At 43.0% G+C, this 72,089-nt stretch overlaps 1 pseudogene; it reads right to left on the bottom strand.

The window, feature by feature from the left end:
* Positions 1 to 51,856: 51,856 nt before the first annotated feature.
* LOC102963596 lies at positions 51,857 to 55,658 on the bottom strand (annotated as a pseudogene).
* Positions 55,659 to 72,089: the final 16,431 nt, after the last annotated feature.

Here is a 72,089-nt window from a genome sequence, read left to right as displayed (position 1 = left end):
TACCCCATTTTAGACCATGAGTCCATTTGGGGGGAAGAGGGAAAAACGGAAAGAGATCTCTCACCAGAAAAAGGAGGTGGTGGTTATCTCAAATTATTGGATATCCGCCATAGGAAGATTTAGTAAAATTCAAAGTGCGATTCTCCGCTTCTCATCGATCAAAATTGGATGCTTCCTTATCAATTCGTCTGAGGCATATTTGCCAAAACAAGTCCCAGGGGTATCCCAGACGTCAGAAAATTGATGGGAAGAAAAAAAATCATAATGTCTTTCATCACACAGAAGAAAAGCAAATTTCAAGAAAATCAGCACAGTTGTGAATGGAGGCTGAATTCTGTTTCAAATAACCATGAATGGCAAGGAAAATAGAAGCAGTCAACAGTTTTAAGGAGCAAGTTTCTCTGGGCAGTGCGGCACCTGGGAGTTTGGCTTCTGAGAAGACCAGGCTGACCCTCACAGAGTCACATCTTGAATGAGGAGAATCAGGCTCCTGCAGCTATCTCCAGAGGTCAGTCGGTACAGGACAGGGACAAACCAGTTCCCTTTGCAAACCGGAGCCTCATCCACATCGGCGTTTCTTGGGAATCAAACCAACTTTCGACTTTTGTGGGCAATCGGGAAAAGTGCAGTCTCTGCTTGATTTAGTATCCAAGAGTGATTCCCTCCATGGGGCAAAAATTACACGGAGCGTTTTGTCTTTCTTGGTCTCTATCAATGACGAGTTCTTGTCCCATCCAGTGACCCCTCCCCACTCTCTTCCACACCCGCCTGTGATTTGCTTGAGTGGTTTAAGTCCAAGCCTTCATAAGACAAAGTTAGTATAAGGTTGGAACTCAAAGTGGGGTATGGAGGGCTTTGCACAGGAGCTCCCCATCTGGGGTCCTCAGTTCCTGGACCATCTGCAAAGGAACACGTGAAGGCTTGCTAAGCATTAAATGCATCAAAAAGTGCTACAGAAATCAGACATGAGCCAACGCCAAAGTAAAAAATGGTCATTGCACATAATGAATGGTTGCCTCAGCTTGTGGTTGAAATTGTAGCCGTTTCCAGGTGTGTGCATCCTTCGGGCAGATCAGAATTTCCAAGGAGCAGTGACATGGGCCATTGATTAATACAAATGGTAATCCAGAAATTAAGTATTATTATCTAAAATGCATATTTTTGCATTTTGTGTCGTAAGCAGAGTATTTTTCAATGTAAAGCTCACGGAAGGATCAATCTTTGCAAGGGACTCTGATAAGAATTTGGAACTATCTGTGAAAGTTGCAGGCCCAGGCTGGTGGCTGTGATGTGATACAGTTGACTGCAATGGTGATGTAATGGTGATAATATGTATTTAGGGTTTAGCACATTTCTAAATGCTGTATCTTTGTGGGAGGAGAGGAGATTTCATTGTCTCAGATCCTTGAGGTCAGATAGTGAGAACCAAACGGGAAGGCATTTCTAGAAAGATCTTCGGGTTATATGGGAAAAATATACCAGCACTGAACTCCTTCACCCACAGAAAGTCCCCCAGTGAAATTCTGGGAGACCAGTTCGAGCAGGACATAGAATAACTATCAGTGTTTATTCTGAGGGCTCAGAAAATCACTTAGAATCCAAGGTGCAGGAAGTTTTAGAAACTCATCACATACAAGTTACTCATTTTTCAGAGGGGAGCGTGAACTGTACAGTGGAGGGTTTGGGAGGTGAAATAACCCAACCTCGATCAAGTGCTCAAAGCACAAGTGAGAAGCAGAACTAAGAGTGGACTTGTGACTCCTGGTGACACTGTCACCATCTTCACTGTCACACACCAAGGGGATACATTACAGGCTTGTGTGAATTTGTTCTGCTTGACTCAAAATGACAAAGAGAACCAAAACGTGGAAGCTATAAAAGAGACGATTGATGTCCATGGAAACATTTTCTGGGAGTTAGAGCTGTACAAAGATGGAATGGGTCACCATTGTTCAAAATTTAGTAGGCAGTTTTGGAGAAGTGGTGAGTCCTCTCTCACTGCAAAGATTCCAGAAACGCATGAGCACTTGTGGGAAAAATCAGACAAGTTTCCCTCTCATTGGCTGTGTAGGTGGCAGGGAGGAGTTTAAGAATCACAGAATCTTACTGAATCTCAGTGGAAGTTTGGAAGAGTGGACAACTTTTGGTATAAGGACTAGGAAGTCAGGCGGTCTTCCATGATAAGCTCTCCATCCGCAGGGTTCATAAAACCTTGTGACAATTCTCAATGGTTACATCTACCCCATTGGGTTAGCATAGGGTACTGAGGAGGGATGTGTTCCCTAAGACCTCATGTAGTTCAAGTACCACTTCATCCAAGACTATTCTTGACAAAATACGGCAGACATTAAGAACTCAGCAAATAGTCACTATTCAATGTGTTGTTACCAGCTGGCCTTTCTTTGGCCATGAGACAAGTCATGAGAACATAAATTTAGTATGAGAACATACTTCATGAACATGCACTGTGATACAGTGATACACGTGGGCTTTGGAATCAGCCAAAATGCATTTCAAGTCTTGGTTCAAACATGTAACCGCTCAATGGCCCAATGACAATAGTTTACCTTTCTTGAACCCCCTGCCTTTTCATTTGTGTGATGAAGTAATAAGATGTGTCTCAGAGGGTACTCAGGGTGTAGGAAGGTGGTAGGCAATGCATCCAGCCCAGACCAGGACCTCTCGGGTTAATACCCTTTTGTCAGCTCCATTGTTGAACGGCTCCAGTGGTTGAAAACATGTTTTTCTTTGTCCTGTTGAATAGCATCTGTTTACTTACCTTCCACTGCTACCAATGGATCCTGGATGCAGCACTTATATTTTTCACACTATGCAATACTTCTGATATTTCTGCCTTACGCTCCCATATGGATCTTTGACGTCAGTGGGGCATAACAACCGATAGTTGACCGTGCCTGAGAATTCACAGTGAAGCCCTTTTACTTTGTATTTCTAGTGGTGACAGATCCTTAATAAATACAAAGGAGTGTTGCATTCTATTACAGAAATAAATACCAGCCGGTGGTATAAATGAATATCTTCTATATTGCGTGTCTCCAATTTGAGGATAGCGGTGCGATGCGTTATAAAAAGATCAATCATTTTGTCATTATGGTCTTCTTTGGCTCCAAACCAGTTTATTGGATTCTTTAGTTTCAAGTAACAATAAAATAAATTGCTTCTTATATTGAAAGGGAAAATATCATGTTTGAAACAGGATTGAGATTTTATGGCTGAGATAAAAATGAACCCATGGAAAATACAGGTTCTTATCAAGGGGCCAGTGAATTATATGTGGATAAGGTCTATTCCTCCTCTTTCTACTGAGCCCTGATGAAGAGCCATTTGGGGCTTGATCTTCGAGGATGAAGGCTCAGCATTTGATTCAGATACTTCTTGCATTTTATAGAGAAATAGAATGAAGACTATCATCTATTCTAATGTCCTTGATTTGCACGAGAGAAACTGAGATCCAAGTCCAGGCTTTGAAACAACTTCTACATACACATCATCGAGCCCCAGAGTTTCTCCCCTAACTTGATCCAACAGTCACGAGTATGGACTCACAAAGTTTTAAAGCCAGTCTGCAGCTTGGTGATTATCCGGTCATACTTATTTTACAGCTGAACAAAATGGGAGGTAAGTGAATCTTCAAGGTCACATGGAGATTTACCTGCAGATTTGGGGACAGGAGTCTGCTGGTTCTGGACCTTTCTAGATGATCCCATTTCCTCTCACAGAGTGCTAAGTACCTTGTTATGAAACGTGGGCAAATGCAGCAGAAAAATCAAACATCGGCCTTCCCCCAGAAGAAGTCACAATCTCAGGAGACAAGATGTCTCAGGGGACCAGCACGGAAGAACTAAGAGCGATGATGATGTTCTGCGTTCTTTCCTGCTTCCATCCCCATTCGGCGTGGCCCTCTACCCCGGGTTCTCAGAGACCCTCCTGTCATCTCAGCTTTCATCTCGACGCAATGCGCTTGTTGAGTTAACTTTTCTGTTTATCGCTTGTTTTTATATCCTTGCCACTTGGCAAGGCAATGCCTCACGCTTTTCAACCCATAAACTTCAGGACTGGAAGCTACTAAAAATACAGAAATGTCAGAAATTCAGAGCACTTGGAGGACAAGGAAATGGAGAAACTGCTTATGGAGCTTGATTCGTCCTAGCACACCTCTGTCATCCTGGCCTCTCCCTTGCCCTTTCTTTCTCTCTTAAATTTGTGGTGACATTTCAATTAAAACGTTGACAGAAATCAAACGTACATAATAAGCCCAGGAACACTGAACATTTGTGGATGGAAGCTGCATTTTTACTCACATGGAAACTCCCAGCTTGTGTGATTCATTTGTGGGAGTCATATGTGAGAAGGCTGGAAAAAAAGACTCTTAGAAGAAAACGGTGGGTGAAATCACGATCTTCAGAGAATAAGAGCAGAAGATGAGGTGGGGGAGAACCTGCCCCCTCACCTCAGCAAGGGCCCCACGAGTGACCACCGAAGGGCGAGGCCATACTCAGTGATATCTGCAGCAATCAACCTTCCCTGGGGGTAACGGGGACCATTAGGTCACCAGGTTGACCTTGTTGGCATAAACCAGCAGGATTGGTCCTGAGCACTTGGTAGCAAGACCTGCTTATGTTAGCACAGCCAGACCCACAGGAGCAGAAATGGTGGGGAAGGGGCTCTGAATTGGCACCATCAGGAGGGGCTGGACCTTGGCACACAGGGCCGCAGCAGGAAACCGATTAGACCCAGCCAAAAGAGCTTTCCCGTAAACATCCAGTATCTAGTAGAAAAAGAAAATGTGTGGGGGACGGGTGGCAACATCAGTCTCTGTGATTTTGCCGCAGGGGTTGAGGAGGGACACAGGGGAACGTATGTTCGTTACCTTTGATCATCACCCACTCCCTTGACCATCTCCCTGAGTATATGTGTCCAGGAGATTCCGGACTCTTGGAAGAGGGGGAGGCAGCAAGAAAAGAAGATGAGAAGAGGAAGAAAGAGTAGATCACTGTGGGGAACGTGCTATCTACAGAACGCTGTCACTGCTTGAAACAAAACAGCAACAACAAGAGGTGTCTCAGAGCTCACTGTTCTAGATACCGTGTTGGACACAGGGGCGCAGGCACATGGCTCTGTGCATTCCTTTGTCCTAGCTTTGTGTCTTATTTTAACTGTCTGTTTGCCTGCCTTTCAGGAGGCTGAGTTCCTCCAAGGCGAGGACCCTGCTCTTTGCATCGTGGCGTCTGCCTGGTTTAGTCTTGTTGCAGTGGAATGGCTGGGACACGAACCTGCAAGCAGAAACGACCTTGAGAGTGAAACAGGTGTTGTCACCATTTGCCCCTGGACCGTATGCCTCATCCGGGCCCGCAATTCGAGGAAGCCTTGCTCAATAAATGAGTGTTCACAAAATGAATGGACTTTAGGCCCATTCTTTGAGCTCAGGGCAGACCCTGAGACGGTCACTGAGTCCGCCCACTGGTGTTGATGGCTGAGGGCATTGTGACTCTATTCTGTGTCAGTTGGAACACCTTATTATTGTGCTGTGCAGAAACCCAGCAGGAGACAGACGGGTGTGAGACTAGGCGTTCTGCAGCCTGCCAGAGAACAGCAAGCCTCCACCTCAGGAGGAGCGTGATAAGAGGGTGAGTTGGTGGGATCTTTCTTGGCATCCGGGGCCTTTCTGGGGTGGATGTATATACTGAACTCACATCAGAATAACTGCAGAGAGGAAAAATAAAAGAAGGAGAAGAAGAAGAAGAAGCCAGACAAGAAAAGTGAGAGGGAATGAATACCCCTGCTAGAGACAATGACTAATTTAAGCAGGCTAAGAGATTTTTTTTTTTTTTTTTTTTTTTGCCTGTTCCTTTGGCAAGGCTTCAGAACATTTTATGACAGCTCAGCAGGCAGCTTGGCAATGTCAGAAGAGACCTGGGGAGCAGTGAAGAAGTGGAACCAGAATATCACTGCTGAGAGCCTGGAGATGCTTTCTGGAATTTTCTACCCTAGAGATAAATAGGAGAGAAGAAAAACCTTCCAGGGAGGGTAACTTTCTTCCCTACTCCCATTCACTTTTACCAGAGGCAGAAAAGACAGGAGTAGACAGTCCCATTTGGTTGGGATTCTTCCTACATAAAAGAATCGGTTAGAAAAAACAAAAACACTTTTTCAGTCTGCTCATGGCGGGATCACTTGAGCGCAAAATGAAGGTGCCTGTTGAGAGAGAAAACCTTGCTCTTTCTAGCTCAGGTCGGCCCATTCTCTGCGCTCCTCTTTCCCACCAGCAGAACTAAGCTCCCTCAGTCTCCCCTGCCTTTTCTCTGCCATCAGCATTTCAAAGAGCCGCTCTGAGGCCCAAAGTGTGTGAGTTTCAAAGAAAGAGGCCACTCATTCATCGCCAGGCAGGGAGGAAAAAAGGGGTGGCGGTGGAGGTTCTGTCCTTCAAAGCCTCCCCGGAGGCACCTGCTCAGACTCAGGGGCTGGACGTCCGCAGCCGCGGTCAGTGGATCACAGTTTCTGCTTGCAAAGGAGCCGTGGGGTTTGCATCCGCGGAGTGGAGGAGGGCACATCTTGCGCCCCTGCCCTTTTCCCTTGGTTTCCTTTTCTTCTCCTCTCTACTTGGTTAAATATTTGATCTTGTGGCCCTTTGAGGACTGGCACACCTGCTTCCCTTCCCCCATCCCAATGCGATTCACAGGCCTGTGGTGTATACAGCCTTGGGTTGCTAGGCGACTCGACCGCGGTGCGCATGTGTGCGTTTATAGGCGTGCGCTGTCCGTGTGGCAGGTGTGAATACAGACCGTGCTGGGCGCCTAAAGCACGTGCTGTGTGCCAGTGCATGTGTATCGCACGTCTGTAGGTGCGACGAGCATTTATACGCTTTGCGTGCTGTGCAAGCGACGTGTGCGCTGTTCTTTGCGTGGCGCGTGTGATGTGCTTTTGATGTGTGTCATCTACGTGCTTATTGTGTTTTAAGCGTGGTGTGCGTGCCCGTGTGGAGGCTGTGTTAGCACGCGTGTGTGCCACGCGTGTATTGTCTGCCAAGTGTGGGGGGTGTTAGGCGCAGGACCCGTGTTGTACGTTTTGTGCGTGTGATGTGCCGGGCACGTGGGCTACGTGAGTGGGTCGCGTGCTGTGTGCGCGTGTCATCGGGAATGTGGCATCTGCGCTTTCTTCCGCTGCTCACCAGGGGTGAGTGAGCTCGAGCTTCTCTGTGTATCTCTTCAGCCTCGGGGCCTGGTGGGACGACATTCCTGCAGAGATCTCTGAGCAGCGCAGAAGATGGCAGGAGCCCTGGCTGAATGAGGGAATCGCTGATGCTTCTGGTTTCGGCCAGTTTATGGGCCCCTTCGTGGCCCGAATCCCCTCCCTGGAGCTGCGGTCCGCCCTCCCCCGTCGACACTCCTCTGCCTTTGCTTTCCCACCGAGCTGTCAGCGCTCGCTGTCTGCACCCTCCTCGCTGCTCTGTCACCCTGCCACAAGAGAGGGAGGCGTCCCCACCCCTTCCCTCCGGACACCACCGAAAATGGCCTCCCTGTGACTTACAAAGAACTGTTTGGCCAAGTTCACCGGGCCCTTTCCCGTCCTTGGGTTACAGACATTAAACAACTGTAAGCATTGCTGAGCGTTTGCTCCCAATGGCAACCCTCTCCTCTTCTGAATCCTGCAGCAAGCAGTGTGCCGTCCCTCCTCGCCCGCCTCCTGGCCCCTCGGGGGTGCCCCCACCCTGCCTTCTTTTTCAGCCCGTGTTTGAAACGTGAGCTCCCAGCTTTCCATCACGGTTCCCACATTTCAGCCTATTCATTTCTCCTGGCTGATCACAGTTCACACGTCCGACCTCCCTTCCCTCCTCGCAGATGAGCCAGGAGTCCAGACACAGCCAAGACCTGAAGTTCCACGTCTGTCACGGGCATGACTATACATACTGCCACACCGGCCAGAAACCCAGGAGAGCGGCTTGTCATCTGTGAGGGGATGGGGATATGCTCCCCAGGGGGTTGTGGTGGGAATAAAATGGGGTAAGCGCGCACAGATTCAGCCAACGCATCGCCTGGCTTTCACTAGGCCCTGAGAAAATCGTTCTCTCTTTCATCTGTCTTTAAAAAGCAGCGTGAAGGTTCACTGAGTCAGAGATCATTTGCACATGGGAATTTTTAGGTAGGATTTTAATAACAAGTGAACTAAAATGATGATTTTGAAATAATGAGAGTGAGAACTATCTCTCCAGCTCTGCAGAGGTAATCAATCACTTTACAACCTCTCCTTTCTCGATGTTGGGAAATCTGTGGGGTTGAAGGGCAGGGATTGTTTTCTCAACTTTGCAGATGAGCAAACTGTGGATTCTGGGAGTTCGTCAGAGTCATCCAGCTGAGCTGGGATGTCAAGTTAGCTGCACCAGTTCTGTGTTCTTTCTGCCCCTATGTCCCGCCAAGGACAAGTAGTGCCCAACTAGCCAGACTGAGGAAGGGCCAGCCATTTCTGAGCTCAGAGCAGGGGTCAGTGGCTGAGTTAGGAGAGTGTAATCCCGGAAGGGTCCTTGATGAGGTAGAAGGTTGTGACAGCTTTTAAGAAATGGACACAGGTTTGGGACGAAGAGTGACACAGGCGTGCAAAGCAGGTGCTGTGACACCCAGAAAGTCCTAGATGGAGAGACAGCCTCGGAATGTGCAGCTGCTCCAAGGGTTATGGAGAATATGTTGCCTGTTTGTCAGTGATCATGCGTGGGTGAGTGAGTAGTACCTCAGCTCAGGTGCCAGAACAACTCAACACAACCAACCAAAAACACCTTTCGTGGTTTATTAAGTGAAGTCATATACGTGATCCGCCGTGGGCCCCGCAAACCATTCTCTGACATTTGAATCATCGTTATCATTGTTACTCCTTTTTTATGTGTCAGGAGAGTGTAAAGTTCAGAGCGGAGAATCTGTTAATGACCGTGTTCCAAGGTCAGAAGGACAACAGACATAAATCTGTAGACCTGAAATCGTTTAAATTCGTTTACCATGCCATATCTGGTTGTAGACCTTGCTTTCTCATTTGGGGCAGAGCCTGAACCTAACAGCCCTTTCACAAACGTAGATAAAAATAACCGCCCTGCCTACCCATGATATTGTTTCTGAAATCCACATTGACAACGAACCCGGAAACACTTTATAAAATTCAGTGTAATATACAGACCTACAGAGTATTGATGTGAGTTTCCATTTCTGCAGCCTTTCTGTCCCTTGATGTTCAGCCTTATCTCCCGGAGGCTCCATATTCCTCTGCTGGCAGCCCCAGGCCGGTCAAGTGAACGAGCTGAGTCTGCTTCAGCCGTCAGCACTGTGTGTCCTTGGTTCCTGCACAGGAGGCTCTGGCTGATTGCAGTGCTGTACTCGGATCAGAAATGTCAGAATGTCAGCGAGGGAAATCAGATCTCCCGGGCCAAGCTACTCTTTTTGCAAGGAGGGCACACAGGTTTGCGGTGGTGAAATGCAACGTGCCCAAGGTCACGCAGATGGTTAATGGAAAAGCCATTTCTAATAAGCCATCTGTGTTTTGCTTTGCTAGACCTTTAGCCTGTCTTTAGGACTCTTCCATCCACATCACTGTATTCAAACAGAGGGAGAAAAAAAAAAGGATACTCAGACCCCTTGTTTTAAACTCTCAACTTCCTGCCCTCCAGCCATTGTCCAGGCCCAGGCAAGAGGTGGCAGGGAGGGAACGATAATGCTATCACCTCTTGGGAGGAAGGTATTATCAGTTAAGGGTGTTTTCTGTGTTGCTGTTGTCAGTACTTTGGCAAAGGAAACAGCCTTCTGGCTGCTTCTCTGAAAGGAGAACACTAGAGAGAGGGAAATGGGAAAGTAGAGAGAAAGATGTCCATGGCATAAAGGATCAGGTGAAGGCAATGACAACAACAATAATCGACACTGGCTGAAGACTTGGTGTGTGCCTAGGTGTGTGCTTTACATATGTTGGTTAATCCTTGTGAAAACCTTGTGAGGCACTATTATTGTTCTCTTTACAGAAGGAGGCTTAGCTTGGCTGAGGCATGAGTAAAATGGCAACGCAGTAAAAGGAGAAGGGGAGACTTGAACCTGGGCCACCTGGTTTACCTGGGGCGGCTTTTGTTGGCCATGCATGACGCTATTCTGAGGACAAAGAAAGACACTATTCTGAGGACACTCTTCGGCTTTGGGGCTGCTTCGGATAATCAATTCGTCCATGATGGTAGTACCAGTTAGCCATAGTGACAGGTGTGTAGAAGATGATCCAGTGGCCTCTGTGATTCACCCATTTTTTCATTTGACAGACATTAGCCTACAGGATTAGAAGTGTTAAGCAAGTAAGAAATGGTTCCCACTTGTAGTTGGCCTTCCTTGATCTTTGGCTCCTTGTTAGCAGGGGCGGACAGGATTGTAAGATGATCCCAGTGACCCTTGCCCTTGTGAGCCTCCTTCTCTTTGAGTGTGGGCAGAACCTATACATCTGATGAAGGTGAGGTTGGGGGGGGGGGAGCGGACACTGACCACTCTTGAGATTCTTGGTTGTGAAAAGATGGAGAGAAGAGGGGTGCCTAGGTGACTCAGTCAGTTAAGTGTCCAACTCTTGATTTTAGCTCAGGTTATGACCTCATGGTTCATGAGATCAAGCCCGATGTCGGGCTTTGTGTTGATAGCACACAGCCTACTTGGTATTCTTTCTCCCCTCTGTCCCTCCCCTGCTTATGTGCATTCTCTCTCTCTCTCTCTCTCTCTCTCTCTCTCTCTCACACACACACACACACACAAATAAAAAAAACATGGAGAGAAGGAGTGAACCCACATATGGGATGTATCTAGAGACACAGAAGGCAGAGGACACACTTGATGAAACCTAGGTCCTGATGGAGGTGGGATAAGAGGCTGGGCTGAGAGGAGAAGAGATCACCCATGAACTGAAACCTTACTGCTTTGCTTGCATTCTCGCCGCTAAGTGTGGTTGAGACTGGAGAGACTCTCATTCGATCAAAAAGAATGGGAATGTGCAGGCTACCAAGCCTTGGTATAAAATCTGCAGTTTTTTGTGTTGACGTGTCATGTCATATACTTTCCCACTCATTAGCCTCTAATATAACCGTACCTTGAGAGTATGTGTCTGATGTTCACTCAGACTGCTGTAAGCGTCGTAGCTCTCTTCCTCCTGAGCATGAGCTACGATTGCACGTCTGTCTCCCCTGGCAGTCAGGAATGGCTGTGTGGCTTGCTCCGGCCAATGAAATGTTAGTGTTTCACTTCCGGGAGAACACTTTAGAAGCAGTTCAAAATTGCCACGCCGCCTTTCCCTCTGCCACCGGTAATCCTCAACGGTTTAGAAAAGGCTCCTTTGACAGCCTGGGCTCTGGAGGGAGAACAAGCCAGAGCCATCTCCAGCTAATCCGTGGTGGGAATTTAATGTGAACAAGAGATACATTTTCGTTGTTTTCACCTGTTGGGATCTGGGGAGTGTTTGTTACTGCCGCATAATCGGGATCATCCTGACGCATGCAACCCGCGAGTAGAGAGCACTGGGCTCCCCATTATTGACAGACTTCCAACCTGGTTGAAGGACACCACGCCAAGGGCACAGGGACACTAAAGGAACAACAACAAAAACAGCAACGCAGCAAGAAGTGTGGGAGCAACAAAAACAGTGGAAGCTCTACGCCCCTGCTCTCTGGGCATCCATGGCAATTATAGCCACGGCGAGGGACGCATGAGCTTTTCCAGCTCACTGTTCTCTAAAAGCCGGGACTGTCTATCCACATTTACTGTATCATTTCTCTGCAGCTTGTCCTTAGGGTGGAAGAAGAACAAGGGCTTTTATTAACACATTCCATTGGCTGGGTTTATGATGCTCTGCCTCACTCCCTCTGCCCTGGAGTGAAGTTGAATTATAAAATAGGGCCAGCCTTATCTTGGGCAGCCATGCAACAATGGTATCTGGAGGTGAGTGTTGAAATATGTCTTGGGGCTTTGGGAAATGTTTTCAATTCGACATTCTGGGATCATTGTCCAAAGATTCTTGATAGTGTCCTTTAGGAGTCACTGAATACAAACAGGAAAAAAAAAAGAAAAAAAAAGAAAATGGAACAACCTTGCCTGCAGATGCCTTGAACTAACAAGTAAGCCAGCAAAGGTTTAGAAAACAATTTTGTGGACCCGGTAAGGATAATGACTATGATTATATGTATATACCATATAAAATATTAATACTTCTTGTAATAATGCATATGCAAATAGATTTACAATTTTGGAGCTCAGAGTCATTTAGTAGAACACTACCTGGGTATTGAAAGACCTGGAGTTCATTCCAGCTCAGCATTAACCAGCCAGGAAGACTTGGGCAAATAGTTGAGCTTCCTTTCCATTCCTCTGACCCGGAGATCTTTACGTCCTAGAGAGCTGAAGTCTGAAGGTTTACTCTTTTTTTTTTTTTTTTTTCAATATATGAAATTTATTGCCAAGTGGGTTTCCATGAAGGTTTACTCTTATAGTGGAAGAGCCTTCCACGGGCTTTCACCTCATTAAAGGTTGTTGTTCTTTCTGAGGATGTTTCAGAGATATTTCCACCAATTACTGCTAAAGGCAGAGAGGTAAGAGAGAGACTCCTTTGGCAGGTATTTCCGGTTACAGCCCAAAGCCATATTTTGTGCATTAGTTACTCTTTGCTGCATTACAAATTATGTCAACAACAAACTTTTATCATCTCATCGTTTCTGTGGGCCTGAAATCTAGGTTCGTCTCAGCTGGGGTCATCCGATCTCTCGTAATTAAGGGGTCAGTTAGGGTTTCAATCACGTCCAGACTCCACTGTGCTTCCAGACTCATTCGCCTTTCCCTCTGCCCCTCATTCCTCCATCCCTTGTGGCTGGTATGACTGAGCGCTTCAGCTCCCTGCTGGCTGCTGCTTGCCAAGTGCACATCTCTGGACGGCAGCTGACCATGGCAACAGGCTTCACCGGGGTGATTACGTGAGGAGAGAGAGAAGGAAAGTCACAGTGTCTTATCCTCTAACCTCAGAAATTTTTATTTATTGCCTCTGCTGCATTCTATTCTTTAAAGGAAAGTCACGAGGTCTAGGAGGGGATTACACAAGATGTAAACACCAGGAGGTGGGGATCATCGAGAACCATCTCAGAAGTCTACCAGTCATGCACTGCAAGCCAGATGTGCTTTGGAAGCTTTGTGTTTTATCTTAAAAATCTATGCCTATGTGCAGTTTATGGTAAATCATGTCTTGTTTATTTTAACAGAAGGGTAATGTTTTTGAATTATTTATGATCAGGAAAAAAGGCTTTTCTGGGAAGAGGCACCTTGTTTATCCAACAACTTTCAGTATGCCAGGTTGCAGGCATAAGCTTCCATTGGAGGATCATGGCCTTGGGTCATTTCCTGATATCATCAATTCCAATCTCATCATTTATATAGAGAAGAAAACTAAGGCCAGAAAGAGGGAGTGATTTTCTCATGATCACACCTGTGAAGGTAATGTATCTTAACTCTTCTGAATATCCTCGTAGAGTGATTTGGGGGTTTTGGGTTTGGAGTCAGGAGAGGTTTCCTCAAGACCTTGCTTTACTATGTAAAGCACCCACACCCTCCAGCATTTATACTGTATTCCTCAACGCCCTCCAGCAGGGTCCCACACATCGTGACATTCTCCCTGTGATGCTACGAGGTCTCAGACTCCTGGCACACCCCTGGTCACATTAAGATGTGCTCAAAGGGTCTGCTCCATGTATCCTTTTTTCTTAACATGGAAAGTATTGGCCACGAGGATCCCATTATCACTATAAACACATTTTTTTTTTTTTTTTTTTTTTTTTTACTGCAATCTCATAGAGTGAGCTCTCTCTCTCCTTGAATGGCCTCATCCAAGCCCTCATCTGTGTTCTCCTGATTTATGGTCATAAGCTCCGAACAAATCCCTTGACTCCAAATTATTTTCCAATTCAATACATTCTCCTCCCTGTAGTTTGGGTAGGTTTATTATTATTATTATTATTATTAAATTTTAAAGATCTTACTGACTTTGTACAACAACTCATGCATCAGGCAGCATCCAGTCTAGCAGATAGAAAGGAGCTCCAGGAAACTGTACAAAGCGAAATACTTTTCTGGGTAGAAGGGAGTGGGAACAAGGAAGTTATACTAGACAAAAAAGCGGATTGGTTATTGCAAGGTTACTTTCCTGTGGAGGATGGCAGTGGTCTACCAGGCAGTTAGCTAACTAGTGGTGATCAAGCAATTCCTGACTGGTTTAAGATTCCATTCTTGGGAGAGCTGAAACTAATTAAGTTTGGTGATGTGAGGATTAGCATAAGCCACTCCATTTTGGGTCTGCTGTCTTGTTTTCAAAAGTGGGTATAAAATAGTACTTGATATTTGATTCCTTTTCCTTTTTTTTTTATTTCCTAGTGAAATTGAGACTCGTTGCTCTACTTTTTTAAGTTTTTTTTTTTTTTTTGAAGTCATCTCTATACCCGGCATAGGACTCGAACTCATGACCCTGAAATGAAGAGTTGCATGCTCCACCAGTGAAGCCAGCCAGGTGCCCCTCTTTGCTCTACTATTTTTCAAAATTTTGATTCAAGTTTGTTAACATATGATGTAACATTGATTTCAGGAGACGAATTTATTTATTTATTTATTTACATTTTATTTTTTAAAATTTACATCCAAATTAGGTAGCATATAGTGAAACAATGATTTCAGGAGTAGATTCCTTAATGCCCCTGACCCATTTAGCCCATCCCTCGTCCCACAACCCCTCTAGTAACCCTCAGTTTGTTCTCCACATTTATGAATCTCTTCTGTTTTGTCCCCCTCCCTGTTTTTATATTATTTTTGTTTCCCTTCCCTTATGCTCATCTGTTTTGTCTCTTACAGTCCTCATATGAGTGAAGTCATATGACTTTTGTCTTTCTCTGACTGACTAATTTCACTTAGCATAATACCCTCCAGTTCCATCCACGTCGTTGCAAATGGCAAGATTTCATTCTTTTTGGTTGCCAAGTATCACTTACATACAACACCCAGTGCTCATCACAACAAGTGCCCTCCTTAATGCCCATCGCTGGGTAGGTTTTGTTTTTTTTAATGTCTTTATTTATTTTGAAGGAGAGAGAGCGAGAGAGAGTTGCAAGTGGGGGGTGGAGAAGAGAGAAAGGTAGAGCGAGAGAACCCCAAGCAAGCTCAGTGCTGGCAGCATGGAGCTCGATGCAGGGCTCAATTCCATGAACCGTGAGGTCATGACCTGAGCCGACCGAGCCACCCAGGTGCCACGGGGTTGTGTTTTTCCAGTAGGTCTCACTCCCCTCTGAAAGCCCATCAATCTCTTCCCATTGTCTCCAAAGATGCCCATTTCTCAGGTAGGCCAAATAGGGTCTCCATGGTAGGGTCTCTGTCTTTTTTGCAGCTTTATCTCATCCCTCATTTGGGCATGAACCCTACTCCTCAGCCGAGCCGCAATTCTTGAACATTCCTGAAAAGGCAGAGCTGTCTTCAGCCTTCATCCACGCGTGCCCTCCGCTCTGAGGCCCCTTTCCTCATCCTTCTTCTCTCTCTCACTCATGTGTCGAGATTGACCTCAAACATCATGTTCTTGGAAGCCTTTTTGCGGTCCTTCTTTCCCACGCTGTCTCTCTTACCCATTCTCTGTGCTCCCCCTTCACCCAATGCCATCAACACCCAGAGTAGGAACGAACCTCCACAAGATGCTCAACAAAAACCACACGGCAATGAGTTATTAGGGTATCGTTATCCGAGTTGTTAGGACACCTCAAACATGTGCTAAGTGTAGTATATTTATCCTGTTTTTCTCCCAGTAACTGTAAGAGCTTTACGAGGAGAATGCCATTCATAGTGGTTGAGATGCACCAGGCCCCACAGCTTGCCAAGGGCAGAGCTGGGATGCCAGCCTCAGTCCATCTCATATTCTCCTACTGTCGTAAATGTCTGAGCTTTGAATGTTGGAGTAAATAATCAGGTTAGCCTGAATCAGCATGAACTTTGGAACATTGTCTCTGCAATACTCTCGTGAATGCCCTTGTGGTTGATCAAATTTGTGCTACATTTGCTGAAAACCAGAAACTTCCACTCTCCTAATTCAATTTGAGGATTCATTTGAAATGGCTCCAGGAGGGTGGCTACTAGAAACATGGTGTGGGCATCACACAGAGCTCTCCTCCTGCTTATCTCTATAAAATCTTTATAATTGCCTTTGAAATGTTCAATGGTCTGGTCCCTTCATCTAGACTTGGGCTGTCAGCTGTTTACCACGGTGGTTCTCAGACATTAGTGGCCACCCGTGGTGTTTGTTAGAATACAAATTGCCCGACTCCCAGGGTGTCTAATTCAGGAGTCTGAGATGGGGGTGCGAGACTTGGCTTGTCTAACGTGTTCCCAGGTGATGCCGATGCTACTGGTCCACGGGCCATGGATCATCTATTGAAAACCACTGGTTTGCAGAAATTGGCTGGGAATGCTAGGGGAAGGGGGCCAATTGCTACACACCAGTGGCTTTCAATAGATGATCCATGGCCCGTGGACCAGTACGTCAGCATCCCTACAGGGTGCTTAGCTTAGATAATGCTTCTCCCACATCGAGAAGCTAGCAACCGCTCCTCATTTGCTCATCCCAGCCAGCCTGTGTACCTAGCAGTTCAGAGTGAGGGTTTAGGGTTGTCTCCACACAATTCTGTTCACTGCCTCACGTTATTATTATTATTATTATCCAAATCTGGATATATTTTTAAGTTTACTTATTTATTTTGAGAGAGAGAAAGAGAGAGAGAGGGGAAGGGGCGGAGAGAGGGAGAGACAGAATCCCAAGCAGGCTCCATACTGTCAGTGCAGAGCCCGGCCCAGGGACTTGAACTCACGAACTGGGAGGTCATGACCTGAGCTGAGATCAAGAGTCAGACGCTTAATAGACTGAGCCACCTAGGCACCCCCCCCACCCCCCCGCCGAATCTGGGTATTTTTTTTCTTAAATCAGATTATATATATCTTCATTGTGTAACTCAGATTTACCTGGGACATCTGTTAGAAGTATCTGAAGTAACACAGGCCTGTCTATGAGCTTCTAGAAAGTCTCATTTCGCCCTCCATTCCACACTTAACATAACCACAACTACACTTTTTTCTGTCCTCTTATTAACTGCGAGAGAGTCCCTCCATCTGTCTAAGATGAGTATTTTGCATACCTTCCCTCTAGAACCTTGTTAAGGTTCTTATTCCCTCAATTAGCACTTTCTGTCTCTTTCTATGAGCCGTTCCTTCCTTACCTTGCCCTCATCAGGATATAAACATGCTCAATCCTTTCCCACGCTAGAAACGAAATCCTAAAGACTCTCTTCTCCACTGCTTCAGCTGCAAGACTGAAGACAAATTTTGGTAACTGGGTAATCCACAGCCCAGAAATTGTTGACATTTTTGAAGGGAGGTACAGTTATCTGGGGGAGCCCTACTGGTTTTAGATACAGCAATAGTGACCTTTTTTTTTCTCCCAGGAAGAAAGAATAAACGTGCCAGATTGGCAAATGGTGGAGAAATGGAAAGGAACGGGCTACTGTTTGCGTGATCTGTGGTTGTACACAGAACATGCTTGAAAGTGCTGGTGGGAATTTCAAGAGAAGGCCGATGGATGTTTCCCTCAGAACTTGTGCAAGAAAAAGTCTCCCTTGTTTCAATCTGAAGTGTCGGTGCCTGAGTGGCTCAGTTGCTTAAGAATCTGACTCTTAGGGGGACGCCTGGGTAGCTCAGTCGGTTGGGCGTCCGACTTCAGCTCAGGTCATGATCTCACGGTCCGTGAGTTCGAGCCTCACATCTGACTCTGTGCTGACAGCCCAGAGCCTGGAGCCCGCTTCAAATTCTGTGTCTCCCTCTCTCTCTGCCCCTCCTCTGCTCATGCTGTGTCTCTCTCGGTCTCAAAAATAAATAAAAACATTAAAAAAATTAAAAAAAAAATCTGATTCTTGGTTTGGCTCAGCTCATGATCTCACACTTCGTGAGATCTAGCCCAGTGTCAGGCTCTGTGTTGGCAGCACAGAGCCTGCTTGGGATCCTCTCCCTCTCTCTGACCCTCCACTGCTCATTCTCTCTCTCTCTCTCTCTCTCAAAATAACTAAATAAACAAACAAATAAAAAATGCCATTAGTTTTAAAAACAAACAAACCCAAATGGATCCTCTGGGTTTTCTTGGCCTGTACATTTTATACAAACATGGAAAAGTACAGTATTCTGGAAGGAAATGTGGAGGGGTGTGAGTTAAAACCCAGGTGCTTCCATCCATGGGCCACGTCGGTCGTTATTCCCCATCTCGCTCCCCTCTCATTGAGGCTATCAGAAAGAGTTGGCAACATTACTGACCCCGGTTCTCGGTGTCCAGTTTTAAGTTGGCTGCAATAGAGTCTCTACCCACAAAGGCAGCCCTGATGGCTTTGGAGGTAATTCAGAAATGACCCCTTAATTTTCAAATTCACTTGACTTACGTCAGCCCCCCATTTTGCCGAATTCGCCTACTCCGTCCAACCCTGTTGAGGGTTCTCTTCTTCAGGAAACTGTATTTTCTCTTTTCTTTCATGCTCCTCTTGTGCCCATAGTCATGGTCCTCCTTCTGCCCGTTCCCCGTCCTTGTGGCCTGCTTCTCATGCTTTCCTGTCATTAACTGTATTGCTCTGGGTTTTGTCCCTGGTCCCTTAATGATTGGTCTGAATTCCCTGGAAAAAATGCTTGTGGCTTTCACTCCACCAATAAACTGCCTCCCGGTCTGGTCACTCACCAGGTCAGTGGTTTACCCTGTGAGGCATTTTGAAACTGTGTGAGGATATTTTTGAATTTCATGATGAGTGAGGGAAGAGAGCTACTGGTATTTAGAAGGCAAGACCCAGGAAGGCTAGACATCCTGCAACGCACTAAATGGCTCCGCCCACATAATAAAGAATCATTCTAAGTTCTGCATGATTTGGATGTCCATTCTGCCATTCATGTAAGTAAAACAAAACAAAACAAAACAAAACAAAACAAAACAAAAAAACGTATTGTCATCGTGTGGACCCAGGATATATGCTTGTTTTCCATAAAATCCCAAGGGATTTTGTGTTCCCTTTTGGTATACTTTGGATTCCCAGGAATGCGATGAGTGTGTAAATCCATAAGTAACTGTATTTTTCTTTTTTTCTGGACTTTACTCTGAGTAGCCAGTCTGATCACAGTTTGAAAAATCACATTAATGATGACAGTGTTGTTCATATGATTTGTCTCTAGCATACCTGTATCCGCCTGCATTAAAAAGGATTCTACCTATTTATACCAATGTGCCTCATTATCCCTTTTTTCAAAATGCCACATATTAAAAAAGAAAACCCATCGGTATTCATCTGGAAATTATATTAACTTAAAAAAAAATCGCAGCCTGTTATTCTTGCCTTCCCTCAGAAGGCTAACCCCAGACAACTAGAGGAGGGGAAGGGAAGGGAAGATTCATCATGAAAAATGATCAGTATTAGAGAGCATTCATTAGGTACCGGGCACTGTTTTAAGGACCTGGCATATTTTTACTCAGTCCTTATACTAACTCTAAAGATTTTTATTATCGCTATTCCCATATCATAATTGTGCACTTCGGAAAGGCTGAGGAAGTCTCCCAAGGAAGATAACTAGTAAGTGTAGGTCTGTGATTTGAACCAAGAGTCCATGTTCTTAAAGCACCGTCGATACTAATGTTGAGAGAGGCAGCATCCTCAGGAAGGAGCTCAGAGTATGGGAGATCAGGGCAAATCTGGAGGAGGGCAAATATCAGCATTCCAGAAAGTCCTAGAGAGAGAACACCTCACATCAAAGAAGGGCTTATAAACCCACTCCCGTATATTGAGACGCCAAGGTATTATTGATGATTATTACATAAAGCTAAAGTCCACATCTGAGGCTTCCCGCCACATATCCAAGGGTTCAATCTAGTATAAATTGTGCCTAGTGCTGTGTTTCACCTGCTCAAGTGATCCAAAGCCTTCCACCCATTCTTTGTGCAGAATCCTTTTGTGCTGGTGCATTATCCTCAATTCTGCCCATGACTTTGCTTCTCCTTCCTAGCTCCAGAGGGTTAATAATGTGACAAGCTTATCAAAGTTGGTTTTTCCTTTGGGCTCCGCCCTCCTTCTTCCCCCAGACTTCTAGTACCGTGGCCGAGGTGCTAACCTCTGGATTTTTCGTTTAGCTAGGATGAGGCAAACAATACTGCCACAATTTCTTCTGTATCCAATGGAATGAGAACTGGTCGAGTGGGTGTCTCTTAAGATTCTTTCTTGCTTTAATGACGAACAATTTATTTTTTTTCAGCTTGCAAATGGTCCCATAATTTAATTTAATAGTGTTTATGACAATATGTAATAAATACCATAAAAAAGTAGAAGTCATTCTGGGTGTGTTAGCTCATTAAAATGAATACTTGCTAGATTCTGTAGCAAGCTTTGGAAACATGGTGCTAACTCATGTAAATTGCCATGACAAATGTGCTTTAAGACCAATAAAGTGTGTCCTGATTCATTAATAGTCAGATCCAACATCTCCCTGTTGGTTCCCAAGAAAAGTCGAGTGGAGATCGGCAGAAGAGAAATTGCTGTCCGCATTCTGCCACCCTTCAGGCATTCTGATTAGCACGTGTGATTTGGCGACTGTCTTTTGTGACGTTAGGCACCTGCAATGCTGTCCTCCTGTTTTTGATCTTGCAAGCTCTGAAAAGGCCTCAGAGCTCAGCACGTTCATCCTGCCGATGCCTGATGTGGAGTCTTTGGATTTATGCAGACTCCCCAGTCTCCTGGCTCAGAAAAAAAAAAAAAAAAAAAAAAAAAAAAAAAGATGCTTTCTGGGCTCAGAAGGGGGCTGCCAGATTAAGCACAGCACAGGTGAGGGGCAATGGAGCCAGTCCAAACAGCAAACTAGCGTATCTCCTGTCTCAGAAACACACTGAAGCCACAGGCATAAATATGCAATAAAGCTGCACTGAGGGGAGGCAAGCTCATGTTTTATAATGTATTTATGTCTTACACAGCATCTGAGATTGCAGGCACAGTCCAGACTGTGGTTGTAGTGTTGTTGTTGTTGCTGTTGTTGTTGTTCTAGGAAAAAAAAAAAATCACCTCCCACTTTACCTCCTGAAAATACAATTTTGGATTGTACGAATGACTTCGCAAGACGTTAGATATGTTGAAATATACCTTTGTTCTGACTTGTGCTCTCAAGCTTTGCTGCTGAATTTTACTTTATACAAACTGCTTCAAGAACAAAAGATCGGAAGATTTGTTCAGCAGGACCGTTGTCTCTAGACCTCAGCTATCTGTGGAAGGTCTCACCTCTCATCCTTTTACAGTTTACAAAGTTGACCTTCCCTACTGCATCCGATATGGATGCTGAGTCAATCTGTGGAGGATTTTAAGGTTTAACGCACAAGCATTTTTTTTTTTATTAAATCCTGATGAAAACCTTCTGAGGGGGCATGTTGCCCAGTTTCCGAGCAAGAAAGATGAGACGCAGGGTAGCTAAGGTCACAGACATCACAGCTAAGGTCACCTAACATCACAGGTGATAGACATGGACACTCAGCTCATGTCTTCTCATTTCAAATCCCATATTCGTCTTAACTCCTTTAACGTGTCTTTGGCATAAAGGGAGAACTTCCTCTTTCTTTTGGTACTTCTGTCTCCTTCTTTTCAATTCTTCTTGGGAGTTGACCTTGATGAGCAGAAGCTGTCCACACTGACACTGGCTCCTGTCATCCTGTCTTCACAGAAGACAGATCTATGCCAGACCCTACTCAACTTTGCCTATTTGGTGCAGAATTGGCTATGCGTCTGGGAAGATAAAAGGACCTCTAAGACTGAGTCAGTCAAAATATTTTATGGAGTGCCTACTATGTGCTGGGCATCTGGTGATTGCCTTTAAGAGTATTTGGAGCAATCAGACTTTTATCAATACGTCTGTCCACCACCTACCCAGATCCCATCCGATCGTCCATTTAGCCATCCACTCATCCAATCATCAATCAGTTTAAGTCATTTAAGTGCTAAATCATATGCAATAAGGCCCCCCTTCAAAGAAAGAAAATAAAGGAGAAAAAACCCAGAAACCTCAACAACAAACAAGTAAAACCTGTCTGGGCTTAATATATTCAAATAAGACTAAGAATTATCTTCTTGAGAGCTTATTTCTCCCATTTATGCTTTCTTCATCTGAGTAGAAGACAGCTACTCGTTCAACAAATTTATATCCATAATATATGTTGAGTTTGAATAGTGACCACAACTGGAATTACCTTGGCATATTGGACTGCTTTTCTTTTTGGCATTCTTATATCCTATATTTCATGCCAATGAATACAGCTGCCCTCCAATATACTCCTCAGAGTTTTTATTCCCTTTCTTCCTGAGATGCAAAATCCCAGTCAAGAAGGAAATGCTTCGACAGTCACTTTGAAAGCTTTCTTAAATGTAGATTTACTGCGATCTCTAGTCATGACACAGCTATCAGCCTATACTAGCACACCTATTCCGTGTAATTGAATACTTAAAAAATGAAATATGCTTCATAAAATGCAGGTGTAGGATCAATTGCCATAAGCCAGGTTTTTTAAAGAAGCACTCCACCAAGATTTACTGGCATTGATTTGATGTGATTTATTTTATTTTTCATTACATTTATACTTCAATTTCACCACTTCAATTTCTTATTAAGAGATCGCATAAAAATAAGTCTTTATGCAAAGGTCTCAGTTTAAACAACAAATAGACACAAATCTGTGAATGCATCATTGTAAAAATGAAATATTTACCCCAAATAGAGGCAACGAATAAGAAGAGCTAATGTTTACTGGGTCCTTATTAAGTATTTATTAAGTATCAGGCATAAGGTACATGTGCATTATTAATTCATTTATCTTCACAACTGTGTTTTTTAGTTTGTTTGTTTTGTTTTGTTTTGTTTTTAATTTCAACAATACCTTGACCCCATCTTACAGGCAGTCAGGACGTGTGGAAGTTACGTAATCCATCCAAGGATACTGAGCTCGTCAGTGCAGAGCAGGGATTCAAAGCCAGGCTGTCTGAGTTCTACTGTTGTTCTCATTAAGGAGTCTTGGGCTCATCAAAGCTCAGTCCATACCTAATATGTGAAGAAGCTTCCTTTTCCCCTTTCTTTTAGTTTCTTTCCTCAGCAAGGACAGAAATATCCAGGGATTGTTTAAAACACATTAGATATCAAAGAAAGCCAAAGGTTGGCTTCCCTGTGTCTAGAAAGTATTGAAAGAGGCATTTCTAGGAGGGAGTGGAATATGAGAGTTGGTGGGACCCTGGACATGACATTTGGAAGGACGAATAGAGGGGCACCTGGGTGTCTCAGTCGGTTAAGTGTTCAACGCTTGATTTTGGCTCAAGTCCTGATCTCACAGTTTGTGAGCTCGAACCCCAAGACAGGCTCCATGCTGACCTCGCAGAGCCTGCTTGGGATTCTCTCTCTCTCTCTCTCTCTCTGCCCCTCACTCATGCTCTCATTTTCTCTCTCTCAAAATAAATAAATAAGCTTTAAAAAGGTAATTTTAAAAAAGGAAGGACAAAGAGAAAAGAATAAAATGAATTTTTCACTACAGCAGTAGCCCATTTGTGATCAAGTGAAAGTGATGAGGGATAGTATGAAATAGACAAAGTTTGGTTGAGAGTGCAGCTGGATTTAAAGTGATAGTTATAAAGGTAAAAAGAAAACTCTGAGAAAGAGTCAGTGAGTACAGACATCTGTGCATATTGACAAAGCCGGGATCACTGGGCTAGTGGGTGTGAGGGCTGCGTTCCTCTGGTAAGCGATGAATTATATGGAAGGATGGTGGTGGTGCAGGATCTAATATCCCCACTAAATCCTGGACTTCAGTGTACTAGGACTTGGCTTCTGTTACGTGCCGTGGGTGCTCTCTGCCTGCTCATGGAATGTTAGACTCCCTAGAGAATTATTCCCCAACTTTGTCACTTGGCAGATGCGTTTCTTTCCTCGGGCTGCTGTAGCAAAACCGCAAACCTGATGGCTTACAAAACAGAAGCACTGTCTCACGCTTGTGTCACCTCGCAGCCTCCAGTTGAGACGTTGGTGAGGTTGGAGCCTTCTGGAGGCTGTGAGGGATAATCTGTTCCAGCCTCTCTCCTCGCCTTCACCTGCTGTGCTTCGTAGACGTATCGCTCCAATGACTCCCTCCATCGTCACGTGGCTGGCTTCCCTCTGTGTGTCCCATGTCTTCACGTGGTGCTTTCCCTGTATGTCCCTGCCTGAATTTCCCTCCTCGTATAAGGGCACCAGTCATATTTGATTAAGGCTCACTCTAATGACCTTATCAACTTGCTTAAATCTGAAAGGCCCTATTTTCTTTTTTTCAATATACAATTTATTGTCAAGTTAGCTAACATGCAGCATAGTGGCTTTGGGGATAGATTCCCATGATTCATCACTTACATACAACACCCAGTGCTCATCCCAACATGTGTCCTCCTCAATGCCCATCACCCATTTTCCCCGTCCCCTCACTCCCCCACCTCCATCAACCCTCAGTTTTTTCTCTGTATTTAAGAGTCTCTAATGGTTTGCCTCCCTCTCTGTTTGTAACTATTTTTTTTCTTTCTCTTCCCCCATGGTCTTCTGTTAAGTTTCTCAAATTCCACATATAAGTGAAAATATACGATATCTGTGAAAGACCCTATTTTCCAAGAAGGTTACCTTAGAGGTACTGAGTGTTAGGCCTTCAACATATCTTTTTTTTGGAGAACACACTTCAATTCCTAACAGCCCAGTTCATAGATGTGATGATCACTGCTTCCCCGTATGGAAGTTGTCTAGATTTTATAACTAAGAACCAAGGCTTAGGGTTTTCAGTATCAGGTTTCACTGGTCGATCTGCTGCCAGACCCAGATACAAATGAATTTCTTCCCACCCTATCATTCTAACTAATACTGATGGGCTTCACTGAAAGGCCATGATAAAGGATGTGTTTCAGAGAGTGGGGCCAGTGAGAGTGAGGGTTGGGACCACAGTTATTCCTGTTTGTATCCTTAGCACCTTATACTCTCTGGTACCAAGTACACACTCAATAACTGCTCTACAATTGCATGAAATTGCACATAACCTCAAGTCTACTGAATATCAAAGATTATTCTGAGGAATCAGGGATCGTACCATTCGTTTTTCAACTCCTTTCTCAGTCCACTCTAAAGCACAATAATCTGAGCGCTGGTTTTCAAACACAATTCTTGTCAGTGATCTGCCATTTTCAGGTGTCCCACCTAAAACAGAAGTCTTCCGGATGTCCAATCCTTCTGTTCTGAAGAGTCATCTTTAGAGCATAACAAATGAAACCAAGGGATCTCGTTTCAAAGACCAACCTCCTCCCTTACTGGCTTCATGATCTTGGGAAGCTCAACCTCCCTGAACATCATTCTCTTCATCTATTAAATGCAGATAAAAATAGAACCCCTGAGCATTAAATGAGACAATTTAAATAAACTTTTAGAGAATAGAGAGCCTGGTCAATGGTTACACAAGGAATGTGGTGGGTATCTGTGGACAAAATTATTTCAGGCTTGAGGTTCTGTACGTCGTTTCACCATTAATGCTCATAAGTAAGATTTTTTTTATCCCCGTTTTACAGCTGAGAAAATGGACACGGGGGGCCTAGAAACTTTCTCAAGTGTTCATGGCTTCAGAAGAATAGGAGAAGGGATGAGGGCCCATTTGGGCAAGGCCTGTCTCACTCCAAAGCCTCGTTGCCCATCTCCTCATCTCGTTTAACATGTTGTATTAGTTTAGATAAAAGAAGACAATCTATTTTCGCTTAATATCAGATGGAAAAAGTGAATATCACTTCAGAGTGTTTATTTCAATGTGACCCTTCAGAGAGTAGTAAAATAGAAGCTAATAAACAAGCAAAGAAACAACAAAACTGAGTTTCCATAGCAAGCAGCGAACCGAGCCTGGATCTCACGTATTTTTTCCCTCCAGCTCATTCTCTTCTCCGTGATGCGACTGTGACAATCACAGCTTCTTCTGGGTGGAAGAACGGGCCACTGACCAGCCGTGTGCATGTGGGAACAACAAAGTTCCAAATGGGGTACAGCTTGTTTCAGTCACAAGGGCATTTGAAGCAATTCGCCAAGAACAACCTACATTCAGTGACCAAAAACAGGTAGGGAGTGGAGGATGGGGAATCAGGTGACATGTGAATTACCTAACATGAACGCAGGCCAGAGATAACAGGTATCTCAACTCGAAACACAGGCCAGAGATCCGGGCTTGCAAGTGTTGATGAAGATAGGACGCTACGGAAACAAGGAGGGGCCCTTTGAGAGGCCACTTGCGAATGACGTCTGGCTTCATTGTAGCCCTTAGGGCCCCTCATAAAGGAGCCATTCTCAATGTCTTGTATACTGTGGGCCAAACTGACTTCTGGGAATTGCAGTGTCAATAATTAGTTCTTCTCTATTCAGTTATCTGATCACCCCAGAGGGATGGTCACCATGAGGCCAAGGGCATTCGTCTTGAGGATGCTACAAAACATACATAGTTACCTACTGATCTAGAATATGTGAACTCATCTTCCTCCAAGGAATCGGAGCTTTGGGGACTGAGGAATAACAAGCTAAGCCTAGTTGTTACAGGGGAATCCACGGAGAAAGAGAAGATTTGTTAAGTGACTGTGGATCCCAGACCTACACTGGTGGACTTGGTCTCTATTATACCAAACGTCAAGACAGTTAGGGCTCTAAATATTGTAAGTCTACTCCACTGCAGGTTTTAACGGAGGGAGTGATTGAGACTGGATTTTATGCATGCTTGGGACTATTCACCGGGAAAGAAGTGGAAACAATTTTGTTTGTTTCGTGTAGATGGATGACTATGTCAGGAGGAACGTTGGAAGAGGTTTATTGAACTGCTCTTTCAGATTAAAGAGTTGAGGGATTCAGATGACTTTGAAGAACCCAAGTCTTCAAACCCTCTATTGCATATTTACATTGTTATGGTAGACATATGGATTCACCAACTTGAAGAGCTAAAAGGAGAATATATTCAACTTGGATGCTTTTCTTGAGGAAATACAGGCAATCAGGAGCAAGCTGAACATGCGGATTGAGTACAAGGAGACTTGAGGCTCTACCCGATTCCCATTGCTCACCCTGAAATCACTGGAAACCTGATTTCAGAAAGAACTCGTAGGTCTGACGGACATGAATTATGCCCGATGTTTAGACTCCAACTCTCAGGATGATTCAGTCATTTAGCATCTGCTTCATCTTTAAGGTTGAGCTTCCAGAAAATCTCATTGGACCATAAGCAAAATATGGCTGCCAAGAAGGTGACGTAGCCCAGGAATTTGGGAGATGGGTACAACAGTCTCAGGGATATCCAACAATTTGTAATTATGTGAACAGATTCTGAAACATTGGGCCTGTTGGGCTTTGTGAGAACGTATCTCCTTTCATGAAGTGACTGAAGTGGGGACTTTGAGTCACCTTCAGTGACACAGTCTTGGAATGAGCACGGTATTGGTGGCTCATAGAATATGTCATTTTCAGTAACTGTATTCTGATTGACTTAATCAAAATTGGTCAAGGACAATCAATGAGTCCTTAGGACAAGCACATTCTTCTGAGAATAAGATTGTCTAGGGTTATGTAGACTGTCTTTGTACTACTCCCACAAAATCTATGCATTTAAACAGCTAATCGCCTCCTACATTCCACTGCAGTTGATCAAAATTTCATGAGGGTTTTTGAGCAAGAGAGCTACCACTGACAAAAGAATGTACGTTTGTAGTAAATCCCTATAATTTTGTTGAATTGCCAAGGCATCTGATCATCACTATTGAGGAATTGTAAAATCGTCAATTGTAAAAATGAGCATTGTAAAATGCTGACTGCTTTGTATTTGAACGTTCTCATACTGCTACCTATTGAGAGCTTTTGGGCATCCTAGATGTTCTGCCAGAGCTGTGCCCTAGACCTCACCACTTCCTCTGGGTTCAGAATCTGTTTTTTTCCTTTCTGTTGTTTGCTTTCAATCTAAGGAAGGTGTCTATTCTCTGTTGAGCTTAGTTTCAGTTTCTGTAATCATAGACATGACAAAAGTTACTCGGTCTCTAAATAACCCTAGAAGGTTTACAATGAAAACATTCAGAAGCCACCATCAGCACTTTAGATAGTCATTGTGAAGTAGTCCCTGTGTTGCCATGGAAATGTAGCATTCCAGAGTGGGAGAAGAACCTGGATTTCACAGCCTGCTTCATTCTCTTATCAAGAATGTTGTTTTCAGGTGCCTGGCCAGTCAGTTAAGCCTCCGACTCTTGATTTCAGCTCAGGTCATGATCTCACGGTTTGTGAGTTCAAGCCCCGTGTCAGGCTCTGTGCCGACAGTGTGGAACCTGCTTGGGATTCTCTCTCTCTCCCCCATTCTCTCTCTCAAGCTCTCTTTCTCTCAAAAAAAATTTAAAAACGAATGTTGTTTTATCTACAGTGGCACCAACAGGGTGAATGATAACGTCGTATCTGATATAAATATCTTTTTTCTCCTTCCAAGTTGTGGGATCCATTGACCACATTTCATCTCTGGGCTCCAGTGAGGTTTAAATTACACCAGAAAGAAATACGTACTATGCCAAATGCTGAAGATTGTTGGGGGGTAAGGAGGGATCATTCAGAATCAAAACATTAACGACAGTCAGAAATGGGACACAGCGAGATGAAATTCTAAGCCCTTGATGTGTTCTGAAAAGTTAAATTACTGCCTGGCATCAGTTGGTAACTTTTTGAGAGGGTCCAGGATGAATAGCTGAGGAATACATAAATGGAAATCACATCTTAAATTAACACAAGAAAAGAAAAGAAAAGACAGGTAGATGTGTAGAAAATGTCATGTGAAACTCGAGCATAGAGCTTGCGTATAACTATGTTCTCCCTTTCTGTGACTGCAGTTTGACTCTTTTAAACCTCAGCCTCTTAGTAGAAGAATGCAGACATGCTTGAGAGGTGCTCAGCTGTCAAGCTGTGGACGTAGTAATGGGCCCAACTGGAACAAAGCAAATTATTTTCTCCCATTTACTTTTCTGTCTTTGCTGCCGATCCAGAATCGTGGCTGCTGACAGCTCTTGAGTTTCATTCACTTTCAAGAGATTACCTGGATTCCCTGCCTCAGATAGCTAAAAATACTGGGTCAGGGCTCTCTGAATGATCTGGTCTGGATTAGATACGTCCTCCTTGTTGAACCACTGGAGCTAAAAGTCAGGGATCCTGAGAAACACAATGTCCATTTCTCTTTGTGGTTACCAAGAGGTGAATTATAATATCTCACAGCAATCTGGGGTGGGAGGCACTCCTTTGGGTAGGCAAACACTCCTGTTCATCACGTAACTGAAGATGGGTTTCCCACTTTTTTTTTTTCCTGTTAATAAGATTAGCTCCTACTGTGCTTGTTTCCTCCAGAGAAAAAAGTAAAGACGGCATGGTGTGAAATTGGTGAGCTCTGTAAAGTTCATGCAGCAGGAAGCCTGCCTTTCTTGCTCGTCATTACACACAGAACCTGGCACTGGGGTGCTTGGATGGCTCAGTCGGTTAAGCTTAGGTCATGATCTCACAGTTCATGGATCTGAGCCCTGCACTGGGCTCTGTGCTGTCAGTGTGGGGCCCGTTTGGGATTTTCTGTCTCGCTCTATCTCTGCCTCTCTCTCTCTCTCTCTCTCTCAAAATAAATAAATAAACAAAAGAAAAAAATAGAACCTGGTACCCTGGAACCTCAGTAAATGTGTGTTGACTGAACAAACGGGTAAGCAGCTGCCTTGTTTTCTCTTTTTTCCTACTATTTTCTTCTCTTTCCTTACTTACTAGTATTTTATCTTGTTTTGTATATGATTTTGAAATCCACCTCAACTCAAAAGGGCAAGGACAGGAATTATTGGGATTTCAAGTGGCCATAAATAATACCTCCTTTTCCATCCTGAATTTAAGGGCCACTGAGAGTAAGGTGCAGTAGGAAGTCTGGGGTAGAATATGACTTGCTTATACTTCACCTGATAGTTTCACACACTTGTCAACCTGGCCATCGCTGCAGATGAGCAACCACAGGCATCCCCTGGGGGGTGCTGAGCACAGCCTTCTCAATTTCTTCTCACACGTTCTTCATTAAGGTAAATCACTCCTTTTCTCCTGGGAAACAGTGAGAGTCAGAAGGGAGATCAACACTCTTTGTCTACTACAAGTCTCTCCACTTGGACACCAAGGCTTACGGGGGATGGAAATCCTTCCCTAACAGGTGTAAAGAAAGAAATGGAGGGAGGGAGGAAGAAAACAACAAAAAATCTGCCAGAGAAAAATAACAAGACAAAACCAGCTCTGATCTGGTTACTCCTCTGAGTAGCATCAATAGCAAACCTCAATCTCCCCCAACCCCATTCCACTCTATGGGAAACTCCTTTCTTTCCTATTTTGCTTGGCTTTGGATTTCTGTCCCAGTGTCTTAATACCTTTGTTCTCTTTCTGGGACAAGTGACATTTAAAAATCAAAGCAGAAACTGGCAAAGATATCAAGCCTATCTATCATTGCCAGTTCAAACACCCTTTATCCCAACATAGCTATGATTACTAAATAGGTTCAAAACCATCGGGATGAGAGGAAATCTATGGTTATCACTGGCAATCTATCCTGTCAATATGGGAATCACTAAAACCTTTTTATCTTTTCTGCTGTTTGCAACCAGTAGAGCAGTTAAGAAACTAGAATTATGTCAACTCAACCAACAAATATCCATTGACTTTCTACCATATATAAAACATGATTTATCTCAGAGTAAAATTAATTTTCACTTATACATATATTTTCAAAAAGATATTTAAGAGCACAAAATAAGAACATTGCAAGAGGGCCCAGGATCAACTTCCAGATGAGTTACATGATCAATATATCAGGATAGAGGAGAGAACTACAAACAAACAAACAAACAAAAAACAACCAACTTCCTTGTGCAAAATTTTACCTGTAGCACAATAAACACAAACAGTAACACTGGAATTTATAGGGTATTAAAGAAAATGCACAAAAGGCCTCAGTATTATGCGAACTCAAGAAATTAAGAAAAGATTATTCCTGAACCGTGAAAGAACATTTATATATGAGTCTATCAAGAACATCCACAAACATCTAACAAACACTGTTCTCTCGCAGACTTCAAAGTCCACGAAAACTATATCTTTCCTAAGTAGTAAGTGGGGGGATAAAGGTTTAGTTAGACAAGGAATGAAAACAGCTGCAAGTTAGGGATGAAAGTACCAGAAGATACAAAAATTATACTTTAAATTTTGCTTCAGGATTTTTTTCCCCTGATAATATCAATGTAAATACCGCAAACTCATTAATATTTCCACAATTCTAATAACAATAATGTCTTTCTTTAAAAGCTGACGTTTAGTGCTACATTCTCTGGGGCTCGGCAATCCACATCTGGAAATTAAATATTAAAGCAGGACCCAAGGGCTCCTGTCAGAAAATGCAAGCGATAATGTCAACTGACCTCTAGAGGGCTCCCTACAAACCAGATCTTCACGAAGTGAGCTCAGACTTCGCAGAGAGGGACTTTTTCCTAAAGTTGGTTTACACAGATTAAAAAGGTTTTTGTTTTTGAAATTAATGAATTAATTAATTAATTTTTATTTTGGGATACTCATGCCTGGCTTGCTTCTCCAAACGACCAATGAATCTTCACTGCTCTTCACACATAGTTTGGTAAGTTCCAAACCTTGACGCAGGTCATTTGCAATCTTTGTGGCGCTGGACAAACTGGGCGTTTCCAGTGTGCTCGTTGACCTCCGTACCCAGCACCAAATGCAGTGCCCGCTTAGAGGCAGGCAACCAAGAAATGCGGGTTGATTTGAAATTAACCTCTTTTTTAGCTCAGATGGTTCTTGGAAAATGTTATTAGCACAGGATGAAGCTGAGAATAAGAAAAACATATTTGACATTTTTGTAGCTTATAATAATTAACACTTACCTCCAGGCACATTATCTTACTGAAGACTTAAAATATTAGGAAATTAATTTTTATTATCATTTACATAGATGAGACGACTGAAACTGAGGTGTTTGATGTAATAAAGTGGAAATTCAAATTTAGCTCTTTTGATTTCGATCTCAGTGACCTTTTCATTGACTCATTGCTGCTTCTGATTATCCAGATAATGAAGTGACAAATTGGTAACCTTTCAACAGGTGTCCCTTGGTGGGTAGAATGAGACACCCTAAAAAAAGGGATAAGTCACCAGTTGTGATCTCAGCTAATTAGTCATAACCTTGGAAAGCTGGTTGACTCAGGAGGGGAACGAGGTCGTGAGGCCTCGATGCATTAGTTCCCGGGGAGACTGAAGGCCTCAAGCCAAATTGGTCAACTCTGCCAGGACCAGAGACCTAAGCCAGAAAGGAGAGCCATTATCTCGGATGGCAAACCAATAGAAATAAAAAGACTGCTAGGATAGGACCCAAGCCATAAGACTGACCAGGTCAGGGCTTAGTATCAAATGGGACACCATTGTGACACAGCATGAAAGGAAGTGGTCAAGACAGGATCTAGTGGACATGACTTTGATCCCACGTGACCAGTATAACTGAAAAGTCCTAGTTTATTCCATATGTGGCGTTTCTATCTTCACAACGCAGTGCTTAGGACAGGAGGAATAAGGGGATAGAAATCATTAATCAAAAAAAAAAAAAAAGATCCATTTCATTATACTCATCAGCTGATACATGGCAGGAAACCTGGGAAATCATGACCCAGAAAATTGTATGCTTTGTTTGGAATATCTCTCTGTTTGAAAATAAGCATAGGCTGGTAGGACTGTTTCTAGACAAAACCCTGAGAGTGATAAAAGATATTAAGGGTTGAAATGGACAAAAGGGAACAGGCAAAAGAGGATGAGTTCCTGAAAGTAAATGAGGCCAAACTTATAATTTTGCTCTGGACTCATCTTCCTTGGCGTTGGAAGGGAAATAAAATACAGTGGTTTAAGAGCACAGACTGCCTGGGTTTGAATCTTTTCTCTGTCACTCACCAGCTGCTTGATTTGAAAAGAAATTGTGAAACTATCTTCACTTCTCTTCTGTAAATTGAGATAATATAGTACTTACTTCATGGATTTTTGTAAAAAGAAAGTTCTAGGTTAAACTATAACTTTTTAAACTTTAAAAAAGTCCCAGTCTTGATTTAGAATAATTATGTAATATATGTGATTCGTTCAGCAAAACCCCAATAATTTTTTGTAATTTTTATGGGGGAGGCACTTTAGTGGATGAGACATTCTGGGAAAAGACAATAACTTGCACTGGCATAAAAGTAGATTGGATCTCATGCTCTTAAGATACATATATCAACATCTTCAGGGTCTACAGGAAATGTCTGGACTTTTCCACATGACAATAAGTCTTTACAATACATTAGTGACGCTGCTACCCGGATTCCTGTTCACTCTCCAACTTATGGTCCCAAAGGAAGGCAGGTACCTGTTCTAATTTATCTATTTATACAACAAATAGTTACTGAGTGTCACCCCTATGCCTTGCACTGTTCCAAGCATTGAGATACAGTAGGCAGAATTCTCTGCCCTCAAGGAGCTTCCATTCTAGAATTCCATTCTAGTGGGATTCACTTGAATACTTGCTAATGTTCATTCCTGAGCTTCCTGTCCGTCGTGCAATTGCTGGAGAATGGGAAGTGGGTTTTGTTTTCTCTGAGTGGTGAGGACTTTAAGCCTCTGCACACATTTGTTGCCTTTGGATATTTTCTGATATCAAAATAGATGAATCTCAGCTTCCTCCTGGGACCTGCTATCCATCCAGTTATTAGAAGAGAGACTTGAAGGGGAGTCCAGATTCCCATGTCCACCGGTGAGCTGAGCACAGGACCCTACCTTGTCCCAGCTGCTCACTCCTTACACCGGCGCTGAGTGAGTCTTGCTCTGGGTTTCTGGTGTCCTGTCCTCAAAGGGCCTAACCAGTCAGAACACAACTGTGAGGGTACCTTCTCAGTCTCCCTAAAGCCTATCTGCACCCCAACACAGCCATGCTGTCCTCAGCGACTATCTCCTTGAGGATGGAGTGACTGTCTCCTGGGATGTCAGGAGAATCTTTTGTTCTTTGACAGTCACATCTTTCTCAAAAGGTTGTTGCTTTCTCTGGCCTGGCACGCTGGCATAGACCCAATAAATATTTGTCAAATGAATCCAGGTCGTGGGCAAGATGATCATAGGGGGTATGTGGATGAACAATTGATATTTTAATATATTAATGTGTAATATTTTAGGAAAGATGTCACTTAAACGGATAGATGAATAATTTTTTTATGTTTACAGACCACCACCTTTAACAGTGGTACAAAACTGATGAAAGTTGGGGAAGTCCTGACCCAGTGGTTGACAATTCAAACTGAAGAGCTTCATTGGCTTGGTTTTCCTTTCGGTTTAGACACAAACCAGTTGAGCGAGTTTGGGAAACAGCTGTCTGGACTTCAATTTCCTTCACTAAAAATGGGACTAATAACAGAACCACATCATGGGGCTGCTCTACCAGTAAGTGAAATATGAGACGTGATCCATGCAAAATGCTACACCCCACATCAGACACCTGTGCATGTTCTGCAAATGATCGTTATTATTAATCACATAGCTACCAGGTCATCAGCTTCCGCTTCGTAATCGAAGTACCACCGAATGGAGGGCTCACTCCGTTGGGGTAGGTGCATCAAAGCGCCAGTGGAGCTCACCCACAGACATGCTGAGAGGAGCCTGGGAGAGGGGGGTAGGGCACTGCACAGACTGAAAGAGAAACGGAGCCCTGCTCAGATAGACATTCTGTGGCTTAGCTAATGAACACATCCCCCAGGCGGCGGAATGAGAAGACTGGACCCTCTTCTGACACCCTCAAGACTACTCTGTCATGCCACTTTATTTGAACTTATATACTACATCCCTTAAAAAACTGACCCGGCTTCCCTGAATCTTCGATAGACAAGTCCTCAGTCCATATTCAATGGTAAGAAGCAGAAATTCTGCAGAGCAATAAAGAGAACACACACATAAATAAGATGAAGCTTTGTTTAACCATAAAATCTGAAGTTGGTTAGTCATTACATTGTAATCTAACCTGATCTAAACAAGGCAATGCACATATGCCATATAAGCTTTTTCTCTTCTAAAAATATCTCATTACCATCCACAGGAATAGTTAAATATAGATACTTTGTTTTTATGGCCTTTATTTCTGAAACATAAAAGGTTTTATGTTTCTAATCCCTAGACAATTTTTCATGGTATTTCTGTTTATCCTGCAATCTATTTTCAAGCCATGTTTGGGGGGGGAAATGCAATGATTTCAGGAAAGTCTAAAGTGCTTTTCAATTATGGTGAGTGAATTCTGGGACTCAAGGAGGCATTTAGCTCCTCTGATCTTAGACAAATCGCTCTGCATGACAGGAGTTCCTCTGCTTGGGTTTTTACCCTCTTGGTTTCTTTTGCATTCTCTGTGGTGGTTTTCATTTCCTTTGTGTTTCTCTATTGTTTATTGCAGTCAGTTTCAATGGCATTTACCTAGACCGGTTTTGTAGCAATGAAGAATGGTCCGAGTGAAGGTTTTCCAACATCAGAGTTTCATTGTGAGGAAAAGTAACAACCTTGTGGTCACTTTCAGTGACCTGGAGGTGGACTGGGACAAAGGGCTCTGAGATGAAACAGGAGGGTAAATTTCGTGCACATTCCTCCATAGACAGGGTGACCTCGTGGGTGCGCAGCCTGTGTGGTCACAAGGGTCACACTCAGAAGAGCCCTGTCCTTGGTTGAATGCCCTTTGTCATTGTCTTGTAATTCTTAATTTTTTAGCAATCCTTTATGGCTTATGAAGCCACGGACTGCCCCACCTCCAGGCTCAGGTGCCACATGATGTCCCATCTGCTTGGGATGCCCCTGCCTCCTTGTTCCCTTGCTGGTGATCTCATCACAGCTCATGGGTAATTCTCGGCACAACTTTTCTCTCCCTTCTTCCGGCAGAGTCACTCAGTGTCTCTGTGTTCCCATGGCAACTCATGCCCACTGCTGGGACTGCATTTTTCATTCCACACTCTATGTGCATGTGTGACTTTCTATCTGCCTCAACCGTGAACTCCAGGGCACAGATCAAAACTGACTTTACCCTTTTGTTTCTCGGGAACAGTTCCTGATACGTGGTAGTGCTCCTTCAATGAGTGATAATGAGAAAAATTTCAACAAGCGTTCCCACTGTGCTGGGGCAACGTGAAGATTTTCATTGCCACTGTGCTTTTCTCTCTGCGCAAGCTACCATGCACCCTCCTTTCTTTGTACATGCAGAACCCTCATGCATCTTGTAATGGCCAACACAAGGTCCCTTCTTCTGGGAAGCCTTCCTGGAACGAAAGACAGATGAAATCTTTCTCTTCTGTGGTTTCTCTGCACATGATAGATGAAAATTTCAATTGAACGACTTTATTTTTAAGTTTTTTTTTTTTTTTTTAAATTTTTGGGAGGTAGGGGAGGGGCAGAGAGAGAGGGAGGCAGAGGATCTGAAGTGGGCTCCATGCTGACAGCAAAGAGCCCGATGTGGGGCTCGAACTCACAAACCGTGAGAAGATAGCTTGAGTCGAGGTCGGCTGAGTTAGCCACCCAGGCGCCCCAAGCAAGTTAGTTTTATTATCTGACATGCCATGAGTTTCTTACGTGTCTTTTTCTTTATGCCTCAGGGAATGGAAGAGAAATACAGGACCTCAAAGCTAACGGATTTTTCAGCACAAGCTTGAGTTGTCTGGTTATACCAGTTTTATGGGTCCAGCTAAACTAGAAACCGGATTATTTTTTTTTTTCCCAGATGAGAAAGAGAAATCTTTCAACTCTATGACCAAGGAATAGCTCCCTTAAAGTCTCCAGGGGGGCTGGTTAATATATTTAACAAGGAAAATTATGTATTATGCATTGTACATTGTGTATTCTTGACTTTCTTGTGGAAGATCAGTAGACAATGGGTGTAAGGATTTCTTTCTGGGCTCTATTCTGTTCCATGCTGTTTGTATAACTGTAGCTTTGAAATACGTTTTGGAATCCGACATTGTGAGGCCTCCCACTTTGTTCTTTTTTGCTCAATATTCCTTTGGCTATTTGGGGTCTTTTGTGGTGCCATATGAATTTTAGAGTTGATTTTCTATTTCTCTAAAAAATGCCATTGTTTCTTTTCTTTAAGTTTAAAAATAATTTTTTAAATGTTTATTTACTTTTGAGAGAGAGAGACAGAGGTATGAGAAGGGGAGGGGCAGAGAGAGGGAGACACAGAATCCGAAGCAGGCTCCAGGCTCTGAGCTGTCAGCACAGAGCCTGACACGGGGCTCGAACCCACGACTATGAGATCTTAACCTGAGCTAAAGTCAGACGCTTAACCAACCGACTGAGCCACCCATGCGCCCCGCCATTAAGTGGTTTTAAAAAGGAAAGCATCGCTTCGCTTTCTTCCCCTACTAACACTGTCTCATAGGCATGATTATCACCATTTTCTGGTTTTCTGGGTAAGGAAACTGAACTTGGGAAAGCTGAATATCTTGTTCAGGGTTATCTGGTTGGGAAACACAGAGCTAAACAGATCCCATGCTTTCCCCAATACGTAGTTATGGTTTTTTTGTTGTTGTTTTTTTTTTTTTTTTTTTTTTTTTTTTTTTGTCAGGGGGTGGGGTGGGGTGTTACTTGTGCTAATAGGTTGAACCTATTTCATTTTAAAGATTCAGAAGGCAAAACCCCTTTCTCAGTGAAGGGGTGCCAACTAATTCCAATAATAATCCTTTATAAGTCTCTGCTTGCTAGAGAGCGTTAACTGTTTAGTAGCAGTGATTTTTAACAAGCCCATAACATTGCCATTACATGAATTATACATGGCTTATAAAATGATTATTTAGTCAGTGGAAAATTAAATCCGTCAGTGTTTTCCAAATCTGAGCTAGGACATTCATCAGAAAAAAACTGTTAAATTTTTAATCAACTGTACTGTGCTTGATGTAGCTATCAGCCTAAATTGCTCTTTCTCTGTCATTCTCCTTGTTGCGGAATATGGTGTAGAATTACCAGCTCGACGATGCTAATTGATTTTTTTCTTGCAGAGATTTAAGACAGAGTGACATGCCATCGAGCATTAAGCTAAAAAAAAAAGTTGCATGAGCTTCAAAGACACATTTCACATATACTGAGTGGTAATTTAATATTTTAGGGTTTTTTGATCTTCCTCCCTTTGACCCAACACCTCAAACCAGAGTCGCCTCAGACTGAGATCACCCTAAGGATTCAGACCCAAACGTTAAAACTAAGAGATTATGTAGTGTTAAAAGGTGGTAAGTTTATAAAAAAATAATGCAAGGAAAGAGAATGTCTGCTTGTGGATCAATAATATAGCATAGTAAAAGAGTAGATTCCCCCAATGAACGATAGCACCTAATGCTCTGTACGAACAGATAACTCATTGGACATTTCTTGTGGTCATAAAGCAATTTATACAGTTTTTCATTTTCTTTATAGATTTCTTTTTCCCACTTTTCTCCTCCTCCTCCTCCTCGTCCTCCTCCTCCTCCTTCTCCTCCTTTTCTTCTTCTTCTTCTTCTTCTTCTTCTTCTTCTTCTTCTTCTCCTGAGCACTTTAAGTTCTTCTGATGACAGTCAAGGGAAAATATTCTGTTTTTCTTCAGGGAAATATATTTATTAGGAGAACCTTCCAACCTTGTCTTTGCATCCATTAAAAGAAGTATCTTCACTGGTAGACACAGGAAGCAAGGGAAGGCACGGCCCTAAGAACACATTGTCTGCCTCTAACTCTGTGTCAGAAGCATAGCTGGCAATGGGGACCGAAACATTCAGTGCCTACCCATGCCCTCGACACAGGATTTGCGGATCCCAGGCCTCAGCTAGCATCACGCGGTGGGTTTCTGCACAGTTCTGGACCCTTTCTGGCTTTCTCGGCCATGACTTATCTTTGGCAGAACATGTTTTATCTGGACTAGTGTTTCTCAGATTCAGATGTGCATGCAACTTACCTGGGAATCTTGCTCAAATGCAGAGCCTGATTCAATTACTCTAGGGTAAGCTGGAGATCCTGCATTTCTTTTTTTCTATATTGATTTTTGGGGAGAGCACAAGTGGGGGAGGGGCAGAATGAGGGGGACAGAGGATCCCAAGCAGGCTCGGGGCTGACAGGCTGACAGCAGTGAGCCCTCTGTGGGGCTCCAACTCACAAACCGTGAGATGGTGACCTGAGCCAAAGTCAGATGCTTAACCGATTGAACCACCCAGGTGCCCCCAGATTCTGCATTTCTAACATACGCCAGGAAATTCTGATACTGCTGTTCCACTTAGAGGATCAAGGGTCTATTGCAAACATCTAGCATGGAACCTTCCAGGATGAGACTCCTGGCACCAGTCCTGGGTGTGGACCACCATTTCCTATGTGGGGCACATACTGTTCCCACCAGGCAGTCCTATGCATAAGCACTAGTGAACTGAGCAAGAACCCAGAATAGACCTTGTAAGAGGGTGGCAGGAGTGGGGTGAGGGAGTAGAGAAGGGACATCAGACATTTCTGCACACTGCTCTAGATGTAGCTCAGGGTGTCATCAGGAAGGAGGAGCTGAAGTGATCGCTGTTCCCACTTTTCCTTCCCATGAGCTCTGGTGTGGGCTCTGTCCACCTAGAGGAAGGGACAATCATTCTCGTTGTGGAGAAGCCCTTATATATAGGAAGCCCTTATATATAGGAACAGGCTCAAGGCCCCTCACCGCCTGTTCCTAACAGTTTGGGTCCCACCATAGTCTGGGGACAAATATTTACTGCTTCCCTAACTTACCCTGTACTTAGAGACTTCCATATATTTGCAGTCACTGTTCCCTCTAAGTGAAATATTCTTCTCCATTCCCCTGCCTAATGAGATCTTGGTTATCTTTCTAGATAGAGCTCATATGGGAAGGATGCCCTGTCCGCCTTCCCGGCCACCCCTCACACGGGTGGCAGCAACACTCCATCTACCTGCTGGGCTGGGTGTTGCTGCGGTAGTGACCTAATGGTTCCTCTTGCTTCTGTGCTCACCAACCCCACCCCCCGCCACGTACAATTCTGAGTTCTGAAAGGTGTAAACCAGATGATGAAAATCTCCCCTTAAACACTTCCAGCTCCACAAGTAGCCACTCAGACACCTCAAGAAAAGTCAATCTCCCTGCCCTGGTCTGGAAGCTTCTATAAAACATGTCCCTGTCTGCCTCTGAGACTCCTCTCTATACTTGGATCCCCGCCTGCACAGAGGATCTGGTTCCACCTATCTTCCATCTGAACTTGTAAAGGGGATGAGCTTACAGATGTTCCTTCTGCCCAGAATGTTCTGCCTCAGGAGCTTCCCTTGCCCAGCCCTGTCTCTTTCGGGTCTCAGCTCATTCCACAAAGCTAAAGTCTAAGTGACCTCGGGGCTCTCCCTGTGTATTGTCCTGCGTTGTTTCCATCATAGCTTCCTGAGTACCTGCCATTTTCTCCCCTGCTGTTTGTCCGTCCTCTGCTGACAGAATTCCCAGTCCCGTGAGAGAGAGGACTCTGCCTTTTCTGTGGAGCACCGTATTCCCAAGGTCAAAGCAGGTGCTGGGAGGGGTTTCGGTAATCTTGGTTGAATCCATGTTTGAAGTATTTAACAAAATGGCGTCCCCTCTAGAGAGCTAGGTCTGTGCTTGAGGGCCAGCTCTGTCCTTTACTAGATACTTTCCTTCTGTAAGCCTCAGTCTGACCACTTGTAAGGTGGGGGTATGAGTCCCACCCTTCAGAGCTGCTGTGAGAAGCAAAATCAGGTACCTCACATACCATGTGTAGCGCAGTGTGGCATGAGGTACAAGAATATACTAAGCGAAGCTACAGGTCTCATTCTTACCAACAGGCCCTTCATGCACACAAGAGGAGCTGTGGGGGGTGGCGGAAGCCAGAGGGAGTGAAGGCGCATGCCTTGGACCCACCTGGGAACCATGGCTTTCCTCTCCGAGCTCCAGAAGATACCTCAAAACTGGGAGTGTTTATCTAGAGAATCAGCTTGGAAGTTAGTAATTATCTGATTAATGACCCTCCCACAAAGGGCTTCTGTTCCAGGATGATGGGTTTAAGTGTCTCTGGACTCAAGGGGAAGATTCTAACCTGCTGCTCTGCGGATGGTAAAATATTTAAAATTAGATGTATGGAGTGCTGAGGTAATTATGTGTGCGGCAAACATATGGCAGAAGCTATATTTCTCCCGCTGAAAGAAACAAGTCCAAATATGTAACGTACACACATTCTCCTTCCCTATAAATACACAGATTGGATGATGCCGTAGCAACATTTTGTTAAGTACCAGCATCCCGGAGAAATCACTGGAAGCGCCTTATCAGAGGAACAGATGGCCGGTGTCCCTCCTGGTCTGAAGGTATTTCTGGCTGTCATGTGATTATTCTATAAATAAACCCCACCGAGAGGCAATGGAAGGTAAGCAATCGGTTGAACTCTCTGACTTTACAAAAGAAGGTACTGGAAAAAAAAAATTAAAGGCTGGTTATTTTAAAGATGATTCTGTCACAGAACCTGAGGGCTAGAAGGGGCCTTGAAAAACCATCCAGACCATATGCTCTTTTTAGGTGGAGCCTCACTGGATTGGATTCAGCTTGACTTTTGAAGACCTTCGGAGGACGACTCCAACATTCCATGGTGACGTCTGTGGTGCTGTTCAAAAACCCTGACTGTGTGGCCTCTGCCCACCCAGCTCCTACCCCCTCGCCTTCTTCCCTCCACAGCTCCCTCAGCCAGCAGACATGTTTCATGCCCCGCAACCCACAACCAAGTCTGTTTCTGCTGGTCCCATCCTGGTCTCAGGTGGGCGCTTGTGAAAGAAGTTTCTGTCAACCAGGAGCCAAGAACCTTCCACGCAATTGCACGCAATGTGCTTGTTTTGTTTCCTTCTCACAACTGGACAGTGAGACACGTTTCATTGTTTTTATTTTATGGGATGAGGTTTTGAAGTCCTAGGTGTTAGCTGTTATTCAACCAAGCTGATGAAGGTACTAACTGGAAAGAAGAAGGGGGCAGTGACCCAGGTTCTTTGCCTTCTTGCCACCTCATCAGAGCTGGGCCACAGTCCTGTCCTTTCTTTCTAATTCCTTCTATGCTCAGTGCCTCCCAAGAATGCCCTTCCCAGAAATTAAGGGGCCACCATTTACTCTCTAAATTAGAACATGGGGGCACCTGGGTGGCTCAGTCAGTTAAGCAACCAACTCTTGATTTCAGCTCAGGTCACGATCTCATGGTTTGTGGGATCGAGGCCCATGTTGGGCTCTGTGCTGAAAGAACAGAGCCTGCTTGGGATTCTCTCTCTCTCTTCTCTCTGCCCCTCCCCCCCCCCATAAATCAATAAACTTAAAAAAAATAAAGTAGAACATGAAACTTAACCCATGCGTAGGTAAGGAATAGCTGTAGAATGAGAATCCCTATGTCCTTCTCTTCATTCATTCATTCATTCACTCCCTACCTTAACAAAAATTCTTCAACATGATAATGGGAGTAAAGGATGTATTCCATACCTGCTCAAGCTTGTCCTTCTTTAAATGTCTCTATCGCTACCTCTGTCTTACCCCCATTTAGTTACTTAAGCTCCTGAATCATAGTTCCCAGGGCTGGAACATAGAGAAATGACTTACCATAGTGGGTGGTCGTGATTATGGCAAAGTGCTGTCTGGGAAATGCTTGAATCTTTAGCCACTGCTGGTACCCTCTCCCTTGTGTGCAGAATGAAGCAGGGTGATGCTTCTTCTCACGTCCATCACAATCCTTTCTCACGATGGGAAAAACATGTGGCTATTTTCCAAATTCCTAGGGCTGGAGCCGTACGAATTTCTTACAGTTTAAGCTCTACTGATCTCATTCACTGATGTATGTTCAGAACCCAAATGGGAGTGGGGCCAGTCTAAAGCAGGTGCTTAATGGATTTTTGTTGAAACACGTATTGATAAATGGAATCTGAAAGCAAAACAACTTTTTCAGAAAATTCCCTACTCGCTAGTTTTTATAAAATAGGCATTTTCTTTACACAGTAAAAATAAGCTATTTTCCAATCACACTTTTCTGTGTGTTTTATCCTAAAATGGTAATAATCTTAGTCATTTCTAAAGAAAACTGGGGTTTTCAAACTGCCTAAAAATCTTTCTTTATTTCCAAAATTCTTTGTTCCTGCATTCAAGGAATGACCCAGATCTTTTACTTAAAGAATTTCAAAGAAAGAGTGGCCTTTTATTTTTTAAATTTAATTTTAGGAATTGATATTTAAGATAATTTTAGTTTTAAGGGAAAAAAAAAAGTCTTACATAAATGAAACTATGCCAGAGACTTTTAAAAGACTTTGGTGGTTCTGTGTTTTTACAATTACTGTTTGCCTTATGTGAAAAGGATGTTCATCAGTAGAGAATTTTAAACAAGGCTGCTGGAATTTTATTGGCACAGAAAGCCTGTTTGCATACCTCTGGATGACAACTTCGCTTTTTCATCAACAATCAAATTGCTTTCTGCAGTACTAATTATATGTCTATTATTCGCTTTGTGAAATTTCTTTGGCCCTGCTGTTGACATTTCCTATAGAAACTTGGACTCTGGGAGAAGAAAAGGGTCGATTCCTCCCGAGAGAAGGATGTCACAGGCTCCGTGGATGAAGCCTTGGACAGATAGATGGCAGTGGCCTTCACCTTGCCATGGGGTCACTGGGGGAGCTTGGCCCTGACATGCGATCCCTCTGGGCCTCGGTTTCCCCATAGAAGAATTGTTTAAGTTGGACAAGTAATTCCATTTTTTTTTTCTCTAACGTTATTATAAATGCCTCTCTTTTCTTCCATTAAAGATAATATATGTTCATGGTAGAAAAATAAGAAACATCAGGAAAAAAATCTCTTCTAAAATCATCACCTTTCTATTTATACATACTTATGCCTATGTAAAAGTGTGTGTGCACATGCGCACACATGCACACGCTCACACACATTCCCTTATGAGAGCATATGCAGATTTACAAATGCCTTGGAGCCCCGTGGACTGACCAGACTAGACATCTCGACCCGGTCCTTCCAGCTACATGCTGCCCTTGCCCTTCTTTTTCATTTTGATTTTTTGGAAATAATTATAGATTCATAGGAAACTGCAAAGATAATTCAGAGAGGTGCCATGTACCCACCCTCACCCCCATTCTGTGGCTGCAAGAAATCCTGCTCGCATCATGCACAGTATATAATCCTCACATAATCCTATTACACACGTCAAATAGTTTTAGAACTGCTAACCCGTATCTCTATGAGAAACGATTTTACTGAATGACAGCATTTGCACGCAGTTCTTATTGTCTTGTGCTTTACCAGATATTTTATCCAAATGCCAGTTTTTCAAGGTGGTTTAGGTCAGTTCTTTGCTTCCCCAACCCCTTCGGTGCGCTTTCGATATTCGCGGCGATGTGATGAAGTTCATTTTGTGTCTTTTATTCTCTACCTTGGATTCCCCTGCATTCTGGTTGATTTTAATGATTTATTTGGGGGTGTTTGTGAAATGTTCCTGTGACGTTAAGAGTGAGGGCTATCTAAAGAAGTCCACTCGGAGAAGCGGCCCTCTCTCCTTATAAGACCACTTGGCCCTCCTCTCTGCTCCTGTCCAGCCTTTTCCTAGCTATCCTTTGCATATAACCAATCTCTTTAGTTTTTGGTTTATCCTCCCTGTTCAACTTTTGCAAAAATTATGTGTGGTGCATTTTCTTATATCCTTTTCTTTCTTACATGAAGGGTAGCATACCGTAGACACGACTTTGCACTTTGCTTTTTTCATGGGATAGTATATTCTGAAAATCACATCATACTAATCAAAGGAGATCTTCCTTGATTTTTGCTATAGGTACATACTATTACTTTGTGTGGACGTGCCACATTTATTTTCAATAATTCTGCTTTGAGTATTTAAGTAGTTTCTGATATTTTGAAATAACAAGCAATGCTGCCACGAATAACCTTGTGCATATCTGTTATGTCATGCCGTAGATTCCTAGGAATTGAATTGTGGAGTCAAAAGGTAAGCATATGGGTAGTTTTGTTGGGTCTGGAGTTCCCCTCCAGAAGGGTTGTATTGGTTCGCATGTCTACCAGTAATGTTTGAAGAGAATGTGTTGTCTCACAGTTTTACCAACAGGATATGTTCTATTTTTGTAAGAGATTTTGTATATTAGAGTAGTTTTAGGTTCACCGAAAAATTGAGTGGAGAGTAGACAGTTCCTGTATATTCACCGCCCCGCACATGGGTGTCCTTCGCCACCATCAGTATCCCTGGTCAGGGTGCTACATTTGCTGCAATTGATGAACCCACTCTGATACATCATAACCAAAGTTCATACTTTCCATTAGGGCTCACCCTTGGTGTTATACACTGTATGGGTTTTGACAAATAATGACATATATAATGACATATATCTGCCATTCTAATATTATATAGAACAGTTTCACTGCCCTATAAATACTCCATGCTGTCCCTGTTCATCCGTCACTCTTCCCTAGGCCCTGCTGACCACTGATCTTTTTGCTGTCTCCATAGTTTTGTCTTTTCCTGGATGTCGTATAGTTGGAATCATATAGTACGTAGCCTTTCAGATTGACTTCTTTCCTTTCATAATATGCATTCAAAGTTCCTCCATGTCTTTTCATGGCTTCATAGCTCACTTTTTTGAGTATTGAATAATATTCCATTGTCTGGATGTAGTTTTCTACCTTCCTTCCTTTCTTTCTTTCTTTCTTCTTTCTTTCAATCCATTTACCTACCAAAGAATATCTTGGTTGCTTCTGAGTTTCAGCAAATGAGAACAAAGCTACTATAAACATCCGTGCTTAGGTTGTTGTATGGGTGCAAGCTTTCAGTTCCTTTGGTAAATATTGAGAAACATGACTCCTGTGTCATAAGGGTAAGAGTATATTTAGTTTTGTAAAAAAAAAAAAAAAAAAAAAATACTAGGGGCGCCTGGGTGGCTCAGTCGGTTGAGCGTCCGACTTCGGCTCAGGTCACGATCTCACGGTCTGTGAGTTCGAGCCCTGCGTCAGGCTCTGGGCTGATGGCTCAGAGCCTGGAGCCTGCTTCCGATTCTGTGTCTCCCTCTCTCTCTGCCCCTCCCCCGTTCATGCTCTGTCTCTCTGTCTCAAAAATAAATAAATGTTAAAAAAAAAATTAAAAAAAAAAATACCCAACTGTCTTCCAAGTGGTGGTACCATTTTGTATTCTCATCAGCAATGAAGGGGAGCTCCTGCTGTTCCACATCCTCAATTGCCAGCATTTGGTGTTATCAGTGTTTTAGATTTTGGCCATTTTAATAGGTGAGTAGTAGCATCTTGTTTTAATTTGCAATTCCCTAATAACATATGATGCTGAGCATCCATTCATATGCTATGTGCCATCTGTATATTTTCTATCTTCTCTGGTGGGGTGTCTGTTCAGGTCTTGCACCCAGTTTTGAAAATTATGCCATTCATTTTCTCACTTAAGACTATATTTTTGAATAACAGTCCCTTATCAGACATGTCTTTTGCAAATGTGTTCTCCAAGTCGGTGGCTTGTCTTTTCATTCTGTTTATAGTGTCTTCCCCAGACCAGAAAATTTTAATTTTCATGAAGTCTAGCTCATCAATGATTTCTTCCATGGGTCATGCCTTTGTGTTGTATCTACAAAGTCATTACTTTGTCCAAGATTGGGTGGGTTTCCTCCTATGTTATTGTCTAGGAACTTTACAGTTTTGTACTTTAAAAAAAAAAAATTAATGTTTTATTTTTAAGACAGAACATGAGTGGGGTAGGGGCAGAGAGAGAGAGGGAGACACAGAATCTGAAGCAGGCACCAGGCTCTGAGCTGTCAGCACAGAGCCTGACGCGGGGCTCGAACTCACAAACTGAGATCATGACCTGAGCCGAAGTCGGACATTCAACCGACTGAGCCACCCAGGCACCCCAACAGTTTTGTACTTTAAATTATGTTTAGAATCCACTTTCAGTCCATTTTTTGTGAAGGGTGTGAGGCTTGTGTCTAGATTCTGTCTCTGCGTGTGGCTATCCAGTCGTTTCAGTACCATTTGTTTTCTTACTTTTAAATCATTTGTCAATCTGAGAGGTGAAAAATAACTCAAGCATTATTATAACTTGCATTTATTTAACTAATTTGAACTTTTTAATATATTTAGAGTGATGTTTATATGCTCTTCCAAATTGTATGTCCATATATATATTTTTTCTATTTTTCTATTATTTTTGTCCTTTGTCCTTAAAATTTTAAGAATTCCTTGCTTATTAGGCATCTTAAACCTTTGGCCATGGTACATGTTGCTTTTTTCCCCAGCTGTCTTTTGATTTTGATTATGATGTTTTGTGTGATGCATTTTTACATATTTTTCTGTAGTCAATTTTATCAACTTTTCCTTATTGCCTCTGGATTTTGGGTCATATTTAGGAAGCCTGTCTCTACTCTGTAGTTAAAAAGGAATTCACCCATATAGTATATATATGGTCCCATTTTTTGTATTTAGGTTTCTAATCCATTCAGAATTTATTCTTGTATATGGTGTGATATGAATCTAATTTTTATCTTTTTTTTTCCAAAATGATTTGCCCAGTTCTCCTAACACCATGTATTTAAAACTCCATCTTTGTCTGAAGTTTGTCCTGATCACTGTGTTCTCAGATCTGGTTTCTGCTGCAGAGTATTATCAATAGAAGTGAGATCTTATACTTTCCTTTGATTTTTGTTTGAAGAACACTTGTTTAAGTGCGGAATTCTTATAATTTGATTGCCAATGAACTCTTGCTTCTCCTTAACATAAGAGTTTACCTGTGTGCTCCTCAGAAGGGAAGGCTGTTTCTCTGTATCTCAGCCTGGTACTCTGTGACTGCAAGCTGGAATAATGAGATGGGTGTCTTAAACACCCTTTTGAGAACGTCTTTTGCTGTGCACGGTTGACATTGAAACCATCAGTCTCACATTAGGGAGCCAAGGCCCTTCCTGTATAACGACATTTACCACCTGCCATTCCCCATCAATAGTAGGCTATAGGTTGTAGTCTATGGGGAATAGATATGTTGTCTGCCTTGGGTCTGGTATGGTGCCACACACACAGTAGATAATAAGTTAACTTTTTTTTAAAATGATGATGCAGTGAAAGAATACACAAATGAGTGATGCATTAGTCTTAAATCATCTCAAGTTCACTGTAGGAGCAGGTATGATTATCAGCTTAGTAGACAGGCAACACCAATTTTGCAGCCATATTTAAATCAGGAAAATTATATTTCTGAGTGTATGTTCCCCCTACAGATCACTGATCTGTGGGTGTTAATATTATGGATCAGGTATTGCACAAGGACATTTCACTCTTATTAGCTCACTTAATTCTCAGCACAACCCTACAAAGTAGATATTTTTAGCATGCTTAACAACAGGAGAGAGGAAGCTCAGAAATTTTCGGTGACTCGAAGAAGACAATCTAGCTACAGAATGAAGCCAGGTCTCTGGGCTTCAAGTGCACTCATTTCTCAACAGCGTGTTGAGAAGTGTTAAGATTTTTTTCGGCCAAGATATAGAACCGAGGAGAGTATAATGATGGCCACAACTGCCCATGACCCACTCCTTACATGGACTGATACGTGGTAATTTATTGACAATTCACAAACTATTTACAAAATACTTACAAACTATTTCTTGAGAAGGTGTCAGAACTTTACTGCTTCTTACAATATTATTCATATACCCTGTTCTGTAGCAGGTGATAAATAATTCAGACTGAATTTGGCAAAAGCAAATGTTTGTCCTTTCCCACTTTCAGTTGGCTTGGGAGGAAATTATTTTCCCTCTTCAATTGTTTACTGAACAAAAAGGCATTTACATTGTTTTCTAAGCCAGCTGTGTGGTCTGGCCTGTTTTCCCCCATTGCTTCGATGAATAAATTGTGCAAAATCTCCTTGTTCCAGTAACAGGAGATCCTGCTAAGAAAACATTCAGTTAGACTCCTACAATAAAGCACACCAATCTGACGTCTGGGTCAGATTTAAGAAATCAATTCTCCCCTGCTTCCAAAGAAGTCATTTTATTCTGGAAGACAAACTATCATGGTATAACCTGGAAAATGAAAATCTTTATTTAGAGCCACTCTGGGTTTTCTGGTGGGTCAATAGTTGTATTTAATATATGTAAAGATAGGTCAAAGGCAGTTTCATATAATAATATTTTCTTAGGGCTAACTGAGTACTCCTGATAACAACATGGTAAAAATATCATGAATTTGTGCAGAGCATTTTATTATCAGTACAAGGTGGTCCTGCATTTGAAGGCAGCCATAATGCAGGGAAAGGAAGACTAAAATTAGTTGGATTTGGAGTCAGGTGTTGTAAGATCAGTTTCCAGCTGAATGATTTGTTAGTCACTTGAGTGAACCGAGGGTCTTACCTTCTCTGAACATGTAAAATGTGAAGGCTTAAATGAGATTTGCATACGAGAACATTCTATATGATCTAAAACATCATGCAAATGTAACATCTTTTATTCCAATAATTTTTCTTATAGTTTTTTCTTCCCATTGACTTATGTAGGTAGGTAAGGATAGTAAGGGCCTACAGAAATTTACCTGAGGGGCGCCTGGGCAGCTAAGTCAGTTAGGCATGCGACTCTTGGTTTCAATTCAGGTCATGCACAACTTGGTGAGTTCGAGCCCCACATCGGGTTCTGTACTGACAGCGTGGAGTCTGTTTGGGATTCTCTTTCTCTCCCTTCCTCTCTACCCCCTCCCCCCACTCGTGCTGTCTCTGTCACTCTCAAACAAATAAACTTCAAAAAAAAGTTACTTAAGACACAAGCAGTGTGAACCTTCTGGTTATGTCCATTTTGGAAGGAGGGAGCTGCAAGCAGAAAGGAAAGGAGCTCAGGTTTCTCTGGTCAGTCTTTCAACGACTTTTTAATGCATATGACTCCATGGCGAGTCCTATTCTAGGTGCTGGGAAGAGGTTGAAGAAGACCACGCTTATCCAGTTTACCACAACTGTGGTGCCACAGAAATTTCAGCAACTATTATAAAAGGGAATATCCTAATTCCGCCCCTCAAGGCCCTTGTGCCATATTGGTGTGGGGTGGGAAGGCTGATGCACAACTAAATAATTGTTACTGGTCTGACCCATGTCACAGACTTCCAAAACAGAGGACATTAGATTTCTATTTTTAGACTCTTGGCTGAAGTCTCCTTTGCTTCAACTTGACATAAGACCAAATTCTCTCTTGGGTTCTTCTCCTTACACCAACTGGCCAGGAATTTTGGGATTGACTCTTTTTCCAAACAATAGGGAGTGGGTAAAGCAAAATGCTCAGTCCACTTGTGGCCCACAGTGTGGGGTTGTGGTTATATTGCTGCCCCCCGGTGTCATCCTCACTACCCTCTGTGTCCTGAGATATAGCTCATCACACCTTATGGTTACAGCTGTAGCTCACACTCTTGCTCAGAATTCTTGGGAGAGTGACTGCTAAGAGGGCGTTTCTTGTCTTTCTCCCATGAACATCAAGCCTCGCACCATCCAACATGGAAGCTACTTAAAAGCAAGAGCGCTTGAAAGTGAAATAAGTCAGGCAGAGAAAGACAGATCCCATCTGTTTTCACTCCTATGTGGATCCTGAGAAACTTAACAGAAGACCATGGGGGAGGGGAAGGGGGAAAAAAAAGTTACAGAGGGGGAAGGAGGCAAACCATAAGAGACTCTTAAATACTGAGAACAATCTGAGGGTCAATAGGGGGGTGGGAGGGAGGGAGGGTGGGTGACGGGCATTGAGGAGGACACCTGTTGGGATGAGCACTGGGTGTTGTATGGAAACCAATTTGACAATAAATTATGTTTAATATAAAAAAATAAAAGCAAGAGCACTTGAAATGTGACTTGTCCCAATTGAGGTGCACCATAAGTAGAAAATACACCCTTGATTTCAAGATTTAATACATGAAAAAAGGGTATAAAGTATCTCATTATTTTTATATTAATTATTTCTTAAGACGATAATATTTTGGATATATTAGGTTAAATAAATAAAAAAATGGGTTAAAATTATGTAGGTTTCTTTTTACTTTTTTAAATGTTTGTTTGAGAGAGAGAGAGAGCAAGAAGGGGAGGGGCAGAGAAGGGAGACACAGAATCTGAAGCAGCTCCAGGCTCTGAGTTGTTAGCACAGAGCCCGACACGGGACTGGAACTCATGAACCACGAGATCATGACCTGAGCCAAAGTCAGATGCTATCATGACCTGGCCTGAAGTCTTTTGCTTAACTGACTGAGACACCCAGGTGCCTGTCCTTTAATTTTTTTAAAGGTAGTAACTAGAACATTAAAACTATGTACATGATTTGCATTTTTTTCTAGTGGATTTTGTGAGTTAAGTTTTTGGGTGTTTTCAGATTTGTTGGTGAACCCCTTCTTCTACCATAACGTTTTCCTCTTTGGTGTTCTTTGTGCCTCACGACCTTCAGTTCCCACCATCCTGATTCACCAGGCACGCTCTCAAATACTGGCCCCTGAAAGAGAAAGCATTCAGAATCTAGATCCTTTTCCTCTCAGGTTTCTTCATTCGTGTGCAGATTTACTGACTCTCCCCCACCCTTCAGTGCTAACTGGGTACATTTAGGGGGATTTGGAGGGGCTACCTTGCCAAGCCCCTCCCCTACAGTAAGTATCCACTTGTCTTTCATTTACAAAAATTTACAATTACTTCAGGGATTTCTCTCAGAACAGAGACGAGGTTTTGCTTCCACCCAGACTGGGGTGGGCAGTTAGGTTTATTGGGGCCACAGCCAGGGGACCAATGGTTGGACCTGAGTACACTTGCCAGCTCGTGCTTCTTGATAGCATAGGAATTGGAAGAACCCTGGGCTTGACTGATGAGCTCATCTGCTGGATACTCAGCAATGGTCTTGATGTTTCAGAGGGCTGCCCCACGGGCACCTGTGCACAGCAGTCAGACGGCCTGATTCCCAGGCCGTAGTGGGGACACATCGGTGGCCTGATGCTTCACTGTTCTGGTTCGCCCAGTTCGGGTTGAGTCCTCCCAGAACCTGTGAATAATCACATGCACCAGGACCTGTGCGGTCAGAGGGGGGTGATGTGTGGTTTCTCACCGGTGAGCAGATAGGTCATCTCCAAGGTATACTTGGCAATGGGCATGGTCATGAGCTGCTTGCCGTTGTTATGGCCGTGCAACGTCATCGAGTTGGTGAGGCTCTCCACAGCAGGGTGCCAGGCTTTTCAGAAGCATTTGGCGGCATAGTGCCCTGTGCTGCGGGACAAGTACTTGGCACATTCTGCTTCACCGCAATGTAATCCTTCAAGGAAACGGCACTCATCTGCACGTCACTGGTGCTCCACTTCCCCAGGGGTTTGATGTCGGGGGTCTCTGTGATGCAGGTTGCACCATCTCCCACTCGGTCACCTTGAAGGCGTGGCTGGGGATCACAATGGTTCCAGGCACACCATACACACGCCCCTACGGGCAAAAGCCACTTAACCTGCTCCATTCTTACCATCTGTAAAATGGGCATGGTATTTAATGCCTATTTGGCTAACAGAGTCCAAAAGAAAGCGGTTGGGAAATCATATAACCTTGAGAAGAAACCGCCCCTCCGCCCTAAAAATCAGGAGTTGGAAGCACTCGTGTTTAAATGGTGTCCCCTGCACATCAGCTCATCTCCAAAAGAAAAAACAAAGAATCAGTTGATGGGATTAAATCACCTAGAGATGTGTCACCTCTTAGAAGCATTGGAAATGTGTGAGAGCTTCAGGCATAACCTGTGTGTGCCAGAATCAAAGCACGGATAACAGGCTCACTACCCCATGGGCTAAAGCAAACGCTCCAGGGATCCCACAGCCAGACCACCGTTTTCTAATAAAGCATTCTCCACTGTAACACAGTCCTTAAAGTGTTAGAAAGGTCTTAGCATGGATTATAGCAAACATCTCAGTACATCTTTCTCAGAAAGGATGTTGAAGCACCACTGGGGTGAATTTTAAATATGGTCTTATTAACATATCCTTTCCTATAGCTCAGAAAACGTAGGAGGCACTAAAAGTCCTCCTAGAAACTGCATTGTTCATGAAAAGATGTTCAACGTCACTCCTCATCAGGGAAATAAAAATCAAGACCACACTGAGATACCACCTCACGCTGGTCAGAGTGGCTAAAATGAACAAATCAGGAGACTATAGGTGCTGGCGAGGATGTGGAGAAACGGGAACCCTCTTGCACTGTAGGTGGGAACGCAAACTGGTGCAGCCACTCTGGAAAACAGTGTGGAGGTGCCTCAAAAAATTAAAAATAGATCTACCCTATGACCCAGGAATAGCACTGCTAGGAATTTACCCAAAGGATACAGGAGTGCTGATGCGTAGGGGCACTTGTACCCCAATGTTTATAGCAGTGCTTTCAACAATAGCCAAATTATGGAAAGAGCCTCAATGTCCATCAGCTGATGAATGGGTAAAGAAATTGTGGTTTATATACACAATGGAATACTACTTGGCAATGAGAGAGTGAAATCTGGCCATTTGTAGCAACGTGGATAGAACTGGAGAGTGTGATGCTAAGTGAAATAAGTCAGGCAAAGAAAGACAGATATCATTTGTTTTCACTCATATGTGGATCCTGAGAAACTTAACAGAAGACCAAGGAGGAGGGGAAGGGAAATAAAAGTTAAAGTTACAGACAGGGAAGGAAGCAAACCATAAGAGACTCTTAAATACGGAGAACAAACTGAGGGCTGATGGGGGGTGGAGAAGACGGGAAAGTGGATGACGGGCATTGAGGAAGGCACTTGTTGGGATGAGCACTGGGTGTTGTATGGAAATCTGTTTGACAACACATTATATTTAGTATATAAAAAAAGAAAGTGCATTGTTGAAACCTGACTTATTTTTCACTATGCATGCAAAATTCATGCAAAGTGGTAACGCATGCATTCAAAGTCACTACCCGAGGGGGCTTGTGGGTTGGTCAGGTGAGATTCTGAAGCAATTACTCTGAAAATGTTAGACTGCTGGGTTTTTTAATGTTTATTTACTTATTTTGAGAGTGAGAGGAACAGAGAGAGAACCCCAAGCGATCCAGATGGGGGCTCGCTCTCAGGAACAGTGAGACGATGACCTGAGCTGAAACCAAGAGTCAGACACTTAACTGACTGAGTCACCCATGCACCCCAGGCTGCTTTTCAATCTAAACAGAGGCATAGCTACTGTGCGTCTCCTCTCGAGCTACAAGGTGTTGACATGTTAGAAGGAAGTCCCAATTATTTAAGTGAGAATGGGAATGTGGAAGGGGTCTTGACTTTATTACACTGTTTGGCTGTGATATTCAAGACATACGGAATTTGAGAATATTTTCAATGGGTATTGAAGGTTGGGGATGGGTGATGGTGGTAGACAGTGGGTCCACAACCCTGGGCTGAGATGACCAAAGAGCTAAAACTGCATAAAAGGCCCTTCTATTCAGAACAATCTACTCCCACGGTGGCTTCTTCTATATAGAGTTAGTAAGTCAAATCTGTGACTAGCAACACTAAAGTTGGAATGAAAATACCTGCCCACAGACAGATATCTAAAAGAACACTCATAACAGCTTTATTCATTCAGTGGAATACAACTCAGCCATAAAAAGGAAAGGACTATTGGTAAATAGAATACCATGGATTAATCTTATAAACCTTACATTTGGGCAATAGAGGCCAGAAAATAAGATTAAGTATAATGTTATTCCATTAATATGAAGTTCCAGGATAGGAGACACTAAATTATGGTGACTGGTACCAGCATAGTTGTGTCCAGGGAGAAGAAATGCCTGGAATGTGGTATAAGGGGGGTACTTTGTGGAAAGATGAAAATGTTCTGTATCATTTGGGGGGTGGCGTTTGAACAAAGGTATACGTTGGTCAAAACTCATCAAAATGTACATAAAATCTGCATTTTATTGTATGCAATTTGTACTCCTATTTATAAAAAAGGTAGAAGAAAAAAAGTCGTTTCCCAAGTTTAAATACAATTTCCTTATAGCACAGCTATCATGAGTCTGGGTTCAATCTGATTTCAACATTCATCCATATATGAGTCTTCTCTTCTCCAAGGATTTAATACAATTTCTTTCACTCTTTTCCCAGGAAGTGGGTGAAAAGGAAAAGTAGTCTGTCCGTGAACGGGCTTTACTAATGGGAGAAAGGGTTTGCCCAACCATTGCACTTAAAAGACCAGAGAACAATCCCCTCCTTCAGGTATCTAGTTTCAGACTGTTTTAATGATAATTGCCCTGTAATGGTTCCCTTAGCAACTAGCATCTAACATCTGAAATAGAATTTGGAGTTTGAGGAAGAAATATGTTGTATTTTTCAGGCCACTTTTCCAAAGGGGCAAGCATCTAGAAGAAGCATCTTTCATTTCAAACAGAATGAAGGTAAAGACGACATAATTACAAGAGAGATATAAGCTGGTTTCACCACATACTTCTCCATTGCCTTGACAGTCAGTCAGCAATCTAATCTAGCCTCTAGCCTCTGTCTGTTGATTCATTATATTCAAATAAGGTACAGCATGAGTACAAAAATCTGGATATGGACCAACAAAAGTGAATTCTCTGCCATATGCTTTATAATTCTTCCAGTCCTGAGAAACTAAGCGATCTTGTTTCAGTTAGTGTAAAAATGTAAAGTAGCTTCAGATAAACACTAAAAGAACCTGAGTATTCTAACAGTAATGATTAACAATAATATTTATATTAATATTTATATTCTGGCTTCCGGATTTTGATGAATTTCTTTCTTTGACTTGTAGTCATAAGAGAGGATGACAATGATGATGATGATGGTGATGGTGATGATGGTGATGGTGATGATGGTGATGGTGGTAGTAGTGACGTTGATGCAGCTTCTTATGAGCATGTTGGTTACCAAGTGGAATGCAGGTAGCAAATGTATTGCCTCCTAGAACTTATTCATTCTAGAGCTTTCATCTTGTGGTTGGAATCCCTCCACTCTTTGGCTCATACTGTCCACACTATTATGCCCACCCGACATGAAGCCTATGTTCTCTGCCTAATTGACACACCCATTCAATTTTATTTTCTACAGCTCCTGGACATGCACCTTTCCCACCAGTAAGCCTTTTCTCCACATCATCATATGATCAATATACACTTATTCTTCTAATAGGAGGGCTCTATCTCACATGAAAAATAAGCCTTAATTAAATGGAACCATTTATTATCTTTGTATATATTTTTTTGTTTCCAATGTTAGCTGAGTACACAGTAGGCACAAGGCACCATCCTTGACAAATGTAAAAGCACATGTCATTAATAATGCCAGTGCATTAAATACATATGCTATAGACGGAGATAGTAAAGTTATGGAAAACTATGGTCATGAACAACTGAATTGGCTAAAATGGCTGTGTTATTGGGCATTGGTTTTCAAAAGTCCAAAAGATGGCAGTGAGAGTTTTTATTTTAAGAGCAATCATTGAAAGAATCAACTGACCTTGCTCTTCTCCGTCTCAAGTTAGAAAATAAACAGTGAAAGTATATCTTAGTGGTTTGCAAGTGATTCAGAGCGGGACGCTCAGCTATTAGAAAGCCATCGATTTGGCTGGAGGAAATGAGTTGCCTGCAGGATTGTGAGGTCAGGGAAAGGTGCCAAGGTGCACCACATTTCTTGGCAAGAACTCAAGCTCATTGCTAAACGCCTGCTATTACTCTGAATCCACGTTTTTGAGCCTTTGCAAAACTCTTCCTTTGATAGTCAATATCTTTCATTCAATTTCTCCATCTTTCCAGATTCTTGACATTGGTATAGGATCTTCCTCTTTGATTACAGTCCCCAAACCCACATTTTTAACAAATTAATTTGCTGCTTTGAGACTGACTATTCTTTTTAGAATGACAATCAACTTTGCCTAGAGGCTCTATTTTCAGAAATATCTCTCACTCTAGAAAATAAACAAGTTTGCCAAGAGTATTACTCAGGAAAAAAAAAAAAAAAAAGGTGCTGGTGGTTTAAGAATAGCAAAGCCATTAGCCACTCTCACCAGACTGCTTCAAGTAAGGTGTATTGGGAAGGGTCCTGGCTGAACGGGAAACCAGCAGATGCAGTTCTATTCTGGGCTTCTCTTCTGTGTGACCTTGAGCAAATCACTCAATTTTTCTGCAGTTCAGTTTACTCAGGTTGAAAAAAAAAATTGGAATGATAATACCAGGATGTTGTGGAGAGTCATCAGATTAGCAAGACGCTTTGGACCCTTGAGGCACAAACTAATGTAGAAAAATAGAAGATATTCAAGACTTGGCTCACGGCAATGCATCTTGTATTCTATGTACTGTATTCTTCCCCCCCCCCCCTTTCCTCACTGTTTGCAAGCTCCATGAATTATTCCTTTCAAACATTCTATTCTATTTGAATTGTTGCTTGGTAACAAACGATGGGATACACATGCATCTTACTGAAATCAGTTCACTTCAATTCAACACAATAAAGATCGAAGGAGTTACTTATAGAAAGTAGGTTATTAATTTGATGATAATCCATAATCCCCCTAATATTCAGAAACACCCGGCTTCTCTTTTTTTCCTACCCATAAAGAATCTAATGTTGTTTTACTGACACCGCCTATTTGCTAAGTGGTTACTAACTGCGGGGCGTTTTTCTCAACACTGTGGTTGCATCATCGGATAGTTGTCACAACTCCATGAGGGGTGTCTCACTTATGTCCTCATTTTACAGACTAGAAAACGGAGTGAAGATTAGCAAAGACTCAACACTCAAGTTATCATGAGCATAACTGTCCTCTGACCTTGGGTCTCTGAGCTTCTAGCCACTAACTTACACTTTCCCTGAACTCGTGATTGTCAAGTGTAAGTTTTTGAATATGTGATGTGCTTGTGAACGATGCAGGTTGCTGAGACTCACACACAGATCATCCTGATGCTATGGCTTGTTTATTGCGTGTTAGAGATACATCCAAGGATTGAAAGTGAGGGGCTCTGCTGTGTATTCAGTGGCGACTGAGGGTCAGAACAAAGACCTTGTGGAAAGCCAGGAGGGGGCCATCCTGTTGCCAGGTTCGGATAAGCAGATGGGTGCAGCAACCCTTATGACACTCAGTTATTGGGTGGTTAAGCAAGTGTGACCAGACCCACAACCCAACTCTTACCCCCATTAGCTGGTGAACAGCATTAGGATGGTCACACTATAAGTCAGGAGTTCTCAACCTCAGCACTATTGAAATTTTGGGTCTGATGATTCCTTTTTGTGGGAATCGTACTATGCACTATAGAACATTTAGCTGGATGCATGTTGTCTAACCACCTGTAGCGAGTAGCATGCCTTCACTGCTGTGAAAATGAAAAAAACAAAAACAAAAACAAAAAAACCCTCCAGACTTTACCAAATGTGTAAGGGACCAATCACCCTTGCTTGAGAACAACTGTCCTTCCTGTGTTTATATCAGATAACTTAGGACATTGGGGAGGTCCAGCTATGGAAGTCCATTTTCTGCCTAACACTTCTCACCTAAAAAGCATCTGTAAAGAATCCAGATGATCAATAAGGCCCCCTCTTGGCTCTTAAGGCCTGTCTATTCTACTAGAGGAAATGCCATATTTACATATGTAACAACACAATAAAATAGCGATGGCTGTAAAAAGGGTTCCAAGCCCTGTGTGGACCCAATGGCTTGTACCCACCTCAGACTCCTCAAAAGCCCTGCCTGTAGGAGGAGAACAATCCCACCAAGAAGAGACAGAAGATTAGTCAGAGATGAAGCCTGAGTCCCATGATCTGGAGTAGCTGTGGCAGCCGAGGGAGGCGTTTTAGGGACACGGCTCTGCTGACAGGGGCACATGCTCAGAGGGAGAGAGAAGGGGTGTGTAGCAGCCAGGAGCCTACATTGCTGACCGGCACTGGAGCTCTTGAGCTGAGGGCACAGCAGGCGGGTGGCGGGCAGTGAAAAGTGATGGAACATGAGAAAGTGGAGGCAGGGGAGCAAACCACTGCAGGAAGGATTTGTTTGGAAGGGAATGAAAGTTACCGCCTGAGGGTGAAGCAGAAGAAAAGGAAAATCTAAGCTGACATATTTACAGGATGGTTCCAGAACTAGACAGGCTGGCTTATATAACACAATACAGGTGTAAAAACTGCATGGCCTGAGCAATGGAAGGACTTTCAAGTCACGCACAACACAAGGGGAGGGCAGGAAGTCACTGGCCGGAGCTCCGGTGTGGGTTATTTAAAAAAGAATATTTCTAATGTTTATTTATTTTTGAGAGAGGCAGAGATAGAATGCAAATGGGTTAGGGGCAGGGAGAGAGGGAGACACAGAATCCAAAGCAGGCTCCAGGCTCTGAGCTGTCCGCACAGAGCCCGATGCAGAGGTCGAACCCACGAGCTGTGAGATCATGACCTGAGCTGAACTAGGACGCTCAACCGACTGAGCCACTCGGGTGCCCCTGGTGTGGGTTATTTTAAAGCACTGAAAGAAAAAGTCACAGAGACAGATTTTCATTTCTTGCTGGCACTTCCTTGAGAAATCGCAGAAATGAGAGGCCTTCCTCTTAAGGCATTTCGGATCCAGACGGGCTCTTTGAAACATTGACCTTTCACAGGTCTGTAGTTAGTGCTGTGCTAGAAAAAAGTTTATTAACTGCCTCTCTGGGACAAAATGAAACAGAAAAACATTACCCTCAGATTTGTAGCGTTTGCTGATTTCAGGGATGTAAATACTCACCCGCGGCAAATTTTAAGCTGCGATCCAGGATCCACGGCAGAGGAGAATCGGAAGAGGTGCGTTCAACTGACTCTCACTACCAAGTGTGACTGGTTTCCAGCCTGAGTTCGCTGACTTCAGCACACAGTGCAGCCTGTCTCCTCCAAGTCATGCTTTCTAGAAGGCCATCTTCTCAGCACTTTGTCCTTGACTGAACATTTGGGCGGAATGAAAACTTTCAAGTTAAGGACTTCCCAAGGGCTAGCTTGGCTCAAGGTAATAGTTTCCATTTTGTTGTGACTTTGTATCCATCGGCCCTGGTGGAATGCACAGGAATGCGACATTCAGGCAGCAGAAGGCCAACTTGAAATTCCCAGGACAAATGTGATCCCCCACAGATGTCTAGAACAACAAAATAAACAAATGGGGGAAAAGTGGACGAAATAAACGGCTCCTGTAGGTAGAATTTAAATCGGTAGCTTTCGCTGTTTGCTTATTTGGAGGACTTTGATTTCTCGAATTTGGACTGACAGAGTAGTAGCTATGGTATCTCTCTTGTGCTCAAAGGGTAGCAGGGGGATAGACAGAGACAGCCTTCAGGAAGCTGCAATCATGACAAGGGCTTAAGAAAAAAAATAGTTTCTATCTCCAGAGAAAGGAACAGGGGAGGGAGAAAGGACAGGGCATGTGGCTGAATTCACTGTGTCTTCTGGCTCTCGCGTTTAGTTCCGCTGAAGTTACAACATGAGACTGAGACCCTGTGAAAACTTCCAATGAGCTTGGATAAAACCTTCCTACGTCCTTGTCTTTTTTGGTTTTTGTTCATTACAAGACGCCAGGAATAAACCTTCACACATCAGTGTCCTCAATTTAGAATCCAAGTGGCCACACATGTATGGTCCAATTCCCCACTGAAAACTCTTTTGGAGAGTATTTTTTATGGTAACACATTTTCATGTAGCAAGCAATGTAAAAAAAAAAAAAAATTGATAGCAAATGACGGAGGGGAAAACATTTGTACCGCGAGAGGTACATGGGATGAAACTTCGTGTTTTTTTTCTCCAGCCTTTTTTTCCCTCCTACTATATTTCTACTAAGTCATCTTACTCTCAAGGTGTTTAGAACAATGAGCTGTGTTTCTAGTTCATATCCTTCTTTTGAAAAGAAATACTAGTAGGCAAATGTCAACAAGAGAAATAACCTCATTAGCATGCCCCTGTCTTCCCTTTTCTGTCCCTGGCTCTGTAAATTAAAGACAGGAACACAGGCTGGTGCAAAAAAAAAAAAAAAAAAAAGAATATTTAATTTCTTGATTTGAACTCAAAGAAGGCGTGTGGGTTAGAGAGCTCTCTCAGAAATAAGAGCAGAGTTTTTTATGTGTTTGATAACTGGCCTACCTCATTAGGTCCATGCGGGTTTAAGGATGCTTTCCTGAGGGTGCACTGGAAGGTCCCCTCAGAGGACAAGGAATTATTTTCCTTGAAGATTTCTTGGGCAATTGTAACCCTTTCTCTGTAATTGCCCCATTTGGCCTTGACGTTCTTTTAAGAGCAAAGGGCGTTCCTAAACGTGTGCTTGTTTCGCTCACTACACTTCCTCTTGCCCAGCCCTCAGTGGACTCTCTTACTGGGGAGTCTATGAATAGTTCTCCCTGGGCTGTGCGCTCAAGAGTGTTGGGGCTCATGAGATTTTCATCTGCTTGCCCCCAGAGCACCTATCCCAGTGGCTCAGAATGGTGACAACCTGTGGCACGTTCAGGATTCGATAGTCTACCCGGTGCTTTCAACACCATTGCTCAGTCCATCATTGCAGCCCTGGGAAAGAAGCAGGAGGGGATTTTATTGGAGAGGGGGAAAGAGTGGGAACCCAAGATTTTGGAGCAATATCGCGAAGCCAGTTTGGAAGTAAAAATCAGCATTTGTCGTAAACCTTTACTTCCATCTCCTATTTTGTTTCTCAGAAAGAATCCATTATCCATTGAGACAACACCCTTTTCTGATAGGAGATTTTAAAATTGCCTTTCGTAGCTGCTGCTTGGTAGCACAAATCTGGTTATTTGCTATGTTTCATCTATGGGATCCTGTGGTCCCCTCACCTATTGATGCTAGATGATGGGTCATATTTGGACCCAACCCAGCATCCCCGGTGCTATGATGACCAGTCTAATCCGGAAGGAGAGAGGCTTCCAAGGATGGTCCCATCCAAGAGCTCAAACAAAAAAGTGACATCATCAGAAAAGGCCTTTGGGAACAACAGCCTCTGCAATGAAGGTTCAAGACACATTTCTAGATTATTCCTCAATCTCCCATGCTAGCAGCAAGCAAAGGTGCTGTTAGGATAAGGATACTAGGACTGCACGGGGCTTAAATAGAATTGGATTGGGAAAGGTATTTTCATGGGCAATGGGATTTATAAATTTTCATGAAATAAAACAACTTTCTCCTTTGAATTGAGCTAGAGATATTGCAACTTCTACTCCCATGATCCATCCATGCATCAGGAAGTCAATATTTTTTTCTAATATTTGACAAGACACTCACTGTCTTATCCCCGACAAATCCAGGGAGACTTTGCTGAAAGTTGTGTGTGTTAGGAGGTGGGGAGAGGTGTTGAGGGATTCCGGTAATAGGAATCGTGTTACTATTCTACCGCAAATGAGCCTCAGAGCGATTTTCATGATGTTCACAATTGGTCAAGAGTAAAGATGGAATTCGGATCCAATTCCTCTGATATCAGGCCTTCTAACTCTGAATCCAATTTTCTGTGCTCTCCAGCCCTGTTGCTGCCTGCATAGAGAGTGTTCAATAAAGGTTTGCCGAACAGGATTGAATGCAACGGCAGGCCAGAGGGAGTTTTAGATCTGCCTTCCCAATAAAGACAATTACCTCTCCACCAGATTCTCAGCTTTTTGTTCTGCCTCTGAGTTCATTTGATAAGAGACTTGATTTGGGCTTGTTTTAGCAGATAAGTTCAGTTAATATTTATTTTAGGAAAGTGGGATTAGTGAAGATAGGTGGGGAATGAATTATACATTCTCTGAGCAACTGAAGGTCGTTAGGAAAACACGCAGCTGCTGGAGATTTCCAAGTGAGACTAGCATAGAGAGGGCTCGAGGCAATTTCCAAATGTTCTGGTTTCTATTTATTGGAATCACTTCGGAAGTGGCAAACAGGACGATGGGGCTGTTAATCCAAATAAAAGGGAACTTTTTAAAAGAGAAAGTGACACATCTTTAAATTTGGGGAAGACGGCTTCGAAGGCTGGCAGACAGTGGGGGCAGTGAGTTGGGGAGCCACAGGAGTTGAGTACTTTGTTGCGTCACGGAGCGTAAGAAGCCACGAAGAGGGGGATGAGGTGGGGAAAACCAACTCAACTGGGGAAATGGGCCCTGGCAAGGGCAGCCATTCTAGTGCAGAGGCCAGAAACCGTACCCGACTCAGGTAGCATTTCGGATAGTATTAGCACTGGGGATTTCTCTCCATTGGGACACACAGTCTGCTGTAGAATAAAACTGGAGGTTGAGGTTGGGCAGTGATAATACCTAATACGTCATCCTTCATCCTCCTTACCCATAAGCCAGGTACTGTGCTAAGTACTTTGTCTGAATTAGCGCATTAAATGCCCACAGCATCCCTACATGCCGGGGAAAATCATACAAAATTTATAGAAGGGGAAACACGCTAAAAATGTGGTTTCTTTGCCCCGATTCATAAGCCCGAAGTGGCCAAATCGGATCAGAATGCAAAATCAGACCCACGTGATGGCACATCGTTACTGTGTATCGTGGATCCGAGTACCTAATAGTGTGTGGTGTGCTTCTTCAGAAAGGAGCACCAGAGAACGTGTGTGGATGATTTTGTAGTGCTCGACGGGGAGATGAATTTGAGGCACTAAAATGTCCAGGGTCCTTTTCTATCATAGAGAAAACACAATCTGTGGAAAGGAAGTATTCAGTCCTCCTCATCTGAAGCAGTGGAGGTGAAGAATTGTCTTCTTTCTCTATTTAGGAGTGATTGACTCAGGAACAGGGCAATGTGGATAGGTGGGTGGGGTCCACCAGGCTTTCCGGTGAGAGAGGTCTGGTAAAAACAACGGCAGGAGAAGGCAGGTTGTCTGGGCGTCTCTCATTATTCATTCCGCAGATAGTTGTTGGGCCCCTGCTACATGCCAGGCAATGTCCTAGGCACCAGGGCACAGTGTGTCCAGCAGAGACCAAAAGGACAATTTAGAAGGAGCAGAAGTTTGGGGATAAGAAAATCCCAGCATTGTCACCGACTAGCTAAGTGACCTTGGACATGTTACTTAACCCCTCTCAGCCTCTGCCCCTACCTGATATGGTCTTAATGAAGCCCAGCTCTGAGGGTTAATGTGAGGAGTAGTAAGATAATGCATGTAAGATGCCTGGCTCATGGTAGATGCATATTTAAATAGTAACGCTATTTCTATGCATTATTAAGGATTTCATTCTCCTTAGAAATCATGCGTTTTCTTCATGATGTGATAAGGTACCATCTTCCTCTGTGTCTCCTAAAATTCATAGAATCTAGCTATTTCATCTTGTTTCCTGGAAGATGCTAAATATGAAGAAACCTGGATTTCTTGAGTTTTCAATTCTGTATTTCTGGGCTCTACCTTACCCTTCTCCTCCTCCTCTCTTTTCAAGAAAGGTATGGTTGATGTGATGGTTAATTCCGTGTGCCAACTTGAGTGGGCCACATGGTGCCCAAACACGTAATCAAATGCTATTCTGGGTGTGTCTGTGAGGGTGTTTTTGGATGAGATTAACATTTGAATCAGTAACTGAGGGAAGCAGATTGCCCTCCCAGTGTGGGTGGGCCACAGCTAATCAGTTGAAAGCCTAAATAGAAGGAAAAGATTGACCCCAAAGTTCCAGGTAAGTCCACTTGACTCTCTTTGGAGATGGGACATCAGTTTTTTTCCTGCTTTTGGACTTGAACTAAAATATCCATTTTTGGTTCTCAAGCCTGTTGGCCTTTGGACTAGAACTTACACCATTGGCTTTCCTGTTTCTCAGGCCTCCAGGCTTGAACTAGAACTCAGTCTCATGAATTGTCAGTCTCCAGCTTGCTGACTGCAGATCTCGGGACTTCTCAGCCACCATCTTACGTGAACCAATTCTTTACAATATGTATCTATATATAACACACACGAAAAATATATATCTCATCATAATTATATATAGATAATTACATTCTAGTTACATATATAATGATATATATATATACTTGTATATAATATATACTATAATCATGGAATGAAGCCATATAACTGTAATGTACTAGAAAAATTCTACTTATATATCTGTCTTAAAATAATTATATTAAGGTATATAATTGTGTGTTAATCATTACTTAAATTGTACATTCATGATTAATCATATATTAATATAAATTAATCACTATATTACTATAGTTATATAATAACTTTTGACTCCTGAAAATCTTAACTACTATTGGCCAACTGTTGACCAGAAGCTGTACCGATAACCGAAACAGTTAACACATATTTTGTGTGTTGTATGTATTATGTGCAGTATCCTTACGGTAAAGTAAACTAGAGAAAAGAAAATGTTATCATGAAAATCATAGGAAAGAGAAAATACATGATTAGTATTGTACTGTATTTATCAAAACAATAAAAACCCATGCAGTTCAAAAATCTAGTTACAGAACATATATATTATAGTTATACAGCATATAGTAAAACCAGTTCTCGATCTCTGGAGAATCCCCAAAATAGAGTTGAGGATGCTCAAGTACAGTCATGGCATCTCTCCAAGGTTATGTTAGTGCCCAAGGGCATAGACAAGTAATTTCCAGCTCTCCTGGCTCCTGGTTCCAAGCCCCTCCTGCAGAATTCTTCACTCCACCTGCCTCCCAGTAATAAACACTAACTTCATAGGTAAGAAGAAGGAAATGCAGTTCGGGGGTCTTTTTTTTTTTTTACAAGATGGGGTGGGCTCTAACTTCGGCAGCCATGACCCTTCCTAGACAGAGGAGGGAAAAGTGTCCCCACAATAACGGAGGGAAGGGGCGTGGCCTGCCAGGTGCTCAGCAAGGCGTACCGCGCATGCTCGCACATCTTTCTTTCTTCCAATTCTCTCAGAAATCTACCCTGGCCCTCATTTTTAGATGAGAACACCGAGACCCAATACGACCAATGCCATAGAGCTGGTGAATAATGGGCTCCCTTCTGCCCGAATCTAGAGCTCACATTCTCACCGGGACAATAAACGACACGCCCTCAAATTGAGCCCAGGTGTGGATGAAATGCACTCGGAGGAGAGGGTCCGAGAGAGCCTGAGGATGTGCTAGAAGGCTGGGTTCTGCTTCCCGCCCTGATTCTAGCCTTGCGTTTCCTGTCCTGTCACTATTTATGCCCCATATGCCTGTGTGGTACACAGGAGTCTGGGAAGATGCCAGGGCCTGGCAGGCAATGCTTGTTTTACAGCCAAGCACACCTGCTCTCGCAGTCTGCCAAACCCTTTAGCTGCTGGCTGCTGGGCTGCGCGATTATCTCCCTTCAGACCCCATGCCTTCATGCTCCATTCTCTTTCCATGGAAAGAACATCTCTCTCTCTCTCTCTCTCTCCTCTTCCACCTTTCATCTTTCTCTTTCTCTCTCCCTCCTACCTCCTCTCTTTCTCTCTCCCTCCCACCTCCTCTCTTTCTCTCTCCCTCACCTTTCTTTCCCTCTCTCTTTTTGGGTGGACTTTGTCCTCATTTTATAAAAAGTAATAATAATAATAAAAAAGAAACAAAACCTCTTTTGGGTGCTTTTTGCTGAAACTTGTAGACAGGGCTCGTTCTATGCAAAAGTCTTGTGCCTCTGGCTTCCATTTTTCAGCCCTAATTTGGTACTCGTTGTCCTTTGCTGCTTTTTCTTACTGCGGAATTTTTACCAAGTCCTAAACACTGGTGTTTGTTCTGACGGATGCTCTGCTGTTTGTCATGCAAATAGGATTTCGCTTCAAACATGATTTTAATTTGATGGATGTTCTGGTTGTTTGTCATGCAAGCAAGATCTTGCTGGCAGAATATTTTTCTAGCCAACTCTGGTAACTCCCACGTTCCCACAGTTACTATAGTCATTTAGTCTTGTTATGTAAAGCCCAGGATTTGGGGGAAGTAAAACCACTTTGATTACATTCATTAAATTTGTAAGCTATAACATTTTCACATACCCATGCGAATGCATCTCTATGACAAATTCTTAAATGTTAAAAATAGCAGTGATGTTTGGTTTTTTATGTATGTACATACATGTGTACACATAGGTAGGCAGGTACATGTATATACATGAGGGTACCTATGTGTGTGTATTTCAATGATATACTTCTGCAATTTATTCATGTTTATGAAAATAATGATGTCCTTTGCTTATTCTAAAAAGGGGAGATCTAGATCTTGGTGCCTAGCTTCATTTGCTGAGAGGAGCATTGATAGTCAGGGTCTGGGGTTCTTAGGATGCTGTGTACCCAGGTGGAAAGGTGCACGGAGTCCATAAATAGAAGTAAGATAGGGGCCACAGGTGAAGTAGGGACAGGGACATTCCAGGGAGGTCAGAAGTCATCTCCAGGGCAGCGGGCGGGGAAGACCTCATTATCTCAGGACACTTTCATACTGAGATAAGACCACTTAAAGTGAATCCACAAAAATGGGACACATATTTTGGAGAAAATAAAAAAAATCAGTTAGACTGGGATAATGTATGACAAATGAAACTTAACAATTATAAAAAAATAAGTTCATTTTACCTTCTTCTAAAAAAAATTTTTTTTACATTTATTTATTTTTGATAGAGACAGAGCACAAGTCGGGGAGGGGCAGAGAGAGAGGGAGACACAGAATCGGAAGCAGGCTCCAGGCTCAGAGCTGTCCTCACAGAGGCTGTCGAAGGGCTCGAACTCACAAACCACAAGATCATGACCTGAGGTGAAGTCGGACACCCAACCGACTGAGCCACCCAGGTGCCTCAGTTCATTTTATCTTCTACTTAACAATATTAGCTAAAATGTAATTGTGATCTAATTCTTAGAATGAACAAAAAAAATGGATCAAGTGGATTTCATCGTTTTGGTGGTGGGTGCATGGTTTTTATTATAAACGTATGGCATCAGGACAATATATCCTTCACTTTCCAATAGTCCTTCATAGCCTGACCTTAAAGAAAGTACTGTTTTGCAAAATATATATTATTTTGTTCATTGTCCAAGTGTTCTTCTGGCTTTTTTGATAATCAAATTATTCACTCTTGAAATGCAATAGGGTATTTTGAGTTTGTCTTTTCTTTAATTGTTAACCTATTTAACTGCCACCTTCTGGACCATCAGCGGCTTTACAGGAGAATTTGGACCTTCTCCGAGATGGGTCTTATAACTTCCATCAATTTAATGAAATTGTTTGGAAATGTTGCCGTTCCTGTGCAATTACTTTGCGTTGTATTCTTCAAGCTGGGAATACAACAACAAAGCAATGGATGCATTTATACCAGTCCGGCACTCCCTGAAAGTCTAACCAACAGGGCACTGATACAATACATCGAGATGAATGCTCGTGTTAGAGCAGTGACGTGTGTATAGCGACTCACTGTATACACGGCTATTTCATTAATGAACATTTTTTCTATTATATTCATAGAAACAAACTGTGGGGACAGGAACAGAAATAAATTCTGGACATTGTTGGTCCAGAATCATGCCTAAGTGCTGTGTTGTGGATCGGAAGCAGGAGGGAAGGCAGTTCCCAAGGTACAAAGATGTAGGAAATAGGCCAGAAAGCAGAACGTGAGGGTAAGTGGCTTATGCCATCGGCCTTGGCTGAGGTTTACATTTTCTAAACCTGGTTTCTGCTGGCGGCTGATGTAAAAGTGATGGACACCTTGGCAGTATAACGATGCCCCACATTGGATCCCCCAAGAAGCAGACTGAGGTGGAGATTAGATACAGGAGATTTTATCAGGCGTGCTGTTAGGGTCCACACCTGTGGCAAGTAGGGATGGAAGCAGAATTTGGCAGAGGGAGAAGATGGTTAGTGACGCAGTCCCATCAGAAGCCTGAGCCAACCTTCTGAGGCTGGGATGACCCTGCAGAGTTGCCCCAAGTTGAGAGTGAAGGGTCCCAAGTCCAGTTCATACCATCATATTGAGTAGTCATGGGTGCAGGCAGCCCCAGGAAGGTGATGTGAGTTTGGGCAGGTGCCCTCTCTAGTGGAGGCAATTCCTTTAGGGAGCCAGTGGGTGAGACTGCCTTCTGGGACAGTCTTGAAGCATGGCATGATGATGATTTTGAAAGCTCACTACGTGTTTGTATAGTCATGAATTCAAGTAACTTTGCCAGAATTCTCTTTTTCTTAAATTACCATAATTAACTTGCAACAAAGCTGTTATTATTAGCCCCACTTTAAAGATGATGAAATTGAAGTTTCATTGCTATGTGGAGGAACACTAAGCCTACAGTTTATAATCCACTGCTCTGCCAGAAGAATCTCCACTGCTTCAACTTGCAAGCTTCACATCTAGCACAGAGACGCATCCTTCTTTCTTCTCCCTTATTCAGGGTGCCTTACACAGTACCTCTCACCCCTCTTGTTTCCTATACAGAAGGGGTACATATTGATCCACATCACGGAGAGAAAAAATGAGGTTCACTTACTCATTGACTATGTCAAAAAGTAGCTAACTGGCACTGTTCTATTTTAGGAAAAGTACGAAATTTAGAGAGAGTTGGTAATAAGTCAGACAAAGAAACCCCCCCACTTAACAAGGTTATGGCCCGATCGTTTACAGAAGTTGGGTGACTTTTCCAAAGTCATTAACATAGTGATGGGCAAAATTGGGATTGAAGCTGGGGCCCATTGACTCCAGAATCTCTGCGCTTGCCCCTAGGCCACCTGAATCTTGGGTCTTTATTAAAACCTCCTCTCATCTGGACACAAATGCAGGAGATGCTCCAGGAAAATTTGCACCGGGGACTAGATCTAGTCCCCACACTGAAGGCAGGGCAAAGTCACCCCCTCGGGAGTTCTGACCTAATGCTTGTGTCCTCACAGCTCAATGCTCAATGCTCTCCATTGTCAGCCAACAAAATCAACAAAGACATAAAGGTAACTGGAAAGAAATAGTTTTGTTTAGAAAAGTGTGATTTGGATGTTGGATAGAGGACTTCAGTGCAATGCTTGCCCCCATGCAAAGGCATGACCCGAAATACCTTTAGCACTTGTATCCCACCCTTTGTAGGTACTGTGTCTCTTTGAGAAGGGAGAGGACTCACTAAAGGGAAAATCAAGGGAGAATGTAGGTGATACAGATTTTTAGACAGACCTGAAACAATACAGAACCGTTGTCTCTAGAATGAATTTCCACAGGTCACTACTTTACGAAGTGGACGCCCCAAAAGGAGGGCTTTCTCTCTTTCCTGTTTGAGCTTTTCTTGGTTAATGGAAGTCAGGTCATTCTAGAAGTAGTTTCCTTAATCTCTATGACTATATTTCGGCTATGACAATTATATAAATCTTTCTCCTCAACTGCCTGAGATAAATATATAAAAGCTATCAATACTTACATAGCAAATGCAAGAATATAGATATCCTGGGTCAGGAAGATAGGAAATAATCACTAATTCCAATACAGTTATACTTGTGGCTGTGTCATCATTTATGAATACCTTATTTCAATGCCTTATATTAATCCTTTTTTCATATATTAAGCAATTTTGAAATAACTGTGTAAACGATGTATTCCACTATTACTGATGTCCTATTATGTGCAAGGGGTTATGCAAAGAATTTTATATACATGTTTTAATCCACTCTTCTAAACCTGAAATCAGATCGTGTTACTCAAGGACACTTGGATTTTATGGGCAGAGCTAAAATTTGACCACAAGTGTGTATGTGACTAAAGATTTCTATTTCCTTCAGTCACACTGGCTCACTGTAATCCTTATCAGTGTGGAGACAGTTAAAACATGGTTATATGTATCTTCATCTCATAGGTCTTCTTGAGTGTGGGAAAGGGCTCTTAGGGTTTGGTGTAAAGGTAACAACCATCCCTTGAGCTCCTACCATTGTCAGGCATTGGATTTGCCGTTGTGAAGGAAAAAACAAAACAGACACAGATCCTGCCCCTTCAAGAGTTTTATAATGTGTAACGAGACCGCACTTTACCATGTACTAGTGCTATGCCAAAAAATACATGGAAAAAATATGGCCAAAAAATATGGCTTATACTATCAAATTTCATCGTCCCAACCACCTTGTGAGGTAGCCTAGAACAGGTGTTATCTGCCTACTTTGGAGATTCTCAGTTTCCTCATTTGGGAAATGGATTCCCATTTGGTACAGTATCTGATACAGGATTGCCATATGCTATCATAAGTAGCAGAATTTACTTCTGGTCCAATGTAATATCATCTGTACATATGCCTAAATTACTATGATAAAGTTAAAAATACAATGAAAACATGTAAAGTGCAATGGTAGTTGGAGGCAAGTTAAGGAAGAAAGGAAGGAAGAAAGAGATGAATTGCAAGTCTTGTACTCATGGAACATGTTGTTTGTTGTGACTTTGCAGAAAGAGAAGATGCAGAAAAGTAAACCCTTTTGCTCAAGATTTTATAGCTAGGAAGTGATACAGTCAGGAATGAAATTCAGGCTCTCTTTTTTCTAATGGTTTATTTATTTATTTATTTATTTAGAAGGGGTGAGAGGGCAGAGAGAGGGAGAGAGAGAATCCCAAGCAGGCTCCACACTGTCAACATGAGCCTGACATGGGGCTCCATCTCATGACTATGAGATCATGACCTGAGCTGAAATCACGAGTCAGGTGCTTCACTAACTGAGCTACCCAGGTGCCCCCAAATTCGGGCTCTGTTAACCTTCATCCCACCACCCAACACAGCCAGCCCCGGAGAAGTTCATGCAGTACAAGAGGAAGTTGTTCCTGGGACTCAGGGAATACTGCAATGTCAGGTTTTAGGACAAAGACTAAATTCCCCTTTTCTCCCTAAATGTATGTCATTGTGCAGATTGATGGCAGGCAGCAGTGAAAACCAAGAGGTAAGCTTTATATAATTACAAAAGCTGGTCTTTTTCTTTTTGGTTCTGCTAATATCATTGATAATTGGATCAGACTCTGGATGGAATAGAAAATAAAGACAAGCGTGCTAG

Source organism: Panthera tigris, chromosome B1, assembly GCF_018350195.1.
Source record: "Panthera tigris isolate Pti1 chromosome B1, P.tigris_Pti1_mat1.1, whole genome shotgun sequence".
NCBI lineage: Eukaryota > Metazoa > Chordata > Mammalia > Carnivora > Felidae > Panthera > Panthera tigris.
This window is presented reverse-complemented; position numbering and strand designations above follow the sequence as displayed.